General features: G+C 31.6%; 6 protein-coding genes across 11 annotated transcripts; 2 read left to right on the top strand and 4 right to left on the bottom strand.

Moving 5' to 3' along the window:
* Nucleotides 1-21,635: 21,635 nt before the first annotated feature.
* On the bottom strand, nt 21,636-24,145 carry LOC100800763 (protein NUCLEAR FUSION DEFECTIVE 4). Its single transcript, XM_006602005.4, has 2 exons — nt 22,818-24,145; nt 21,636-22,293 (listed from the first exon to the last, which is right to left on the bottom strand). The coding sequence occupies exons 1-2, from the start codon at nt 23,930-23,932 to the stop codon at nt 21,864-21,866; spliced, it is 1,545 nt and encodes a 514-aa protein (XP_006602068.1). The 5' UTR covers nt 23,933-24,145; the 3' UTR covers nt 21,636-21,863.
* Nucleotides 24,146-32,442: 8,297 nt separating this feature from the next.
* Nucleotides 32,443-33,123, bottom strand: LOC102665496 (pentatricopeptide repeat-containing protein At1g08070, chloroplastic). Its single transcript, XM_006603057.2, has one exon. It carries the CDS (start codon nt 33,121-33,123, stop codon nt 32,443-32,445), a length of 681 nt encoding a protein of 226 aa, XP_006603120.2.
* A 53-nt stretch (nt 33,124-33,176) lies between these two features.
* LOC100801301 (pentatricopeptide repeat-containing protein At4g18840) lies at nt 33,177-34,061 on the bottom strand. The gene has a single exon (XM_006603058.3). It carries the CDS (start codon nt 34,059-34,061, stop codon nt 33,177-33,179), a length of 885 nt encoding a protein of 294 aa, XP_006603121.1.
* Nucleotides 34,062-42,949: 8,888 nt separating this feature from the next.
* On the top strand, nt 42,950-46,542 carry LOC100782376 (TP53-regulating kinase-like). 6 transcript variants are annotated; one of them, XM_006601729.4, is made up of 7 exons: nt 42,950-43,099; nt 43,239-43,365; nt 44,750-44,863; nt 44,978-45,256; nt 45,369-45,482; nt 46,198-46,270; nt 46,359-46,540. In XM_006601729.4, exons 2-7 carry the CDS (start codon nt 43,303-43,305, stop codon nt 46,394-46,396), a joined length of 681 nt encoding a protein of 226 aa, XP_006601792.1. In that variant the 5' UTR covers nt 42,950-43,099; nt 43,239-43,302; the 3' UTR covers nt 46,397-46,540.
* A 2,240-nt stretch (nt 46,543-48,782) lies between these two features.
* Nucleotides 48,783-50,671, top strand: LOC100801843 (spermidine coumaroyl-CoA acyltransferase). Its single transcript, XM_003552879.5, has one exon. It carries the CDS (start codon nt 49,076-49,078, stop codon nt 50,456-50,458), a length of 1,383 nt encoding a protein of 460 aa, XP_003552927.1. The 5' UTR covers nt 48,783-49,075; the 3' UTR covers nt 50,459-50,671.
* A 984-nt stretch (nt 50,672-51,655) lies between these two features.
* On the bottom strand, nt 51,656-58,284 carry LOC100786442 (uncharacterized). Its single transcript, XM_003551146.4, has 7 exons — nt 57,856-58,284; nt 57,569-57,735; nt 54,001-54,212; nt 53,113-53,367; nt 52,906-52,992; nt 52,566-52,738; nt 51,656-51,982 (listed from the first exon to the last, which is right to left on the bottom strand). Exons 1-7 carry the CDS (start codon nt 58,161-58,163, stop codon nt 51,871-51,873), a joined length of 1,314 nt encoding a protein of 437 aa, XP_003551194.1. The 5' UTR covers nt 58,164-58,284; the 3' UTR covers nt 51,656-51,870.
* Nucleotides 58,285-60,948: the final 2,664 nt, after the last annotated feature.

A 60,948-nucleotide genomic window follows, 5' to 3' on the forward strand; every position in this document is an offset into this window, starting at 1 on the left:
GACAACTTTTTTATTATAATATTATTTTTTGAAAAACAAACTGATTATATTAAAACACAAGAATTATGTGAAACGAAGCACCAGATGTGCCTAACCCCATACCCCCAAAATTACAAGAAAAGCACACTGTCTCAACACCAGCAATATACTGAGGCAGTACTAATTAAAGACGGAGCTATAATAGATTATTTGGTTTCATGATTTTTATTTTTTATTATCAACTTCTACAAAAGAAAATACTCCTTTTCCTTCCAAATAATGAATGGTACTATTTCATTATATGCTTGCCTGATTTTGATGTATCAGATGTGACATTCTTAATAAAAATCAAATTAAACTGATTTTTAACTTTAAGATCGAGTGAAATGAAATCAATATGATGGATTGAGAGAGATTCGCTTAACTTATTACACCCTTAGCTTGATGTAAAACAACGTCGATCAGTTGCTATCATTAAATCTTAAGAAAACATCGCTTTTGTGCCATGCAATGGACAGCTCTATCTTTGGTAACTAAGAGCTTTCCACGTTACCTTTGGACTAAAATTGAGGAAATGGATTCATCTCTCTCTTTCTGACGTCTCCATCTTTCCATGTGTTATTTAAACATGTAATGATAATTTTTGCAACATTTTTTATGTTGCGACAATTTATGTTTCTAAGAGTAAAGACACATAATGTACGAGCTGCTAAAATAATATCGTTTCGCAGATACAGCTATTGTTTTTATTCTCAGAGTATTCTCTCCTCCCATTTTATAGATAAAAGATTATAGCTAAATCAAATTCAGCAAAAAAAAAAAAAGCTAAATAATATCATAATGCATGCTGAGGTAACACAAATTAATTTTATAACAATAAAAGTATCCCATTTAATAATGATACTGATAATAATATCACAATTAATTTCAAAACAACATGTTTAAAAATTTTAAACGCCTTTTAATCGGATCAAACTTATATTTGTAAGGAACAAGATCGTGTAGCTTTGGATGCTTCGAAACTTGCAGCACGTGAATGTGAAATCCTGTCCCTAACTCTGAAATTGAAAGGTCATGATAGAATAATGTTATCAGCGTATTCTTATACATATCGGTTGAATTTGTTTAAATTTATTTTTTAAAATAAGTAACTTTTAATAAAATTAGTATTTTTTTCATTTTTCTGGAATCTTTATTAAAATTATTTTTATTTAAATAAGTATTTTTTAAAGAAGTAAATCCTACTTATTTCTTAAAAGAATTTTAATTTTTTTAAGTTTAAATAAATCACTCAATATTTTAAATTTGTATATATCTTTGAAATTATTATAACAAGATACCTAATTTTGTAATTTTGTTTTCAGTCTGATCTTATATTATTATATGTAAAATTTACTAATGTACACACCAAAATATAACTTACTAACAATCTTTATTTTTTAAGTAATTTAACATTTAGTTCTTTAAAAGAAAATAAAAAAGAAACTCATTTCTCTCTCCTCTCTCTTCTTTTAATAATTTCTCTCTCCTATCTGGTTTCACACCACATTAATTTCAAATTTCAGATTAATTAACTGATAATTAATCTAAAAAAATATTATATTCTTTCCCAAATCCTCATAGAAACACCCGTGGCCACCGCTACTCTTAATTCTCAAGGTTTATGTTGAATATTATTATACAACAATGATGTCGTTCATGCTATTTTGTGGTGCCATAGTCTTGTTTGGCGTCATAGACCAAGGCTTGATAATGTAATTTTTTTAAGAATTCACAGTATTCAATACTTCTGATGATGAATATGTGAAATCCCAAATGAAGGATGGAGTCATGGAGTGACATTAAGGATGTGGTTTCACTGGGAAAAAAAAAAAAGGAATGCAACAATATACGTCTAATAAGTACATGTGCTGATGATGTGCATGGCATAGTTATCATTGTCTAGCAAACTCATTCCCGGTCACGACAAAGAACTTGGCCGGAGATGTGATCGGAATGAGGACGGAAGCGGTGGACATGAAAGCATGCCATCGTTTCATCTTATAGTGAAGAGTTTTAGGGATACGTCAGAGAAGAGAGAAATGAGTTTCTTTTAAAGAATTAAGTGATAAATTAGTTTAATATCCTTAAAGTAAATGAGAATTGGTTTTTTTTTGTTTATATATTTTGATGTAGGATATTAACATACTCAATTAAAAAAAAATATGAGTACATTACCAATCTTTTATATATATATATATATGAAAGATGATCCACTTCAAGAGTAATTTTATTCTCAATCTGAATCTTCTATTTTGTATTAAATTAATGACTTACATTGAATAACTTACACTCCTCACGTGACATTTTCTAACCAGTTACCACTGACTTGTGTCTTCGCAGTTCAAAGTGGACATTCTATCTTCTCACCCGTACCAATTCTCAAGCACTAGGAAGCTCTTTGAGCTCTGCAACAATGGCAGGTACAAAGAAAACTGCTCGCTTCATCTTTCGACAAAGAACAATCTTTTTAAGATTTAATTCGTGACTTTTTTAAAAAAAATAAAAGTTGATGTCTCAATGTATATGATCTCTGCTTAGCAAAAAAAATGTATATGATCTCTGATTATGACAATTTTTTTTTCTTAGGCGGTGTTGTTATTTGGTGTATAGGCGGTGTAAAATTTTTCAGCTTGATTTAATCATTTTTACCGACACTGAATTTTCTTCTTGCAAATTGATATTGCAATTGAACATTTGGCTAAATATGCATGTTTTAAATTGAATTATTTGGTTTTCTTTCCATGACAGTGACACTGACGGCATATTTATGAACTTTGAAGTTTTTAATCTCTTGTCTAAATTAGAAGATTATTTTTAATTATTGTATCCTTCTGTGGACCTGAACCCATTATTACATTTTTCCTAACAATTTTAATTTGATGTTCTTGTGATTTTTGTTTACTCCTTGGGGCAAGGTATGGTTAGACCAAAAAACAAATGGTTGTTTACGTTCTGAATGTTGGAGTTTGATTTGGCAATGATTTGAAAAGAGCTCCAGAGTCTTCTTACCATGAGTTATAGAAGGGATCTTATTAGCATTGCAAATGCTATAACACAGATAGCTCTTACCAAAGGTCTATAAAGAATATTATAAAATCATAGACACGATCAAGTTTACCTAGGAGAGAATCACAGATAGCTCGTACCAAAGGACTATAATGAACATTTGGGTTTTATAGCAAACAATTCATGTGCAAATGAACAAAGCAGACTATGATTCTTTGTTCGTAGCAGATTGGGGAGGCAACGGCAGCAAAACTTGAGTCTTCTGTGTGTATGTTTGAATTAAAGTTTAGGTTAAATTTAAGTTTATAAATTGAGTTTACAAAAACATTCTAATTAATCTTGTTTCTTTTGAAATTGAATTTTCAAGCAAAATTTACTCTCAAATATATTTTTGAGAAGTATCCAAACATGACCAACCCCAAATTTATTTTACTTTCAAACATATTTTTTGTAAGAAAAGCCAAACATATCCTAAGTTTCGGTGAATTTTTACGTGAAGTAGTACCATATCACGCAAGAATATTAATTTCCATGGTGGTGTGCTAGCTGCTACTATTACAGAATTGAAGCTTATAGGATTAATATAGCATGAACATGATCCACTCAATCAGATCCAACCAAAGCGAATATTAGGACCAAATATGCTCCACAGAATTGGAATATATACTTCTAAGGGTTAGCTACCACGGATATGATTGAGTCTGGTGACCTGAGGTCTTATGATCCTACATTATTGTACTTGAAAAGTTGTTGGCCATTTGGCTCGTAGCATGCATGAAGAAGATGTATGGTTGTCACACTTGTAAACATTATCTCAAATATGTTATAAACTTATAATTATAAAGAGATCCTAACAGAACTTTTTTTTATTATATTATTAACAACAGTCATAATCACTTGGTTCAAACTTAATTACACTTAAGATTTTTTTATCTCTTTTCAAGAATATATCCAATGAAAATTGAATACATATTTTTTTCCTACAAACTCAGCAAGTGTTATCAATTAAGTTATACCAATTAGATAAATGTGTTTTAATTTAGTTTGTTGTGTCAGCATTGTAACAGTTATATTTTCTATACCGCATGCATATATAAAGGTTCAACTTAGGATCTAAATTAATCAAAGTTGGTTGATTTAATTTTTACTAATTAAGCGATCCAGAATAAGAGCTATCCTTTTATTTAGAAACTGTAGGAACAGAAGAAAACAATGTTGTTGCCCTGTAGTACAATTCTTTTGCTTTCAATTGAAAAATAACTTTATCAAATATATGTACTGAAAACTAATCCTTACTGAAAAGTCTAATTTTTTTTATTCATAATACTCAAATTTAAATTTCTATTTAAAAGATTTAAGTTTAACTTCAATCATATTATACATCGAAGATATATAACATTCTCTGTCCGGAGTCCTCTTTATTTTATTTTTTTTACTTCATTTTTCTATGTCTCACTATTATCTTTTATGTAAATTTGGAGTTTTTATTTTTCTCTTTTCAACTCACTTATTTTTAGTAAGCAAGGGATTGTAAGTTTATAAAATGATCTTAATTAATTATCACACATTTTTCGTATTTATTTTTATTTCTGGTGTGAATTACATGAAACTAAAGCAATTATTTCTAACAAACAAATTGTTGACCGAACTGATTCGACAATTAAATTCATTAACCAAGATTTTAATCTCCACCTTAGACATGAAATAACTACTGAATTATCATTTTACTCTAAAATGGATCGAACAAGTAAGTGAGAGATTAATTGGATGTGAAATAAAAAATTAAAAAACAACAACAACCCTTCCTTTCTTTTAATCTCTTCTCTCTGAACCCCAGGGAATTTTACTTAATTTCATACGCTGGCAGAATGAATCAGTTAAACAAAACAACGCCACCACCAACTTTATTTCAGAGAATGACAGAATGTACCACGGACATTCCCAATAATATCAACTTTAGGAGAATTATTGTTTATTGGAATGATGAGATTGGTGGTTCGTGCGTCAAATTACCTTGGGGTTTGTCTCCCGATATGTCTGCATTCAGCTAGAATAACTATAATAAGCAATTACCTTTCACACGAAAAAAGAAAAAAATGTACAACTAACAATAAGAACCATCACTGCATCAATTCACACGAATCCCTTCTGTTAATTATCGTGACCAAACAGCCATATTATACGTTCCCCACTTTACTGCTTCGAGGTTTTAAATATAGGTCCAATCACATTGTAATTTTGTGATGTTAATTGATATCGCAGTAAATTAAGAATAAATATAATGTAACTAATATGATTTTAATTATGATGATGTTACATATGGTTGCATATAAAAAATCTTGATATCGTCTCAAATTATAATTGTGGATCATTTTTTAAAACTTGTGTTTCCTGTCATATGTTGTCCTTTACCTTTTCTGGCTCCAGCAAGTCTGTGACTCAAATTGTAGGCATGTAACATGGGAATAATGATTATAAATTTTTCACATTTGTTGCATATATATGTTTTCAGTAATTGCATTGTTTTCACAGCATGCCAAATACTATATGAGAAAATTATATATATTACTTCGTGTGAATTATAAGAAAAAAAAATATTTCATATTATTTAAAAAAATGTTATTTTCAATTAAAAAGTAAATATTTATTCTAAACTATTATTCATTGAAACTTAATACTATCAAACATAAAAAATAATCTTTGATCTTATTAAATGAAGAATATTTTAAATAAAATCTCATTAAATAAAATATACATACAACAACAACAACAACGTCTTATCCCACTAGGTGGGGTCGGCTACATGGATCAACTTCCGCCATAATGTTCTATCAAGTACCATACTTCTATCCAAATCATTAAGTTCGAGATCCTTCTTGATAACCTCTCTTATAGTCTTTTTGGGTCTTCCTCTGCCTTGAATTGTTTGCCTTTCCTCCATCTGGTCTACTCTCCTCACTACAGAGTCTACCGGTCTTCTCTCTACATGCCCAAACCACCTAAGTCTATTTTCCACCATCTTCTCTATAATAGGCGCTACTCCAACCCTCTCTCTAATAGCTCCGTTTCTAATTTTATCCTGTCGAGTCTTACCACACATCCACCGCAACATCCTCATCTCCGCTACACCTACTTTATTCTCATGTTGGCTCTTGATCGCCCAACATTCTGTTCCGTACAAAATCGTCGGTCTTACCGCAGTCCGATAAAACTTTCCCTTTAGCTTGATCGGTACCTTTGCATCACATAACACCCCCGATGCTTTTCTCCATTTCATCCATCCTGCTTGAATGCGATGATTCACATCCCCTTCAATTTCTCCATCATCCTGTATTACAGACCCAAGATATTTAAACCGTGTGACTTGAGGGATAATATGATCTCCTATTTTCACCTCTGAGTTAGATACCCTCCTTCTTTTGTTGAACTTACATTCCATATACTCCGATTTGCTTCTGCTTAGGCGAAAGCCATGTGTTTCTAGAGCTCGTCTCCAAGTTTCCAACCTCTCATTCAACTCCTCCCTCGACTCTCCAAGGAGGACTATGTCATCTGCAAAAAGCATGCATCTCGGCATATTAGTAAGTTGATATAATATAACTATTTCTAATGCTTTTCTTTTATCATAATGTAATTTCTATTCTGTAAGTTTAAATTATACAAATCAAACGTATGAATTAATTGGTATAAGGTTATTTTAACTTTATTAATAATTTTGAGTTTGAATATATTCAAAATATATAATTATATATCTTAAATAACTTCTTAAGTAAAAACTTATGTATTGAATTTTTTATAGAAATCATTTTCTTTTAACTTCTCCCAAGATCTAAGGTGTTTAAGTTTTTTTTTTTTTTTTTTCGCTTAAGTTGATTTTAGTTCATGAAAAAGCTTAATATGCATTTTACTTGCATGCTTTCTTTTTCTATAAATGAAAAAGCGTTTATACTCTACCTTCTAACATGCTTTTGCTTTATCTAAAAAATTTTGCTTTTTTTTTTTCCTTTCTATCTTTCAAATTATAGGTATACATTGGAGTGTATAAGTATTATTTTCTTTATATTTTAGGCAACATGATTTCAAACAAATTGACATATATATACGGAAACATATAACGCTATATATAGGCACGGTATCACTGCATCATATCATTATTATCATAGGATCAAAAGCTTCATCTTATGTCCTTAAAATTCTACGTACACATAGTATATCTTTCTTTTATGAGTTTGGCCAATCATGGAAAGCTTCGTTCTTCTTATTTCGTTTCTTGTTTTCCTTTTTGGGCGCAACCTGCACTTTGAAATTAAAACTCAAAATCAAAACTGTAATGGAAGCATGCATGTGAGGTTACCATTTCATGTTTCTGCTCAGAAGCCAAAACGGAAAAGGAAAAGAAACTGTACACTTGCATATCAAGGCCGCAACCGAAAAAGCTTACCAATGATGACAAAAGAAAAAAAAAAGTAATGGATTCCTGGAATTGCTAGTTACAAAAAGAAAATGAAAACAATAGAACAATAATTATTGTCATATATATTTGTCATGCATTATTGCTGTTGGTTCACGTGGCTCACACAATAATTGGATTTTACTTGTTGCAATAGACAATAGTAGGCAAAATTTGTCAATAGCTAGTGGTACACATGTATAGCCGAATGAAATAAGTCCCACTGGCCACAGTACTTAGCATAATTAACTTACAAGAAAGTGTAACCAATATACTAATTTAGGTTGACACTGGCTTCTGTGTTAATTAAGGTATAGGACTAGGGCCATTTCTTATACCTCATATCGTTATTCACGCTATGAAAGTGGTTGGAATATTGATGCAAGTTATTGAAGGATCAATACTAAAGGGGCTCTCTATTTGGTGCAAGTTGAATCATCTTCATAGTCTTTGGGATGCAACTAATTAAAGATATATACTAGAAATATTAATTGGAACTAATTGGTGAGTTTTGTCAGTTACTTTTTGTCACATGTTGTCATGATAAACATATGGTGTCAAGCATCAAAAGACCCTAGTTTTGGGAGATTTCATTTTTTTTATAAACCAAAAATTTATTAATAGAGCAAAAGGGGTATGAAAAGATGCGAGACTAGCTAAGAAAAGAAATACATTGGGTGTGATAAAATTATAGCCATATTTATGGAGGAAAGAAAAACTACACCGAAGTTCAAAATGAAATCTCTTTACCTCAGATTGAGAATAATGTCTTTGTAAAGACAAGGAAAAATGATCCCAAGTCTCAACTCTTGTACAGAACCAGAATGTTTGAAGAGTCGATATTTGACAAAAAAGTGGTCATTAATACAACGTGAGAGACTTTGTAAATATCCTGATGTTAGTTTCCTTCTCGACAAAACATGCAACTTTAAATGGTCATAAAGATCTCGAAAACATGCAACTTTAAATGGTCATAAAGATTTCGAACTCTTTATATGATTTGTCAAGTCAATTTTGGACTGATGTTCAAGGATTAATATAAGGCTAGCTACTGTGTATACGTGAGAGTCTTGTTTAAGAGTGAATCTACTTTATTTAATTTAATATGTATCATATTTTAATCCACTAAAAGGGTAAGCATGCCCCTATTTGTTTTGTTTACTTGAAGACAAATTAACTAAGTGAAGTAAGGTCTTGTCTCTGAAAAAGGTAGACGCTTATAGGCGATGGCTAAGGTGAAGATATGAAAACATGCCTCACCTGTGCTGTCTAGTTTACTACTACATTTTCTTTATTAAAATGTCTAAGAAAGTGGTTTGTATCTTGATTTCTATTCAGTGGAATTTTCATGGTTGAGTGTGGAAGATAGGAACAAAATTTATTGAGTGAAGCGGGATAAAGTGTGGAAGCCATTGGAAAAAGGGGGATCGGGGATTAGAAAAAATAGAATTGTATGTTCAATATTATTATTTTGTTGACTAAGTGAAGATGGAGTTTCCTAAGTGATCCAAAAGACATTTGGTCCAAGTTGTTTAATTTTAATCAAATATGGCGGTCATCAATTTTACAAGACTGCTCTCGAGATGGTTCAACTAGAAAGGATGTAAAGGATGTTTTGTTTAGGTCGAGAGATATTTACCTAATTGAGGGAATGCCTTGTGTGTCTTATAATATGTGGTTTTTAAGTGTCATTTCTAAAAGAGTAAGATCAAGTGAGCAGATTTTTGTTTTGGCACGACTCTTGGATTGAGGGGATTTCTTTGAATTATGCTTTTTCAAGTGTTTATTGGATTTTTATAGAGAATTAGCTAGGAAGTAATTATTGGGCGATTGGAATAGAATCTTGGTGTGTGGTGGTGGACATGGGTATGGTGTTGGCCTTTATTTGTGTAGGGGAAAGAAATAATGCTTGCTAACTTACTTCATCTATCTAAGCTTGCTTAATCTATCTAGATAGAAGGGAATGATGAGTGGATATGCATGGAAGTTAGGAAAACGATTCAAAGATTTTTACTATGAAGTATATATGGATATAATTGCAGGAATCAATTGATTTATTAAGAAAGAAAGTAAATTATTAAAGGTGATGAAAAATGAACTGAGTGAAATACCTAAAAAACAAACGTGATTTATTAAGAAAGAAAGTAAATTATTAAAGGTGATAAAATTTAATATATAGGAATAGGGTTTAATATACGATTCAGAAAACTTGTCAAAGTTACAAACAGTTAGCAATTTATTTATTTTTTGATAGTCACATCTAGAAAATTAATCTCTATGCTTTTTATGTAAGTTTTTAATTTTAAGTTGCTGAAACTGTGAAGTGAGCAAATTAAGCTTTGTCGGTTTTTAATTAATTAATTATTAGTCCATTCACTGTTTTGTGAACAATACACCTGGACTCACCATACGCTGATTACACAAATCAGATACTCTTGCATGTTTGTTTGATCATGGCCCGTGAACAATATATTCCATAGCTCTTTCTTCGAAATTCGAATTTCAAGTTTCATGCGCATGCAATTCAAATATTAATTCTTTGTTTTATAGCTAGCAAGCGAGTATTATTGAAAGCAAGATCGTTTATTTTTATATGTTATTAACAGTCTCTTATATATTCGATCACTTCTACATTCATAAAAAAAAAAATATATGCCGAATATAATGCCATGGATAAACACCTTCTTATATTATATATATATATATACACATGAGGAGAGATTAAATTATATAATTATAATTTTAATAATTATTATATAATTTTATAATTTTTAATTAAATAATATTTTTTAAAATTTATCGTTAGATTGAAATTTTTTTTCTTATAAATTATATATTGTAAAATTTTATATTAATTTAAAATAATTTATTATCTCATTCATATAAATTAAAATTAATGTAATACAAATATTTTAAAATATATTATAATATCGATGATTTAATTATTTTTAATTGTTTAATTTTAACAAAAATTATCTTAATAATATATCAATATAATTTAATCAATAAAAATCACATTTTATATTAATTTATAAAAATAATATAATAATTATTAAAATTACACCCATATAATTTTATTTCTCTAAATATATAAACACGGTACCTTATAACGATGCATGCAAGAGGGTTTCAATTAGCTGCTGTAGCACTTGTCACGGGCATTGCTTAGCATCTGATCAATTCTGTGCACTCAGATTCATATATTTCTGTGTTTTTCTGATCTTGATTCAGTAACCAGCATTGAAAGGAATTAGCTTTGCGAATAAAGTTACAAAACTATATAAGTTTTATAATATTAATTGGTAATATATATTTTCTCTTTTTTGGAAAGAATTATTGGTAATATATTTTTTGTTTATACTGTTTCATCATTAATATAACTTTTCTTGTATATGGTGGCCAATTCTTGTGAGTCCCTTTTTATATCAATCGAAATTGAGCTTATGTAATCAACTTTTTTTTTAATTATTAGTTATAAAATAGATATAAGAGCAAACTAAGCAGTAATGGAATATTGGAACTACTGAAATTAAACACTACTATGTATAGAGTTTAATTATTTTCTATAGCATTTAAAATAATTTTTACGGACATTAATTTGATATTTCTTTAAAAAAAATGAATAGTAGTTTAAATATTTCATATAAAAATCAATTTCTTATCTTGGTGAAACAATTTTTTAAACAAAACACAGGAGGACATATGTATTAAGTGCCTGATGCAGCAAATAAAAAAAAAATCTTTCATCCCTTTAAATCTTTATATAAATTAAAAACAATTTATGTCAATTAACTACCTTTTCTCCCTCTCCCTCTATAACTCCTAACAATGCCGTTTTACAAGCGCTTTGTGGTCTGAGAATGTAATTACATCAAATATTTAGAAGAATAAATTTATAGCTTAAAATAGTCTTATTTATTTAGCTCGAGTAAAATCACTTTTAGTAAAATATACATGCGATTTATATATTAGAAAAAAAAACATCTTGAGCTAGGTAGGCTTCAAAGAATTCAACAATGAAATTAGTTTCTAAAATTATTTTACTCTCACCTCTTTTTGTTTTTTTTTTTCTTTCACACGTTTTTTGTTTATTTTTTACATATATAAAAAAAAGTAGAAGGGTGTGAAAAGAGCAAAAAAAATGATATAAATAGAATTACTCAATATAATGTCCTTGAAGCAAATCTACCTGGTCAAACCCAGACTTTCGTTCTTCATGATCTCCTCCCTGAACTTATTGAATGGTTTTGGTCCATTAAGACTTAAAGATGTTGTTGAATGGGGATTGCTATTGGCCCCTATTATCTTTCAAAAATTTTAAAAACATCATTTCCCACAATGCACAATGGAAATACACATTCATGGTACTAATGGAGTACAAAAAATATTATGCAACAATCGGGATTGTACAATGGAATTTGATTAAGTTGTACTTTTTTTTTTTGCACCCCGAATTAGTGGAATGAAATTGTATTTTTATTGTGTAGCTGATTTTATGAAAAACATACACAACGAAATCATGATTCCATAGTGCAAGTGAGGGTTAACAGTGAATATATAACGAAAACATGATTTCGTTGCACAGTATAAATTGAATCATATTTCTGTTATAAATTTTTTTCATTATTTGATAAATAAAAATAACTTAGGTATTAATTGCATAATTTGCAATTGAATAGAATCACAATTCCATTGTGTTGTAATTTCTATAGCACAACAAAATTGTGATTCTATTGTATTACAGAAATTGCAACACACAAGTGTGACATTGTAAGTGGGAAATAGTGAGTGTCAATATTAGAGAAAAAGAGACAAATGATATTTTAGTATTTGTGCATTGATGAAAGGGATCAAAAACAATTTTGGAGGAACCAATTAATCTCAATCCCCTTCTTGAATTTCAATGTCCCTTTTTTTATTATATGGGCTTGACCCATTAAAAAATCCACCTCATTAATAATGTAATTTATGTAAAAAGCATATATCATATGAGAATAATTATCTTATGTGAGAATGAGAATAATTAATCTCAATCGTTAAATTAAAATGAAACATCAAAATTAAAATATTTTAAATTTAAATTAAAACTTCATCTAATCATAAAATTTTCACAATATTTACCAAATAAAAAATCAAATATATTAAAAATTTAATTTAATTAAGTCAAGATCATATCATAATCACCATGACAACTGTAATCATCGTCATCATCACGTCACCATCACCTTGGTGGTGGTGGCGGTGGCAAATGCCTGATCATAGGCAAATCCCCACAAAACAATTGAGCCAAAAGCAATCACCACCGACCAATCAACCCAACATCGGCAAACCCATGCACTAAACAACCATGATTGGATGTTATCACAGCATCAGCACCGCGGGTTCAATTTCTTGCGTCCCTTCTTAGTCACTGCTCGCGTGTCCATGATTGGTTGCTATCAACAGCAACAGTACTACACGCCAGTGTAGACCCCGTGCATGCTCTCTCACTATTTTTTTCTCAGATTTAATAATAACTTTCTTATCAGAATTAAATACTTTTGTTCTCATTGAAGCTAATGTTGTTTCGTTTGGCAGACCACTTAGGCTTCGGTCGGAGGTGAGAAGATGGATGCCTGAGAAAAAAAAAATCTAAAATTGTTGGGTGTGATTGGTGAAAAATGGGAGACAAGACAGAAATGAAGCCTAACCGAAAGATAAAGAAATGAATTTTTTATTTCTTTCTAAAATAATAATAACTATTATTATTAGGGGAAGGGAGACACTCCTGCCTCTCTCTATATCTCAAATAAAAATGAAATAAAAGAAGAAAAAAAGATTTAGAAGTTAAAGAAAATATAAGTAAAAATAAGTAACTAACTAATGGAAGTTTAAAAAGAGAATATCTGAATTGGAAGTTTAAAAACTAATGGAAGACACAAGAATAGAGTATTTTCAATGTTATTAGTATAGATTATGTCCTTAAATCAAGGAATTAAAAAAAGAGTTAGAATGGTTTTTTTGACTAAAAATTATGGTGTACAATACTAACGCATTCCAAGTGAAAAATAGATATGTTGGCATTAAGAATCTTTTATCTATCTATATCTCTCTCTATATATAATATGTAACTAATACTATTCCATCTTAGTGTCTTATCATATTAAATAAATTGATGTTAGCTGCTAAGAGAAATGTTTATTTTTCGGCGTCTAATTAAAGCATTTAAGGCTGTATAGACAATATTGCTTCTCGTCTCGTACAATAAAAGCCTAGTATTTGTTTTAACAGGTGGGGGAAAAGAAAACTGCAGTAGTTACCTTTCTGCATATTATTGATTGTGTGTAACATGCATTCAGCAAACCATGGTATAAAAATAAATTAATTTGGTGGTGGTGAGTGAAAGATGCTACTAATTTATTTTTTTTAAAATAGCCGCCCTACGCTAATTGAAGATCCTCGTGTATATGTCACATCCTGTGGAATTTTAAGGGAAGACGGCAATAACATTTCACAGTCATATTCATGGCCAATGACAAAAAAGAGACTCATGGTCAAGCTACTCAGCACTCACAAACCTAGCGTGCAAGTTAGGTCGAGTTTTTAGATGGAAACTTATGGTACCATTATCAGCCATTCACCAACATTTAATTCACCTGAGGAAATTAATAGAATTTGTGTCATTAAGCATTACTCACCATCTCATTATGATTGTTATCCTAAATTATTTTACATAAATTAAAAAAAAAATCAATAAATACATAAAAAAGAATAATAATTTTACAAAATTAAATTTATATCATTTTTAATTCATTTATATATATTGTTGCTCTTTATTAATATTATAAGACATATAAATGAAAAAAATTAATTAATATTACATTAAAAAAATTATGATGACAATCATTTTGAGATAATTTTTTTCACTTAGCACAATAATTATAATGAGACAGAGGAAGTATCATGTGTTTCAAAATTATTTTAATATTAAAGATATTTCTCTACATGTCTAAAATCATTATATTTTAAAATTAATTAATCATCTAAAATCTATCTTTATATATTATAATATGTTCTTTTAATACTGACTTAATCTTTTGATATAATCTTTTTAAATAAACAATGTAATATTTTTAGAAGGTCATCTATCTCATAACTACTCTAAGTCAAACACATTTAATTATGAAGTTCTTAAATAATGGATTACCAAAAAGTAGATTGATCTTATTGGTATAAGTAGTATCAACTAATTCTTTTAAGTCATCCTCAGCTGCGTAGTCTCACACTTGTATAGTCTCTAGATCAATATCATTCCAGTATGATTCGATCAAGATGTTACATATCCACCAGCTTCCGCCTGATTTGTCTTTGTACCGCACCACCGTACTGAGAAAAGGTTTGTTCTGATACCATTTGTAATATCCATGATTTTTTATTTATCGTCGACTCTCACTCTACGACACTTCATCGGTGACACTTCACTCAACATCCTTGTTGATCATAACCCTTCGTAGATAGCCCTTTCTGAGACATCAAAAATCACTTATGTCTGCTTTCAGGATCAATGACTAACCCTACAACTCAACACAAGACTTTTCAGTATGTTTTATCATTACTCACCCGCTTTCCAAAAAACTTACTAGAAGGTCGCCCTTCCCATAATTACTCTAAGTCAAACATGTTTGACTGTAAAATCCGTAAGTGATGGGCTATCGAAAAGAGAAGTATATGCATTTTGTTGGTATAGGTAGTACCAATTAATTCCTTTAAGTTATCCTTAGCTGTACAGTCTCATACCGGCACAATCTATGAATCTCTCTCATTCTAGTATGATCCGATCATGGTGTTACAAACAACACATGTCATTCTTAAATTTTTTTATTCAAAATTTATTTTTTAATTAATTAGGAATATCCCTCCCATTAGTGGTAGAGCTTAGTGTACACATAATAGGGCTTTTCAATTTTGTTTTGCATATATATAATCATTAAAAAATATTTATATTTTTAAGTTAATAATAAAAAAAATTGTATAATATATTCAAAATATTCTTCCAAATTATTCTCTTATCATTTATTAATAATTTTAAGTTACTAAAAGAGGATAAAGAATTTTACAAGCAAACTCATTTATTCCTCCATTATTAATAATTTTAAGTCATTAAAAGAGAATAAAAAATTAATTTACTATTTTTTAGTCATGAAAAAAAACATAAATTAAGTAAGTAATCTTTCGTAAAAAAAAATTAGTATCATAGAAAATTTATGCTAATAATGGACTTTAAGGTTTTGTTTTTATGACATCAACCATTATAACTGATTTAACAATACTTTTATACATTAACTGTTTTAATTATTAAAAAATATACAATATTACTTAAATCTACTCATTTATCTTGCGAATTATTTATGTAGAATACTTAATGTTTTTTTTTTCAAAATTCTCTTACAAACTTTACTGTAATTTAGCCCCAAAAAAATATGGTAAACTAAAAAATATTTATGATGATTTAATTTACTTAATGATTTAATTTTTTACAAAAATATTTATGATGATTTTTCTTATTCAATAGTGGGAGGAGATATAAAAGTTGCAAAAGAAAGAAAAATAAGAAATGTTATTAGTAAAGTAGAAAATTATTTTAATATCATAAAAGCCAATAAACTAAAAAATATTTAAATAATATTATTAAATATTTAAAATCATCCATAAAAAATATTATACTATAAAATTGTTATATTTAATTTCTATATTGTATTTTTAATTATTTTAGCCACACCAAATATATTTTTTAAGCTCCGCCACTGCCTTCAATAGTTGCAAACATATTAAAAATATTCTTCTCTCTTTTAAAACATGCAAGTATCACACTGTATTCTTTTCTTATATTAAAATAAACAATTTAATTTGTTTAACTTAATATTGTTAAATAATATTTTTTTTAAGGATTCTAAAATAAAGTTTTTAAAATATATTATTTAATTAAAATATTTTTTATTTTCCAAGTTATTCTCCATTCACTACTCTATGCCTACGCATAGTTGGTTTTTCTACATATTACTGTTGCTAGATATGTTACAAATTTTTTAATGTGTTGCATTTTAGGTCATTATGACCTTCTGCTTTGTGTGTCATTTAGTACTTAGCCTTTAATGTTTAAATATCTTTTTCACCTTTATATCGCACATGTTACGTTTTTAGTGTTTCTGTGTTTAGTGTGAGGATTTTGTTAAGATTGGAGGTGTCTCAAAAGTGATTTGATGTATTATGAATTATGCGGGTTTGAACCTTTTTGAGTTTTTAGACATTAATCTCAGGTTTTGAACTTTTTGATCGAGATGGCTTAGAGGAGAACGAATTGGGTGTTTTTAGTCACTCACTCTCTTGCATGTGGTTTGATCTTCTATCCTTGTTTGTTTGTTTTGCTTTCATAACTATGTACGAGTAGTCTTTTTTTCTGTTCGGATTGGGCATTAGCCTTGTGATTTGTTAATGAGGTAATAATTTCAATTTACTTTTGTGTGAATCTTGTGTGATTATCTTGTTAAGTAAATTTGGTCTGCGTTTCACATATATATCTTTTACGATTTGGAGAAGTACGGAAAGGAAAATCCAACAATACACCAAAATTATAAGTGAAGACTTAGGAGAGAAGTCTCATGTACTTGAATTCATGATAGGAGAGAAGTATATATTTTAATATAAAAAGCATTGCCTAATATTCATGCCTGTCAAGGGAAAAAAGTGTATTTAGCTAATTTATATTTAGATAAAAGTGTTACATTTTTTATATTCCAATTAAATTCATTGATAAATATTAAATGTATTAAAATTGTCATTATTAATATTTTTTTAATAAAAAAATATTATTAATATGAATATTTTTAATTGGCTTATATACAGGGTCATGCAAATTAGTAGACAAATTAGGCATCAGCCTAATGCCCCCAAAAAAAAAATATTTTTAAGTTCCTAAATTTTTTTTATTACTAACTATTAACAAATTTTAACTGATCAAAATAAAATAATTTAGAATCTCTCTTTTCCCTAAAAATTAGTCAATCAATATCATCTTTTTAAAAATTAACCAATATCACAATTAATGTCATTTAAAGTATTTTATTTATCCCAAAAAAATAAATCTCTATTAACTTTCCTTTAACTCATCTCAATTCCCTACCTAACGTATCTCACTCTCCAGACTTCATTCTTCACGTTTTTTTATCTCCTCATCTTCTGTTCATAAAAAAAATCTATTCTTCTCCTTCCCTTGAATGAAACTTATTGTCTATTGATCAAACTTTGTCTCCGCGGCTCAACCTTTGGATTTGACATCGTTTGGATTCTGAACGCCTATAAACCGCATACATCACGGCGTCCCGCGTATGGAGCCTTTCATCTTCATCCCGATGGATTGGTGGAACGATTTATTTCACGGGCAAGATTTTGGGTACGCAGCAATACAATACGTATCATGTAACACCCTTGCATCTGACACAACATCTAAACAACAAAATCTCTGTCTGTTTCCAATTCCAGGTTCTATCATTCTGTTCATCGATCATCATTTTCTATATTTATTTTAGAGTTTAATTTATTTAGATTTCTTTAATATTAAGTTAATTTTTTTATTTTGATTATTTACAAAAGAAAATGTCAAATAGAAAATATGAATCTGGTTATGAAAAATTAAAGAAAAAATAAAAAGTTGAAAAGTTAATTGAATCTCAACGTGGTGCCCTTGATAAATTTGTTATTATTCATAAAAATGATGCAGAAGCAAGTTCGATAGGTGAAAATGTGATAAAACAATCACTGATAGATTATACTGACAACGAGAAAAATGTTATAGAACAACCACCTATAGATAATATTGATTTTGCAGCTAAAAAAACTAAAAGATTAATATAAAAATTGATATTTTATATAATATACTAAATCTCTTTAAAATTCTTATAAAAAAAAGACTCTTTTAACATTTTCGCCTTAGGTCCCAAAATATTTATACACGATCCTGCTTATATACATTATATTAATAACATAATATATAATAATACATACCACTTGATTTTCTATATTAATAAAAACAAGTTTAATACTTAACCATTACGCACAGACACGTATTATTTTATTTTTATTGTTTTAATATTAGAAACTGATCAATTATACTTGAAAAGGTAAGTGCACTGAATCCTACATTCCATACTTCCATCATTCCATGGTTTTCATATTTTTTCGATTTATATAATTATTTAGAAACTAGTTTTAATATAATTATTATAAAAGTTGATAATATTATTATATATAATAAATTATGATTGAATTATTGTAAAAAAAGAAATTACACTATCACTACCACGACATTCATTCTAATTAAATTCTTCATATTTAATAATAAAATAGATATATATTTGAGGTTTGTATAGTTAAACAATTATTTATTATATATACAGATGGTGATTAAAGTAATTGAGACACTTATTTGCTTGAAAAAGAAAGAAAGCAAAAACTAAATGAATATATGTCTTTGATCACAAGCAAAATTTATCTTATTTATTAGCTAATAATTAAAATAAAAAAGGTGAAGATTACGTTCGTTAATTAATGATGCAATCCAAAGTAATTGGACGGTGCTGTGTCTTTTAAACCCACCACACATGGCGGGTTGGCGGTGCGTGCCAACCATCTTCGTTTTCTTCCAAGTTTCTCATCTGTGGTATATATGATGACGTTTTTACACGATAAATTAATACTATTTTTTTATAACATAGTTAAAATATTTTTAAAATAATATAGAGATATAGAGCAGAAAGAGAAAAAAGGGAATGAGAGAAAATAAAAGAGTAAATTAATTCGGTGAAGGAAAAAAGAAAACAGTCCATGCCTACATATGTATTAGTGTTAAATGGTCCGGATAGATGTTAAGGGATAAAATATGTTATTTTATTCTTTGTAATTGATGTAAATTAAAACTTGGTTTCTAATTTGAAATTGATGAATTTGATTCTTATACTTTAAAAAATAAATGAATTCAGTCCGTATTTGATCCCTGTCGTCAGTGTCAAATTAAAGATTAAATACACATATTTTTATCGTATAACAATTAAATTCGATTTGCAGGAACCAAAAAACATATTTTACTCGAGCTAATAATATGATTGATGATCTCGAATAGGAACATTTTTATAGTTATTATTCGACAAAAGCAATTTTAAAAAAAATTCTTTAACAAGAATGTTTTAATGGTATTTTTAACACCTTATCTCTTTCAATTCATCCTTTTGATCTTTATTTGTTAATTGGATTTCAATATGTTTAAAAACAAATTATCAGTAATTAAAAATAATTTTGTATCATAATATAAATTGTTTGTTATAACTTTAAAATATAATGTATATGTTTAAAATATTTATTTATTGTAGATTTTAGTTACATAAAATAAATATTTATCTTGTGTAAGACTCTCACTAAAATATTAGTTAAAAAATAAACAAGCAAGTTTTACAATTTTCAAAAATAATTTTTTTCTAGTAAGTCTAACTTTAATAAACATTTTGTTAAGCATCTTTTTCTATTAAAATTGAAAATGTGGGCACCGATCCTATGAAAGATTAGTTCATTTATGTTGTAAACTCAAAACATAAATTGATACATAATGGGAAGCCGAGAGATGTGAGAAAATTGCCAACCCTTTTGAGCCATGCAGACCCATCCACGTGCCTCGATAATCTTTGCCCGATCATATAATGCTTTTTTTCCCCATTATTTCGGTGTAATTTGAAAAATAAGTCATATGTCATATGTATTATCCAATCAATTATGTAATGTCACGTTACATTATCACATCAAAATAATATATTTAATCAAATTTAATAAAATATTATCTAATAAATTTTAAATTTATCTAATAAAATAATATAACCTAACTATATCTAATAAATTGATCTCATAATTATCTTTTATTAGAATATATATATATATATATATATATATATATATATATATATATATATATATATATATATATATTATTTGTATCTATGAAATCTGTCTGTCAGCCAAGTGTGCCCATAAATATTGTTAGATATTTACCATTTACAGGTATATTAATTATAGACATCGATATTCTGATTTGACATTTTCCTCTCTCAACCTATGAATAAAGAGGTTTTATATCTTCAAGTAGAATTGATATTACTTTTTGAAGTGTCCAGAAAAGAAATACGTTTCAATTTAATAGTAAATATACTTTAATATTTTTTTTAATCAAAACTAGAGTTTTATAACTTTTATTTTGGTTAACTGTAAGTTTAATTTGTCCTTTAATTTAAATAATTAAGAAAACAAATTCATGGGACGTTTAATTTTCATACTTTTTCAACGAAAGAGGGACCAATTAATAGACTGAAAACAGCTAGCTCATTTATTTAAAGTGCAGCAAGCTGTTGGACATTGTGGACTTGTGGTCTTCGTCCCTACAATGGATCTATGACTGCACTTTCTAACCCATAATTTATGCTAGAGTTCTGAATAAATTCATTGACTATGTCAATAACACTCGTACTAATGTATCACTCTTTTTTATCGCTCTATATGTAATTAGTACGGTTCAATTGGTAATGTTTGTTGAGTTTGTGAGAAAAAAACTTAAGTGTGTCAAAAGTCTAAAATCAACCTTAGTCACGTACGTAAAGGAGATAGAAACTTGTAAAAATATTTTGAAATCATTTTAGTGAACCAAAAATATTTCTATTGCATGCGTTAAATTTAAACTTATTATTATAATATAGTTCTCCTTTTCTTATTATTTCATTTTTATTTATTTTTTCCTATTATTATTGTATCATATTATTTAGAATTATATATATTACTTTTTTAAAGATAATATTTTGAAAGATCACCAATTAACGTACACCTAAAGGTGGAGATATAATAGGAGTTCTTAATCCGTATGGTAATTATTGTAAGCCAATTTCATAAGAGGCTGGATTTAAATCCAGTATAATGTTCAACAAACAAAAAGTTGAAAATATAAAGTTTACCTAGTGATTGAGAATGGGATTAATTTAAGAGAGGGGAGTAGGGGGTCTAAAGGCCGGAGGTTAATTACAATTTTTCCTACCAATTATTTTTAATAAAACTAACAAATTAAGATAAGAAAAATATACACCAAAAGGTAAAGGGAAGTGGGGAAACAAAATAGAAAAGAAAAAGAGAAAAAAAATAATAAATGTAATGATAAAGAAAGAAATAAAAAATATGGGATAAAAAACAAAATAGATGTATATTTATATTTATCTACTATATATATTACGTACTGGTGTAAAATTTAGAGGAGATTTACAAGCCACATCTCCAGTGTATGCTAAAAAAGAAACAATACTCCTGTTAAAGTAAAATGTGTACCCTATTGTTTTTGTGAGAAAAACTTGCGAGTCCTAGCATGTAGAATCAAAGCCAAAAGAGTTCCAAGGAAACAAAAGGAACCCCACATGATAAAAGTGTTTCTGTAGCATTCCATGCCCATGCATTTCACATGCTCATCATGTTCATGCCCTTCCTTACGGTAAATAAGTGCAGCTGAGTAGCCAAATATAAGGGATCCAATAGGAATGTTGGCCACCACCACATTATGATTCACTGAGAAATGATTAGTACCAAATAGCTCAGTAGTTGTGGAAACAGCAATGGAAGTGATTGCTCCAGTACACACTCCAATCACTGCAGTGCTGGTGTAGAGGACAATGTCTGTTTTGTTGAGAAGTAAGAAAAATGCACCTGACATTGGAACCATCGCTGCCAACATAGAAGCAGGTCTTGAAATTCTACATTTTCCCCTTAAAACATAAAAAGTTATTATTAGACGTCATGTTAATAAAGAGAAGTAACAATAGTGTCGGAACTAGGATCCTAAGTCAGGAGATAATCTAATTAAAAAATAAAAATGAATAAGTATTAGGGGTTCAGATATAAAAAAATAGGATGGACAAAATATACACGGTAAAAATATTTATATTTAACTTTTAAAAAATGAGTAGTGCATGTGTACCCCTCTCTTATGTGTGGATCCGCCACTAAGTGATAGTGTGATACTGTATTCACTAAGGTTGGTCTTACAGTGAAGAATTTGAAAATTTTGCATGAGATGTTATATTTTTAAGCTCAATGTTTCTATTAAAAGAAAACTAATTAAAAAGATGAGCGGTGCTTTTAATTTTATTGTTCATCTTCATAGTTCATATTTATCATTGTACATCAACTAACGCATCTATAGTCATTATATGCATTAAATGAGAGGTGTAAATGCACTTGTTCAGGTTGGTGTTAGATGGTGGAGGTTAGCTATGAAGGGAACATTTACCTGTAGAAGTAGTACATAAGAGATGGCATGAGACGGCCAAAGAACCCAAACGATGATGACAAAGACACCAAAGATGAAATATTAGAGCAACCCCTGGATTCAGCTATTTGTCCCAAGTTATTAAGATATACTAAACCAACTGTTGCACCAAAAAAATAGACAAAGAAATATAACCAGAAATTTATTCTTCTCAGCATCAACTTCACTCCAACTTCTTCTATAATACCAACCTCTTCTTGAACTTCACCCTCTTTCACCTCATTCTCCACCCTCTCTTCACTAGTAGTATTCTCCTCCATAGTAAAATGGTAGATTCTCACTTTTTCTGTGTTTTCCTGAAGCTCCTTGATCTTCACTGAAAGAGGGACTAGTAGAGGCAAGAGAAGGGTCACTAGAATACCAACCAAGGTGCCTAGTGAGGATACTTTGCTTGTGACAAACTGCAAGCTGCTCAACACAGCATATATTCCAGTTGAAATGGTAATAACAAACATCACACCAAAACCAACACGCGTGTGCTTAGGACTTGTGACTTCTTCATCAATTTCTCTGACTAGAGGAGCTGCTATTAAACCAACTATCACAGGTAAGAGAGAGTTAAGGAAGATAAAGGCACTAGCCTTCTTGTGAGGAGAAACAGCATCAACAATGTTGGCATAAATCTTTGCACTTAGTCCTTGGTAGCTAGTTGTCATTCCCACGGCAACTTCGCGATCAGAAAAGAAGTTCCTTATGGTGACAACATAGCACACTGTGTTTATCCAACAAATGCTATTGCCAGCAAGAAAAGTTAGCAAGAACACATGCCAATAGGACAAAGAGGAGATTTGGTTGGTTATGTAGAGATATTGCACACCATAACCAACTAACCCAAGAGTTGAACCAATCAAGAGGACTAACCAAAGGGGGAGGTATATAGAAGCAAGGCCAGAAAACCAGCCAAAAAGCTTGCCTGCATCAGAGGCAAAAGCAAGGTTATTGAGTTGAACTTGGGAAATAGATAGAAGTTGCTTCAGTTGAGAAGAGTAAGTAGGGAAATTAGTGTTTGTGCCAATTATGGCTTGGAGCCAAATGATGCCAACAAGGCTTAGCCATTGAAGAGTAGTAGAAGGCATGGTAAATAAGAAGTTTTAGAAAGAAAAAGAAAACTTGAACTATACCCTTCTCACTAAGCTAATAAGATGATATGGGATGTGTGAAGGTTTATAAGTCGAGAAAAAGTGGAGTAAAAGCTAAAGTCAATGAATATAATGCCACAGGACTTAATCTGTGGAATAACGTTGGGTTCTGTATATGGGGATATAACTCAAGCATTGAGTAGACTCTTCAATTCTCACCTATTAAAGAAAAAGACAGGGGTTTTGTATCATGGAATACCACCGATACTAGAAAATATTGTGTGTCATGAATGCAGTTATGGGTAGTTAAGATTTTGAAGCTAAATCTGAACATAACATAGACTCGTTTGGCCTTGAGGACATAAACGGAAACTAAATTATGTGAAGTGGTGAAACACGCACGATGTCCTGAACTTCTGGCTGTCGGTGAAGTGCGCATCATTTTGAACACTTCCCACCAATTTTATCTCAGGTGAGTCCCTAGCTTCCTTATTATATAAACCATGATGTGATTATGATATATTAGTTATTATAAATTTTTTATATTATTTATTATGTTTAAGGATAAAAAAATTATATATTACATGATAAATTTTTTTATTGGTGATATATGTAGAGATATATTTATAAGAGAAAGAAATATATTATGTACATCAATATTTTATTCATGGTCTCTATTTATAGAGTAAAAGTGTAACAAAATTCAAATTAAATATCATCTTAATCTTAAAATTATTTTCTTAATCTCATAAATCTAAAAAATAGGATTAAATCTTTATTTTTATCTGAATAAATTCATAATATTTCAAATCTAAATAATATTCTAAAAATGTAAAATAAATAACAAATTATTAAAAGTAAACTAAATTATCCTTTCCTAAGATATATATCATACATATTCATAACATTTTGGACTTGAACTGATTTAAAGGATAATTGTTTCCCTATTGATTATATATTTCATAATTATAAATTTTGTATTTTTTTGCCTCCCAACCCCCTCGCCCCCTCCAAAAAAAAAAAGATGTCACTATTTTATTCATGAGCTCTATATTTAGAATAAAAGTGTAACAAAAATCAAATATTATCTTACTCTTAAAATTAAATTCCTATATCCTGAATCTAAAAAATATAATAAAATCACTATCTTTATCTAAAAAAATTCATAATATTTTTAATTTAAATAATATCATAAAAATTTGATGCAGATAAAAAATTCTTAAAAAATGAACTAAAATATCAAGCATATTCTCAACATTTCATACTTGGACCGTTTTGAAGGGAAATTATTTCCCTAGTGATCATATATTTGTTAATTATAATAAATATTGTGTTCGTCTTTTTTATATTAATTCTTATTAATATATTAAGATAAATAAATGCAAAACTTTTAAGACAAACCTCAAGATTATTTAATGAATAATTATAGAATTTTTATTAATGAAGACTTCACATTGGTAGAAAAAATCGAATTCATATTCTTGAAGAAATTAAATTTAGTTTTTACTTTCACATGTTGAACCATCCACATAAAATTTGAAAACCGAGAGAATTTATACACCGAGGTACGGTTGTGTTTCGTCGTTATGACGTGATCCGTGACACTGAATTGGGCATCAAAAAGTCGCTGTTGAGCCATCCACAGCATGGACCTACTTTGAAATTTAGAATCATTGTTAATCACATATCAATCTGAAGTAACTCGAATAACACCATATATTTTATATAACTTAATTATATTGATTGAATCAAGGACTTTATCTTATACTGTCCATCAACGTACGTAAGTATAAGAATTAATCTCAAATATCAAACCTAATTTTACTCTTCAAGCTACAAATTCCTTGTAAATTTGATTTGACATAACCAAAAACGACGAATGAACTTTAATTTGTAATTTTGCCTTTATCAGGACGGTACTGATTTGTTACGTGTAGTTTTCCATAAGCACCTGAACAGAAGAATGATAAAGCATTTCTTCGTCTGATTTACCATTAATAGTTATTTGAAACCTGGAGATACAAGTTACTGTACGTGTTCAAAATTATTAAGTATCTTAGTGGAAGAAGGACTTATCATGTTTAGTGATTGCAACAACAAAATTATATGATTTGCAACAAATAAAATTGTCCTCAACAATCAAATTTCTTAACAAATAAATTTTTCTCTCAGGAGAAAGATAATTAAACAAAAATGACGATTATAACTTTTATTCCAACGAGCATGTAAGAGTACTCACGTTAAGATCATATGGCACACACGTACTATTAATGTCAAATTCACACATGACATTAATAAAGAACACGTTCTTGCTACAAATTACCCGTCCCAATTCTCCATGTGCTTGATCCAGCCAGGAATAGTCCATTTGGTCTGACTTGGCTCTCTAAGTATAAGTCAGATTAAGGTTTTGTAAAAGGTTTATGTGATTAATTAAATAGATTAAGTTCTTACGTTGTTACATGGCACACAAATGTGAGAATATTCACACATGATATCCATATAGGGCAAGTTCACGTGTACAAAGATATCCTCTGCCAAATAGTAAACTGAGAATATGCTATTAGTCTCTGTTAAAATTTAGTGGTTTGGGGCCTAAGTTGGCTTGCTTAAGATCCAAGTCAAGTTAAGGTTTTTTAAAATGCTTATTGATCAAACTCATATGTATGTGTGAAATGTATGTGCGTGGACCATATTGACAGATATCGTATCAGAAGAGGAAGAGCTAATCTTAACCATATAATAATATTTAGATTATCAAATTATATACACTTAAATATATTTTTGGTTCATGTAATTTTATATTTTTTAATTATATTTTTTGTAATTTTTTTATTTTTAATTCATGTAAATTTGTATTTTTCTTAATTTTAGTCCTTATAATTTTTATTTTGTTTATTTCTAGTCTATATAACTGATATAAGTGTAATTTTCTCCATTTTGATCCTTGTAACTTGTAAGCATCCATTTATGAGGACTAAAAAAATATTATAATCCATTAAAAATATGTAAATTTATAGAAATAAAAAATGAACAAAATATTTTAGAGGAACTAAAACTAAAAAAACATAAATTTACGGAGATTAAAAATAAACAAAAAAAAACCTACAAAGACCATCGTTAAAAAACACAAACTTAATTACTATGATTAAAAACATATCTAAACCAATTATATTAGGATTGTATAATCAAAATTAATAAGAGACAGTTTAGTTTAAGAAAATATTTTGTTATTGTTTGTTCACTTAATTTTCTATTTTCAAAACTTTGTATAAAAATAATGAAATCAATCTTTTATTGTTTTTTATTTTCATTTTTATTATATCATCTGTTTAAAGAAAATAAAAGCAAAAAACAAAAACAAAATATTTTTAGGTATATTTTTCATCCTCAAAAATATAAAAATATTCAAAATTCATCCCTGCAAAATTTTTAATTTGTTTTTCATTCTCACAAAATTGAAATGTATCATTTTTTGGTTCGGATGTAAGTTCGGATAAATTCAAACCTTTGATGATGACTTGTTATATTGTTATACATATAATCGATGTAAATATGATATTTTTTACATAGGTTATACATGTAGATGTAAAATATGATATTTTTTAAATCAATTATACATATAACCAATGTAAAAAAAGCTATTCAGGTGGATTTGAATGTTTGAACCTTACTCCAAGCTAAAAAAACAACTCATTTTAATTTTGTTAGGACGAAAAAATGTACTGCAATTTTACAATGATAAATTTTAAATATTAATTTTAAATATTTTCATATATATGAGAATGAAACATATGTTTAACTTTTTTTGTTAATTTCAAACTAAATGACTCCTTGTCCAAAGAATCTAGCTCGATTGGTTGAACAACATGTATAAATTATTATAAATATGTTAACATTATTTTCAATTTTTACATATAAAAAAAAGAAGAAGAAAAAACTAAATGGCTACCTAATTTCTCTCAGCTATAATAGGTTCTATCTGTATGTGTGTGAACGCGTAGGGAGGTGTGCTGGGAATTGTTTCAAACTTATCCGGCCTAATGCTATATATAACGAAATCACTTCAAGGGAAAGCTTTCCACTTGAATCGAATAATGTGCGAAACTAATCATGGTTCCTATTGTAATGGGGGTTAAATTTTCAACCACGACAAAAGCACTAAAGCATGAAACATCACAATATGGCTATGGCTCACGTCACGAAAAAATAAATTGATCCGTAAATAGTCAATAAATATTACATATTGTAACAGCTTTGTCTGGTAAAGATCATACTTTACACTACACAAATTTAATAGAGTTGTTTCAGTGACCAGAAAGTTTGAATAATTTACATGCAATTTTAATAAGCTCAAACTCTATTGTTGTCGTCATATAAAATAAATAAATAAAATCCCTTCACCACTAGTTCAGCAAATAAAAAAGTAACGAAAACCTCACTTAGAAAAGCAGGACATGAATGGGAATGATGCTGATATCCTTATCATGTTCTTCTATCAATAATCTCTAGTCACATAAATCAAATAATTGAACATTCAATTTGTAAAAATAAAATGTTTCATTTCTTCATGGATGTATCCCTTATCTATTATGAGTCATAACTGCTGTCGATATATTGATGGTATCAGCTGTCCGCTGAGTCCCTTATTCCTTAAATTTTAAAAGATCAAAAAAGAGAAAACACAAACATACATGGATGCCAGTTTGAGTTAGTTTGGAGTTTAATTGATCATATCATGATATGTACGTTAGTCCAATTAAATCAGTAAGAAAAAAATTGTTTTACTTGGTGGAATATAGCAGTTTCTCGGCATAATATCTTGGTGGTTTGAAGGGAAACTTTAGTCATGGATGCGTAAGGGTGATAAATATATAAGTTGGATAAATTTTAATTTGGATTATGGTGGATAGATTAAAAATAATTCATTAATATATACATGAATACTTTTTTTTAATTTATTGGCGATTTTATCCAAATTATCTATAGATAACTTTTTATGGATGAATATTAATCTATCCATAAAATTATTTTAAAAATTAAAAAAAATTATGACTATTTCAAAAATATTTTTCTCAATATATGTTCACAAATATATTTTCAACTCATTCTCTATTCGAGTAGTCTCAACCTAGCTTCGGGCATTAGAATATCTTTAACTCAACGTTAGTTTGAATAACTTCATAACTCATCTTTGGTCAGAGTATCTTTAACTCAGTCTCGGTCAAAGTATTTTCAACTTGGTTTCACCTAGAATAATTTAACCTTAACCTTAGTCAAAACATATTCACCTCAACCTCAATCAGAGTATCTTTGACTCGACCTCGAGTAAAGCATGTTTTGCTAGGCCTCAGCCAAAGTATCTACAACTCAACCTCGACCAAGGTATCTTTGACTCGGCCATAATATTTTCATCTCAATCCTGTCTAGAGTAATTTCGCATTAGCCTTAGTTAAAGTGTGTTCAACTTGCCCCTAGTCAGAGTATTTTCAACTTGGCTTCAACCAGAGTAATTTCATCTTCGCATCAACTAAATCATCTTCACCTCAACCTCAGCTAGAGCATCTAAGGATCAACTCGAACAAAGCATCATAGTCTCAACCTTAGCCAGAACATCTTCGACCCGAGATTAGCCAACACATTTTTTGCTCGAGCTCATCCAAAGTATCTTTGACCCAGGCTTAGCTAGTGCATCTTTTGCGTGCTTATCCTTGACTAGCATGTCTTTCACATGATCTCAGTCAAAATATCTTCAACTTGACTTCAAGTAAAGTATCTTTGCTTCTGCCTCGACTAGAATATCTTTAACTTGGTCTCAGTCAAAGTATCTTTATTGACTCATTGACAAACATACCAAGTCGTCAAGTAGTATTCAATAAATAAGAGTTATCATTCCCACGGAGACTTGCACAAAACTTAACAAATATCACAAGTTTTTACTATCTAAACTAACAAATAAAAAATGATAATTTGAATATAGCATTCAATAATAAAGATAAAGCAAAACAAAGCTACAAATTACGATATTTTTGGGATTTTCAATAAATACACAATAAAATGATATGAAATTCAAATAACGAAGATTGTCGAGGTTACATTTCATCAAACCAAACTCTCTTTATACTAAAACATGATACTCAACTTGTAATCTAATGTTAATATCAATCATTGTTCAAAAACTGTACTCTAATCCATAATTCCTTATGTGAAAAGACTTAAGTTTCTCCATTAAACATTAATCATTTGCACATTTAACAAAGAAGTTTGATTTAAGCTCAATGACCCAAAGATAACCATTAACCCTCATCTTATTCATAGCTCCGAGGTTTAATGGATATTTTACCACAATTCAACATAAAAAAGTATTTTCCAATAGCCATATTACACTCAAGCTATGAGTGACCAATCCATAACAAGCATGAAGCATAGAAGTAAAAAGCTAACATTGAAGAACAAGATGAACATATAACACTACTTCAAAAGAAATACATGAAAGTATAATGTTTAGATACAATCTAACCCCAACAATAGAAGGGTTGGCTACCCATCTCCATGAATAGCATCCAAAAGCAAGAAATATGGAAGAATAATGAGAGGAGAAAGTTGGAGAGAAAAAACTTTAGTAAATAAGTTGTTTTTACATAATAATGAACGTCCCCAAAAAAAAAGAGTGTGAAAATCTATTTATACAATCCAAAAAATTTGTACTTAAGTGAGGGTCTGCTTAAGTCAAAAGTTTCAGGCTTAAACAGACACTACAACTTTGCAGTTTTGCACTTCTGTATAAATTCAACTTAAGTCAAAACCTATTTGGCTAAAGATTATTTTTCATCTGCAATATTTTTTTCATTTTTCTCCAAAAAGAAACTTCAATTTGAGTCCTTCAATCCCAACTTAAACATATTTGAGCCGTAATTTTCACTAAACCTTGTTCCAATAATGCAATTCAATCCATTTCAAATTTCTACAAATTAATTCATCAATAAGTATATGTGATCTAGAAAAATGACAAGTTAAAAGAGAACAAATTACAAATTAACAATTTACATAAAAAAGACATAAACAAAGTTTAAATAAGAAAAAGATAAAATAATTACATAAATCCACGTGTCTTAATTAAGTATTTTTGACAATTATCAATCTTCACAACCAAATTGTCCAAAGTAATTTCACCTCGATTAATGAAATTACACCAAAACTACCCATGAACATTCATATTAATGTGCAAAGGGTGTAATTTTTTTAATAATTTAAGAAAAAATTAAATATTAAAAAATACTGTATTGATTTTTATTCATTAAATATTAATTAGGTAATCCGTTAGATTTAAAAATAAAAGACGATGAATTGTTATCTATTCATTTAATTATATGGTTCATATAATTCGATCTAAGTCTTTTTTTTAACAACTGAATGGTGATTGAATTTTATATAAATTGAGTAGATGAATTACATATAAATAGATAGATTATTTTGCTACTATTATCGCTTCTAACCAAATTCATTCTTTAATCCTTTTTAAGTGGCATATTTAATTATAAAATTGACTACATGATGCTCTCAGTGTATTGAGTAAATAGCTCCTTAAGATGTCAACGTATTTCCTTTATGGCCCTAATATTTCGTTCACCAACACTAAACTAGGCCTCCCAAACGTTTTTCAACAGTTATTGCTTCGAGGATAGAACACACAAATAATTAATAAATAGGTACAACACCACGCCAAAGTAGTACAGGGAGTGAGAAATCCTATACAATTGATTTTTCCATTGTTGATCAACAAATGCTGAGTAAGGATATAAAAGAAAGTACAAAATCTAGGACATATATTCATTGGTGCTAATGTAGACAGTTGAGAGTGTGGGCGTGCGAGTGAGGAGATGAAGCCAAGAAGGAGAGTTTCTAAGAATATGGGCATTCATTTTCCATTTTCTTCTCCCTTATTTCCATATATACATTTGTTGGTTTTTTTTTTTTCTCTTTTAAACTCGTGCAACGAGGAAATTGTGTAAAATTATTTAGGGAAAACCAAACTTGGAAAAACAATGTTATCATAGAAAAAAAGCGGGTAAAGTGAAGGATTGACTTGAATAAACGTCCTACAATAATTAAGAGTGTTTTTGGATATCAGCTTTGTCCAAATAAACCCACATTCCACTCGATCCAAAGTCACATTGCTTATCCTTTATGTATCGGAAAGTATAAAACTTCCGTTGAATGCCACTCTAACAAATTTCCAAACACACCCTAAGATGGAAACATATGTGCTTTCTTTAAATGGTGAAATTTGCTGCCATCTCTAAACTGTTTGTATCTCTGTCAAACACTTCGGAGTTTGGACATAATAATCTTGATCACTCGTAACGGTCCTACTAAACTCTCAAATTCTCCACAATTCTGATCATCTGATGCAATCACCAAATATTGCTACCAAAATGCCAGAAGTAATTCCTAACTTACTGTGCTCTTCCTAACCTTTTCTTCTTTTCCTATATTATGCAGCACAGTTAAGATACTTTAGTGAATAAACCAGCTTCAGCTATCCTCAATCCTATTGTTTCAAGCATTTTGTAAATATCTGAAGAACATTCATGCTCTCTGTCCCCTGCAACAAAGCGATGAACTCTATCCTGCACTTCAATCAAGCTCCACCCAGCAACTTTGCTGGCAATTTTCTCACTCATTAATCCCCGAATCCTAATTACATCTTCCCATTTTCTCGCTTTTGCATATATTCCAGCCAACTGCACATAATGCCCATCATGCGTTGGATCCAACTCTATCAACTTATTCCCAATCTTCTCCCCCATCTCCGCATATCCATGAAGCTTGCACGCATCAAGCAGCGTCGCCCACATCACAGGATCCGGCGCAACTGTCATTCCCTCAATCAACCGAACTGCGTCATCAACTAAACCAGCACGAGCCAGGAGATCAACCATGCACCCATAATGCTCCATCTCTGGCTGAATGCCATAACCATCCACCATCAACTTAAAGTAATGCCTCCCTTCACCCACCAAACCGGCCCTACTACAAGCATTAAGCACACCCACAAACGTCACATTCACGGGACGAAAACCTTCATCAATGAACCTCTGAAACAGTGTGAGTGCCTCCTTTGCACGATCATGCGAAGCTAGCCCACAAATCATGACATTCCACGTCCACACATCCTTCTTCACCATCCCATCAAACAAGATCCTAGCTTTTTCAATGCAACCCACACTTTGCGTACATGTCAACCAAAGCAGTCCCTATAGGAACCAGTCATTGGAAACCTCCAACCCCTCCATGGTACAAATGAACAACCCCCCCATACCCCAAGTAAACCCCAGCTGCCCCGAATCCGAAAGCAAAGCCACCAAATATTGCCCTCTTTAGGCCTGACCCCTTGCCTCCGCTCTGTCTCTAAACCACTCCCCACCCCATCCTCCAAGAGCCCATTTTGAACGTACCCCGTTATCATGGTGCTCCACGACACAACATCCCTTTCAGGCATTTCATCAAACATCTTCTCTGCAAAACGAACTTCCCCGTTTCTCACCGCACCGGCCAACATGGAGTTCCATGTCACCACGTCGCTGCAAAGGGTGTCTTCTGCAAACACCCTCTTGGCAGAATCAACACAGGAACACTCGCAATACAAGTGAATCAGCGCGTTCCGAACAAACACGTGGCATGCATAGCCGAACTTGATCAAGTGTGCATGAATTTGAACACCCGGGTTGGTGTTTGTGCTCTTACTGCACGCGTGCAGCACGAAGGTGAAGGTGTGCTGGTTGGGGTTGAGGAAACGGCGTCGCATTGAAGAGTAGAGAGAAAGAGAAAGAGAGGGTGGTGAGTTCGCTTTGGCGTGGCAGCGGATGAGGGAGTTGAAGGCAAAGACGGTGGGGAACGGGATTGAGTTGAAGAGGGAGAGAGAGTAATGGAGCGGGAACGGAACGGGGGAGGAGAGAGAAAGTAGAGAGAGAAGGTGGGCGGTGATGCGGGCGTGGTGGCCCGAAACGACGACGTGTGCATGGGTTTGCTTGATTTGGCACAGGGAAGGTCGTGGCGGGAGAAAACGAAGTATTGAAGGTTGAGACTTTGAGAGAAGAAGGGGTTTGGTTTTATTGGGGAGCATAAAGAAATTTGGTGTTGTTGCAAGTGATAACACTATAAGGGTTCTTCGTGTAATATATATGCGTGCAGATAAACCAAAAATAATTGAGGACAAATAGTAGCCAAATTAAATTAAATTGTTCGAAATTTGATATTTCATTAAAATAATTCTTAACAATGTTTTAATTATAATTTAAGTAGTGTCTTAGTGTCTATTTCATTTAGTTAGGGTAAGCATATGTATACAAAATATTATCATATATGGCCTGCTATTTGTGAGTGCTAAATATGGGATATTTCTCTACAAAATAAAAATTCATACACATTCTAACAATTCTTGTTTGTTTTATGGTTAGTCATTTATAGTGTAGTTAACGGTAAAAATAGAATAAACTAATTAAGTCAGCTTGTAGTTTGAGTTTGGTTTGTACATAATTTTTAAGATATGATCTAACTTATTTAAAAGTATGATATAATCTAAAAGTCTATTCATGTGACCTTAATAGGTATTTTTAAAATATTATTATTGATAATTATATATTTTAATAATATTACTAGGTATATATTTTTTTTTAAATTAGATTTAGATGTAACTCAATCCCTAGATATTAATTCTTAGAGTAAGAGTTATTTTCCATTGTTACAGCACTATATTTAGTTAAGTTAACAGAATGATAAAATTTACTCGAATCTTATTAGTATTTATAAAAATATCCACAAACAAAAAAATAATTACTTGTATACTGGAGATGAAGGTGAATATTTATCTACAAATTTACTCAGATATGGAGATAAATACAAATACTATAGTATGAATCGTGTCCCACACACTACTACAAAAAGCAGTTTTAACATCGGTTTATTAACATCGGTTTTGGACAAAACCGATGTTAAGTTAAACGCGGTGGCATATTTGTAAATAAAGTATTATTCTTAACATCGATTTTCCAAAAAACCGATGTTAACGTGTATGCATTAACATCGGTTTTTTGAAAAACCGATGTTAACATCATTAGTTAACATCGATTTTTCAAAAACCGATGTTAACTAATGATGTTAACATCGGTTTTAGAAAAAACCGATGTTAATATAATTTTTTTTTAATTATTTATATATTTAAAAAAAAACATATATTGCGTTATTAATTATATTTTAATTAAAAAAATAATAATTAATAAACAATAATAAATTCAAAAGGTAAACATTTAAAAATTAAACTAAATTTTTAAAATGAATTTCGTAATTTTAATTTTATTATTTCATGATTATCATTTAAATATAACACACATTTATATAAATTATTTGATATTAGTTAAATTGAAAAAAAAAAAACTGTTTTTAATAATAGAGTTTAACTTTTATAGAATTTTTATAGAATGTTGGTAAAATCAATTATATGGTAAAAAAATTAAAAATTTATTACTAATATATTTTGATTTAATTATTATAAAAATAAAAAAAATCTTCATAAAAAGGTAAATGGAGAATATTGTTTAAAAATTCTATGAAATCCTACTATATTTATGCTATCGTATTATCTTTAAATTAAAAATAAATTAAAATATTTGTATATATTAATTTGATTTATCGAAAATATATGTTACAGTGGTTTAATTTAAATAATTATAGTTATCTCATATATTTGTAGGATTTAAAAAAATGATATTTTCATTATTTCTAAACAAAATTTTTAGAACAAAAATAAAAATATTTTCATGAGACATGAAAATTATGTTTTAAGTCTTTAAATTTAGAGTTAATTATAATTCACATATAATTTATTTTTATTACATTTATCATTTTTTAAATTAAATTATCGATACCAAAATAGTTTTTTAAATAAGTAAAGAAACCCGATGCTTTGCATCTTAAAAATTACTTATTAATAATAATCTTTTGGTATAAATAATTTTTTCTGATTCGAAAAGTCTGGACTTTGTTTAGTTTGGTTGTCTTTGGGCGTTGGTCCTTCAAATTTGGAAACAAAAACTGACTATATTGTGAGTCAATTTATGAATAGAAGTGCATTCCAATTTTTTTCTTATAAATCCTGACCAGTGTTTGGCAGGTAACAAAAATATCATATAATGGATTTCACATGTGACAATTCTTTACAACAATTGTTTCTATAAGAAAAACACTTCTTTACTATTCTTAACAACTACTGCTTATTATAAATTTCGTTTTAAATTTGTAAAGAAATTACATCTTTGAAAGAGAGAGTTTTCATAATTTTTAAATTCCCGTATAATAGGAGTATGAAAGAAAGTCCATGGAAGCGGAAGAGACTCAAATTTCATCATCGTTTCTGTTTTTTTAACAGTAATAATAATACCAATAAATGTCTTGAAACCCAAATCCTCAGACTCATTAAGACAAGAAATAAAGTGGACTTAACGCTCCCGCCCAATTCAATTTTTTTTTCTCTCCTGCAACTTCAAGTTTCAAGGGAAGCCAACAAACACGCCTTAATCATAGCCATGGACCTTGCAAATATAATTTTAAATTTTAGTTTGATGATAAATACTTTTTTACCTTTGAAAATATCTGAAAAGAGATAATGTTAAATTAATTTTTAAAAAATAAAAAATTTAATCCTAAATATAAAAAATATTAAGTATTAATTCTATCGTTATTTAAAATTATTTTTTATTAAGTTATAACATTAGAGATCAACTTAATAGTAATAAGTTATATTTTTTATAATCAATTTTATATTACAGGAAGTAAAATTTATAATTTATAATTTATAATATATAATATATAAATTATATTCTGAATAAAATTTATAATAAATAAATATTTTTGAACATAAAAGTTATATTTTAAATTTATAATAAATAATTTATATGTGATATATTATTATTTTTAATTATTCGTAATTTCTTTTAAAAAATTTAAATTTAAATTAGAACTAGAGGTTGAAAGAGATGGAAAAAAAACTCTTAAAATACTCACGCTCAAGAATAACAACTAAAAGAGCTTTCATTCAAGATTATTCTGATTATAGTTTACATATATAGAAGGATTTATAGTATTATTTTATTCTAGAAGCAGCCAAAAGAAAGGCAAGAAAAGAAGGGGCGTGAAACTTCTAGAAGAAAGGCAAGAAGCAGCCGATAACGCCACGGCAAGAAAGGTAAACTTGTTTTTCTTCTCTTTTATATTAATGCCTTCATGTTGTGTTTTTCTGTTACTGATTTCTATTGTTCACTGCGTTTCGTTGAAATGAATGCTTTGTTTCGGTGGAGCTTTTTCAATTGAAAAGAAGAAAACAAATGATGGATAAATAAAAAGATTGAAAAACTGATTCAAAGAGGTAGAGATATCTCTGCGAAGAGGATTCGTATTTGATAATATTAACTAACTCAACTTTTTTTCTTTAAAGGACCATGGATACTCCACCTGCCTCGCCTCCTCCTCCTCTTCCTCCTCCTCCTGCAGACGCTGATGCGTCTCCATCTACGTTGAAGCGGACACGCAAGGCGACACGGCTACGATCATTGGCCACTAGACCACCTGGGGCAGAAAGACCTGTGGTCAACGTCGATCCTGCTACCGGCAAGGCCGACGGTCCCTACAAGAAGAAATTAAGAACATATTTGGGGATTGTCGCTCGTGATAAGGTCGACGTGACATATGACACCTGGAAGGAAGTCCCTACTGCTCAGAAGGATTTGATATGGGAGGATATTCAGGTATTTGAGTTTTCTTCGTTGATTTTCTTTAATAGTCTAAATTTGTTATTTACTTACAACAAAACCTAATTTATTGTTTGTCAGGCGGAATTTCAAATCCCTGAAGCTTCTGACAATAGGACAAAGAAGAAAATTCTTCAGATTGTCGGCGAGCGCTGGAGGCAATTTAAATCTGACTTGACTAGGAAATGGCCACTTGCAGTCGACAAGGACGGTGCGGACGACATTGTCTGTGAAAAATATGGCATTAGCAAGGAGAAATGGACTCAGTTTTGTCAGACCCGTAGAGACCCCTCATGGGAGGTATGTACTTTGTCATTTTAGTTGTTTTCCACAACAAAATCATTTCTTATAATTTATTGTAATAATCATTTTCATTAATGTTAAACTTTTGTAGGATGTACGAAAAAAGGCACAGGCCTCCCAGAAGCAAAACACTGCCCCCCACGTATTGTCTCGTGGGGGTTATGAATATTTAGAAGAAAAGCTCATGGCTGAGAAGGCAAAGAAAAGACTGGAAGAAGCTGCCCAGTCTGGAAGCACTGAGGACATCATTGACCCTCCATCTCCCATCAGACGCCACGTGAAATGGAAGATAGCCCGCACGAAGAAAACTGGACAGATGACGTCTGAGGCAGCAAAGGAAATAGCTGACAGGATTGTAAGTCATTTTTAATTAATAATTGTAATTATCTTTGTGTATTTTGTGAATTCCTTGGACAAATATGTGTTCGGTACAGGATTCTTTGGACGAGCAGGCGTCACAGGGATCGTTTGTCCCCCATGGACGTCAGGATATCCTGACTGCTGCCATTGGGCGACCAGAGCACCCTGGCCGTGTTCGTGCTGTTGGAGCCGGTGTCACCATAAAGCAATACTTTGGATCAGCTTCACGAACATCCCGCAGTTCTTCCTCCATGCCTCTTGAAGACCTAGAACAGCTGACCCAACAAATCAGAGATCAACTGGAGGAGTCAATCACAGAAAAAGTGACTCGAAAGATGATGGAATCCTTCAGCCAGATGTAGTCACAGTTTCAGTCTCAGATGCAATCACAGGGAATTGCACTACCTCCAGAGCCAGAGGTTGGTCCCTCAGGTCCTCGTGTCAGTACAAAGGAGAGTTGTGTTGCTCCCTCAGGGAACAATCCAGGGATGGGTGACTCAGACAAATGCGGCCTATATATTGAAGAAAATCCTTCCCGCTTGGTTGCCCTAGGAAGACTTTACGAGGGATCCACAACAGTTCACAACATCCCGTTGTTGCATGGCCAAGTCAAGGTTGGTGTTGAGGAGGTTAAAGATACAGAGGCTCTCGTTCCTATACCCACTGACGAGGTTACCTTAGTGGGGCAGACACTTAACACTTTCCTTGCTTGGCCAACACATCTTGTGAAGTGTTTATCAGAACAGGTATTTTACTCTGATTATATGTTTATTTTTTTTCAATTAATTTGTTCACTGTAATCAAAACTTGCTAATTAACTATGTTTTATCAATAGGCAGTTGTGTCTCCAGCAAAACCTCCAGAAAGCCCGGATGAAGAGGTCGATGATCCCCTGTACCTGATGACATTGACCATCCCACAACTGTTTTTGAAGCCGCTCCAGGTTATGTGGGATGCTACCATATTCGGGGTGTTTAATCAAAACTTCCCGTTGTATATAAAGCACGAAGATCTCTCTGAAATTGCACATGGTGGTCAATGTCTCAGCATATCAGTTATACAGTTGTGGATTCTGTAAGTCATTTTAGATTACTATTAATTACCAAAGTAATTGTTTTAAATTCATACATAATTAACTTTGACTTAACAACACAGCCATCTGACTGAGACAAGTGTGCGAGCGGGGAATTCTGATGTGTATGGATTCCTCGAGCCACAGTCCATTCAGAGATCTGGACAATCACAATTTGAATCCGAAAGTTACATCAAGAGTTGGATACAGAGTTCAAAACGAGATGTTTACCTTGAAGCCTATCTGAATAGGTAAGTCAAACACAATAATTGAATTTAAATAATCTATACTACTACAATAAACTATATTCGTCTCTACTGCAGTGGACACTGGCAAATGGTCGTCATTCTACCTAAGGAAAACCTAGTTGTCTGGTTTTGTTCTTTGCATAACAGGCCAGACAACTACCTTAAGGGAATAATTAACAGGTCAGTATTGTTTTCAATACATTTTCATTGGCATAACTCAACAACATCAATATTTTAATGTTCCTTATATTCAACACTAGTGCTTTGAAAGGACTTGATGATACTCCACAACCGAAATCCAAGGCTGCTGCTAGGTGGATTGTTGTTAAGGTACGTGATTTAAATAAAAGTTCTACTTATATATATTTTATGTGTGTGTACACTAATTGTAGTTAACGTTTAATTAATATCCAAATTTCATTATGTATTTAGTGTAATAGACAAAAAGGAATCACTGAATGTGGCTACTACGTGATGCACTGGATGTCCACGATAATCTTAGGATCTTTCAGGAATAATTGGGAGACGATAATTGTTTATTACAAACAAATTTGGTTTTTTTATAATTGTTATTACATTATTAATTTATTTTTTTATTTCATCATGCAGTATTTTAATGAAGTTAGACCATTGGAAGCAGAGAGATTTAAGGCACTTCGCATACAGTGGGCACAATATTATCTAAAAGTTAGAAATCAAACATAGGATGTTAGACAACTATGTAACTTTAGGTTAATAAATTAGTTTACGTACTTTGCATTATATTTTTTACAATTGTTGTTTCATCTTAACATTGAACAACCTTTGTTGATAGCTAGTTTTTTGCTAAAATCTATTTGAAAACTGAATGCAAATGATATATGTTGTGTGCTGTATGGTCTGATTTTAAATTTACAGGTTAAATTTTGGTTTTTTGTAAAAACAAAGACATTATATAAAAAAAATTCCTGAAAACAACATCGGTTTTTTTATAAAAACCGATGTTAACTGTCAATAGCAACACATTCGTTAACATCGGTTTTTTAAAAAAATCGATGTTAACTGTCAACAATAACACATTCGTTAACATCGGTTTTCTGTAAAAAACCGATGTTAAAAACCGATGTTAACGTGGGTTAACATCGGTTTTTTGAAAAACCCGATGTTAACTATCAATAGTAACACATTCGTTAACATCGGTTTTTTTATAAAAACCGATGTTAATTGTCAATAATAACACATTCGTTAACATCGGTTTTTTATAAAAACCGATGTTAACTGTCAACAGTAACACATTCGTTAACATCGATTTTTAAACCGATGTTAACTTTCAATATTAATATACATTTTCTGGGTGTAATTCATATTAGCAACATCGGTTATTTATATAACCGATGTTGGTAATTTTACTTTAACATCGGTTTTTGAAAAACCGATGTTAACGATAATATTATCAACGTCGGTACTTTCAACATCGGTTGAAAAACCGATGTTGAAAGTCATAAATAACCGATGTAGAAAGCATATTTTCTAATAGTGACATGTCACATGTATACATATATATTAATATTAATATAAATATAATAATATGCCATTTAAGTAAATAATATATATTATATATAATTTTTTTGAAAAAATAATTATGCATTTTTTGAGTTTTATGTTTAACACTTCAAGAGTGAGTCTGTGACTGTGGAACCCTAAATCTAATCACACGTGCGAGACTGTGTCTGTTCCTCTTACCTCTGTGAGTTCAACTTCGAGTGTCGACACTAACGTGACTGAGCCTCTCATTGTGTGACACCGTCTCTCCTTTAGACTTCATTGTACCAAATTTGATTTTTCATTCATGTTGCGATTTGCATTTAATTGTACTATCTCATCGGGGCACCACTGCTAGATTGAACTGAAAATTGTTTCTACTATATGTTGGGATTGTGTTGCCTATGCTGTGAGTTGCCAATGGAGATGGGTATATAGGTATCCAATTGGGATGGAGATGGAATGAGAATTAAAGTTGTTACTCATAGGATTATGAAACTAGATAATATGATAGGTTCATATACCATTTTAGAATTTAGATTTAAACTTAATTTAATCTCAAAAGCTCTCCTACCCTACCTATATATGTTGTCTTCATATTATCTCAATGGAAAATTTGAGTTTTTTTTTAATAAATTGTGGTATATGTATTATACGGTGTGTAAACAAGTTAGCCAATCAGAAGTAGTTGACTTTTTTTTATAAATTTTTTTTCTAAGGATTGATATTTTTTTAACTTAAACTTCTATTTTAAAAAAGCTAAACTCTAAGCTTTTTAGTATATAGGTCAAGCAAGGACTGCTATGCCAAATTGAATGCGTTCAACATATTTACATTTTTTTAGTTTTTTAGCTGTTTGTTTAAGCCTTTTTAAATCATCGAAGACACCATCAAATACATGAATTAATTGATGTATAATTATTCAAGCTATGCTAAATACTTCAAGGGAGTATTTTACTGTTCATAATAATCCTACTCAAAAGATAAAAAATATGTGATATACACAAAAAAAAATTATCAAAAGCTAAAAAGAATCTAAAATTTGATTAAAATGAGGGACTGTTTCTAATAGTTTCTCAATAAAATCAAATGCAAAGAAAGAAAAATTGATTTTTATGATTATAAACAAACGTAAATTAATTTTTATTTTTTTAAAAAAATCTAAAATATAATCAATAGATTATCTTATACCAAAATCACTTTTTTAATCTTAAACAAACTTACCCGAGTACTTCACAGTTCATACTAAAATATTGTGTTGGATGCTAATTTCCATCAAGTGAACTTTAATTTTCTAAAGATAAATAAGAGGTTTTCTTATATATATATATAAATTAAAAAAAAGAAACCTTACGTTTAGTGAGACGAATGAGTGGAACCTAAATAAACATATGTGGGAGTATTTTATTTTATAAAAAAAATCTTTCTTTTTTGTATAATAAAGAAGTATTTAGGACATCTATTTGCAACCAATAAATCTTATTTTTTCTAGGTTAATCTTTTCAACTCTCAACTATCACTTTTCTCTCGTTTCTTAAAATTTTAGAATACAGTTTTTTATACAGTAATTAATTTCTAGATTTTTAAATCCTCGGAAAATTTTAAGCATCTTTGAACCTTTTTTCAAGACCGGTCTAACCGGTCCAGCCTGCAGTCCGACCGGTTTTGTTGGAATATTAACTGGATTTTGTACGTTATTAAATTAAAAAAAAAGGGCCCAAAACGTGTCGTTTTGTTCGTTCAGTTCTGTTACCCTAATTGAGGCACATGTTTGGCTTGTTCTTGAACTTGTGGAGGCTGCAATTGACTTCTTGTTGCAATTGATGGCAAGTACTGAATGGTATCCATTGCAATTGTTGGTAGCTCTTCAAATAATTCACTTTTGGAATAATTGTAAATGACTGAGTTTGCCCAACTCTAATTCTTACTAGAATTAATAGCAACTTTTTTTTTCTTTTCAATTGTGTAATTTTTTCCTTTCTCCTTTTGGACAGATAATTGTTGCTGAAGAGAGTTAAATAAAGACCAGGAATTTCACTGCCAGAAACGTTCAATATTATGGAGATTGAAGCCGACGCAAGAGATAGTTCTCTCGTTCTGCTCAAGCAAGGAGCTGAAGCTGTAAGTGTAATCACAACCAGAAACGTTCAATTAACACCTACCCTTTACGTAAAATTTCAGTCTTTTTCTTGTTTTAACGGTGCACCTACCTTGTAAGTGTTATCACTTCATGGGTTTTTTTTGGTAGCAATTGATTGCTACCCTTTGTGTATGTAAGTTTCAATTTTAGAGGAAGTTAGTTTCAATTTTTTGGTAGCAATTGATTTCTGCCTTGTAAGGACATTATGATGAATTTTATCCCTAAGAATGACAATTTTCAGTCAAGGGATGTAAACTCACCGACAACATCCCAAAAAGTTACTGTCTTTATTTTTCCATCGAACCAAATATATCTGGTAAGTTATACAACTCCAAAGCATCTAAAGCATGAATTCAGTGAAAGATACTTGGCAAGCAAGTTCTCCAAAGCTTTGGATTACAAACTCCTTGCATAGGCTAGAACTTTCGTGCTTGCAACTTGCAAGTTTTGGAGAATTGACTCTAAGTCTTATACCTGTAGAATTAGCTGAGAATTGACTCTAAGTCTCATTCTTGACAGATAGAGACTAGGGAGTCTTTAGCTCATTATATTTAGTTTATCTTCTCTACTCAGTGGCTTCAATGACCTTATCATCAAACTTCACTAGCTTTGTCAATATTGGAGCAAGGCCTAACTGTGAAATTGTATCCAAGCCATCAAGGTTTTCAGAATTTCCAGTGAAGGGTTCATTTTTCATGTCAATGATGATGTCATCGGTGGATGAGCTAACTCTACAACTGCATTCAGAGGCTAGCCCATTAAGCAAGTAAGGAACCATGAACTTATCACACTCAGACTTAGATGAAACATATTCATTGAGTTTGATTCAAGAGATGATAGTCTGGAGATTGAGGTTGATTTGGCTTAATTCTATTATTTGTGGAATGACAGCTAAAATCTTCTATGACTGGTGAAGAGACAACTACGGGAGAAGGGCTTATAAATGGTTTTTCTCTTGGCCCTTCTCTTGGATGACCTTGATGAATTAGTGAATGTGTTGTCTGAGTGTTTACTGTTTTAGTGTAAATAGGAGAGTTGTATAACTTACCTGCTTTGTTTGGTTCACTGGAGAAATAATGAGAACACCTTTGGGATTTTGTTGGTTAGGCTACTTTGTTCTTCATGGCATGAGGTGGGATGTTGTTGGTGAGGCTACTTTGGGATGTTCTTCCTCTAAAAGTTTCAATTTTAGAGGAAATTAGTAGTAACTGAGTCCAGTAGCATCATGGGTTCCATTATAGTCAATCTCACCTAAAAAATGCTTTTGTTTGTTGTTGCACATGTTCTACCCCTCCACGTTTCGAATGATTCTTTTTTATGAAATAGCACTGACTGAATTATGTTTTTTTTGGTTCCTTTTTGCAGAGGGTTTTTGAGTCTTCTTTTGTGGGAAGGAAATCTGTTGTCAAGGAACGCTTCTCAAAGAAGTACAGGCATCCAACTTTGGATTCAAAATTGACCCTCAAGCGCTTAAATGCGGTTAGATTTAGAAAAAAAAAATGTTTTTTTTTTTCTTGCTGAAGCTCTATATGTTTAGCAGTGTTTTGTTGCATTTCTTGAATGCATTGTTTCACCAATTGGTTTTTGGAGCAGGAGGCAAGGTGCATGACCAAAGCAAGGCGACTTGGGGTTTGTACTCCTGTGCTGTATGCTGTGGATCCTGCTTTGCACACGTTAACATTTGAATATGTTGAGGGCCCTTCTGTCAAAGATGTGTTTCTTGAATTCAGGTCACATGTTGTCAATAAAGAGTGGCTGGATGATATTGCATCCCAAATTGGTGATGCAATTGGAAAGCTACATGATGGTGGTCTTATTCATGGTGATTTAACAACATCAAATATGTTACTGAAGAGTGATACAAAGCAGTTGGTGAGTTCATTCATGTCTTCTTAGGTCCTGTAATATCCAATTATCCATTCGTGTTATGTACCATGAGAAATGTTATCAATTTGTGTTACAGAAGTCCAGTTATTTTGTGTAGGTTCTTATCGATTTTGGTTTGAGCTTCACTTCAACTCTACCAGAAGATAAGGCTGTTGATTTGTATGTTCTGGAAAGAGCTCTTATTTCAATGCATTCGTCATGTGGGAATGTGGTAAGCAAACTTTTCATATTCCCCTAACTTCGATGCCATAGAAAATTAAGGAGATGAAAACAGGGTTTTCTGTCATGAAAATTTGAATTAGAGGGCACTTGTGGTACATTTTATCTATAATTTTCTGTCCAAATTAATTTTAGTACTCCAAGTTTAAAGCCTTGTACTTTACATCTTAATTTTCATAAGCAAGCACTTTGACTAATATTTTAACTATAGCTGACAATGGAGAGGTCTTTTGCCATGATTAGATTTTTGGCCAAAAAATACCAATCATAAAGGCTTTTTCTAATTTCCTGTTTTCTACTGTTTACAATCAGGATTTTATAGTTTGTGCACTAAAGTTTATTTGGGAAAAAACATTAGGGGATAAAGTTCTGAACTTAAGTCAAATTTGAATCCTTATTGTAATTTCTGAGTAATACACCATTGGTATTGTTTGGGATAAAGAAACAAAGACTATAGTATTGAGTAGAATGTCTCCTTATCTCACAAATGAAACTTCTCATTCACCAACAATCACACTTTCCTTTGTACCAAAGAGGCTGAGGTTTACTCAACTACCCCAGAGATCAATGCCATCTAAGTTCACATTCTAGTGAGAGGGAGTGAAGCCTTATTCTTCTATAATATGCTTTCAACTTAGACAAACAAAAGTTCTGAATAAGTAACCAATTGACTGACATTTTTTAATATTGGATTTTTGTCTGGACAGATGGATCAGATACTTGCTGCATACAGGAAGTCATCAAAGCAATGGTCATCCACATTGAACAAACTTGCACAAGGTTATACCCTCCCTCTTATACTTGTTTAAATCTAACACATTTTCTTCAAGACATAGTACTAACTTCCATGCATTTTCCCAACTGGTAGTGCGACAAAGAGGACGGAAGAGGACCATGGTTGGATGAATCTTTATCAAATTTCATTTCATTATTGAGATATAAAAGAGATGGCAACTATGGATGTTATGTAATTTATTTTTACATTGTCTCTTTATTGCATATTTGTAGTCTGCTTTTCTAACTGTTTATAAAAATGCAATGACTTTTGAACTTTTTTTTGACATTTATTCCTACTGAGTGTGCAACTAACAAATCAAAATTGTTTGAAACTATTCTCACTGCTTATGTTGATATGTCCAAGGCTCAAACGCTGTGCTTCTTAGTTGATATTATATTGGGTGAAGCATCAATAATCATTATGAAATAGAAAATTGCACACTATTCAGGAGTCATTTGCTGCCCTTAATTTTTTTAATAAGTGCTCTAGGAATACCCCCAAACCATAAAAAATGCAATAGATGTCCTAGGTGAACATGTTTTGAGAAGAAAACATTGAATAATGAAATGAAATATTGAGTTAAAACATTTATAGTTTTTTTTTATACACTCGGATACTTGATGGGTTATAATAGTTCATGTTTTATACACTCGGATACTTGATGGGTTATAATAGTTCATGTTTATGAAACAATTGCGTTGGATTGAAAAGTAGCATGGTTAAATATTGACTTATTGAAATTTTCCAAAATTCAAGTTATGCATAAACCAAGTCCTTAAAGCCAAACAACCAACGCTTACACGTGTGGTTATTCTGCCTCGGTCACGAAAATTAGTAATTTAGCTTGAGAGGAAAAGGCGATGATGCAATCCCAATTTGTCTTAGAGATAAATCTAATCTAAAGTAAATAAATAAATAAATCCATTATCCAATGTCTTGAATACACTTTATTAAATATTTTAATAATTTTAAAAATAAGTAATTTTTAATTAATTAAATATGATTTTCACATTCACCTATAATATATTTATTTTTTAATTTATTACCTTTTTTTAATTTTACTATTAGATATTTTCAAAATTTTATTTTTAGTACATGTCGTTATCGTTAGTTTAAGTCAGTTAAACGATAAGACGATGCTTTATTAATTTTTCATATTATCACTTATTTAATAATTTCACATTTTATTAGTTTGTCAAACCATCACTTATTAGACTAAGACTAATATTAAGTATCAAAAATAAAATTTTTAAAAATATGTCAGGTAGTAAAAAAAATATTTTTTAGGTAATAAACTAAGAAAATGATACATTACATGTATAAAAAATATTTAAAGGCCTTTTGAATTTAATTAAAATGTATTGACAATGTAATTTTACATTAAAAAAGAAAAAGAATAAGAATCCTTCATTTTTTCCGCGTAACGATCATCGGCTAGCGTTAAATGCGGATTGACAACGATAGGCACTTCCATAACCATAACACCTGTTGTCTGTTGACAATTAGCTACTCTCCCTTTATTTGTCACTCGACCAATTTCAAACAACACTGCCCTGCTATCATTTTCTTAAACTCCTCATCACAATATGAAATCATGAAAGCATAATGCTAACAAAATTGTAACTTAAGTTTTCACTTGATACGCTTGATATATATATATATATATATATATATATATATATTAATTTTATCACACAATAGATTGTTTTACTTTACATTCTTATCTTTCTTGACACACATCTTATATACATTTTGTATAGAGCCAAATGAGAGCATGAGATGAGTAAACCCTGATCCTTCAATTATATATATATTATCAAGATTAGTTCTCTTATACTATAGTCTCTTACACGCATGCACATATGGCTGTCTTCCACGAACACATGGTATGTGTCTTGCTTGCGCTAGAATCATTCATCATGTACCAATGTCAAGTAGTTAGTCAAAAAAGCATTATATTATGACTTCATATAGTGCGTGCATATGTTCTTGTACACTACTATATCATCTTCAGTCACAAAACCCTTTGAGATTATTTCAAGTGTACTAATATCCGTGTGATTTCTGGGTGTGAATTGAAACCTGCATCAATATAACTTTATTTAGTGCGATCCAGGAATTATCTGCTCACATACACGTATCTTCAATCTCCACTCACAACGACTGTGTGTGCCTTTTGGAGTTGTCCACTACAGAAAGTATATATATTATCCAACTACTAGTGCTGTTCTCAAGCGTCCCCAGCATTAACTCATTCGTTATTTCTGAATCCAACAACTATATATCTCTAGTGTTAACAGAACATATGATGATGATCATAAAACCACATTGGTGTGAACACAGAAATAATTTGACTATTTGAGTAATCATTTCACTTGCATAAAAATGATACTTAGCAACCACACGCAACCATGCAAATATCTTATCTTATTTTATCGTTAGTTCCAGATAATCTTCATAATTAGTTTTAGCCAACAAAATTCTTACAAATTTCTGCATGTTACAAGTGCACCAAAGTTGGTAGTTTAATTGTGAGCTACATTTTTCAATCTGTTTTCCCTCCAAATCAAGGTGTCACTTTCCTATTTCATGCCATTTGTGCAAGTGTCAAATTCTTCAACCATTCCCACTTCTTGTGTTGGAAGTGTAATGATTCTGATCTCATAATGGATGGATAAGGCCAAAGGAGAGTTACACAATCAATTCAATCTATATATACATATGAAGCAGATCCATCTCATATATCTCACGTAATACATTTTCTCATATATATCTCACATCTCTATTCTTTACACATTAAATTCCATATGGCAAACCTAAAGACACACCTTGTCCTTAATATGAAGGATGTTGTGATAGTTAAACCCTCCAAGCCCACACCATCTGAACTTCTTTCTTTGTCCACCATTGACAGTGATCCAGTTCTCAACATTCTGTGTCAAACCATTTACGTCTACAAAGCAAATCTTGATTCCCCAAATGATCAACTAGACCCTGTAAATGTGATAAAAGAAGCTCTCTCAAAGGCCTTGGTTTACTATTATCCACTTGCTGGGAAGATAGTAACATTTGATGATGGAAAACTTGGAATCAACTGCAATGCTGATGGAGTTCCATTCTTGGAGGCAACTGCTGACTGTGAACTCTCTTCTCTTCACTACCTTGAAGGGATTGATGTTCCAACTGCACAGAAACTGGTGTTTGATAACCCTAATTCTCAAGATGAAGCTAGTGATCACCCTTTGGTTTTTAAGGTGACCAAGTTTCTCTGTGGGGGTTGCACCCTTGGAATGGGCTTGTCACACAGTGTTTGTGATGGGTTTGGTGCATCTCAGTTCTTCAGAGCCTTGGCTGAACTTGCATGTGGAAAAAGTGAGCCCTCAGTGAAACCTGTGTGGGAGAGGGAGAGACTAATGGGGACACTTCTTAAGGAGCCACTCCAATTTCCTATAGATGAGGCTTCAAGGGCAGTTTCACCATTTTGGCCAACCAAGGAGATTTCACATGAATGCTTTAACTTAAACGGTAAGAGCATACAAAGACTCAAAATGGAACTGATGAAGGAAAGTGATGATGTAAAGGAAAGCTTCACAACTGTTGAAGCACTTGGTGCCTATGTTTGGAGGTCAAGGGCTAGAGCTTTGGAATTGAGCTCTGATGGGAAAACTATGCTGTGTTTAGCAGTAGGGGTGAGGCACCTATTGGATCCACCTTTGCCTGAAGGGTATTATGGGAATGCCTTTGTGGGTTCAAATGTGGTGCTGACAGTGAAAGAACTTGATGAAAACCCACTCTCAGAGGTTGTGAAGCTCATCAAAGAGAGCAAAAAGCTTCCTTCTAGTAATGAGTACATCAGAAACACTATAAACATGTTGGAGACAATGAGACAAAGGAACATTAGGGTTGAAGGAACATGTGCATCTGTGGTGTTAACAGATTGGAGGCAGCTGAGTTTGATGGAAGAAGTGGATTTTGGATGGAAGGCTTCAGTGAATATAGTACCAGTTCCATGGAACATTTTAGGGTATGTGGACTTGTGCCTTTTCTTGCCTCCTAGTAACTTGGATCCTTCAATGAAAGGAGGAGTTAGGGTCTTTGTTTCCCTCCCCAAAGCTTCCATGCCAAAGTTCAGGGAGGAGATGGAGGCCCTCAAGCTTATGAGAGGTGATGAGGGTAGCACCCAGCAATAAGAATGTGTCAGATCAAATGGCAAATTTCTTTCTGCTTTTTGAAACTTGTCTTTTTCTTTCTTCCACTCCAAGACTTATGTCCTGTTACTATGCTAATTAATTATCCTTTTTATGAACCATCCTACTTAGGAGTGTTAAGTGTTAAGTTGCTGATTGAATTGAATCAATTTTGAAAAGAAAAATTATATGATCTAATTACTTCAATGCTCTCAATTAATCATCCAATCAACTTGGTTAAAAATTTAAACTCAGTTTAATTTAAAATGGTTTGGATCAAATCAAATTGGTTTTCAATTTTAATCTTATTTTTATTTTTCCTTGGAAAAAAATATTAAATCAATGATTTTTTAAAAAGGCTAAATCAATGACAAAATATATAATAAACATCATAAAAGATAATTTAAAATATTAAATATCTCCTTTATGATTCAATAAACGGCTAATAGTAGAATAACTCTTTAAATATATACTATTAAAAGTAAATTTACACAACTTAATCATTAAAGTTGTGTAAATTTAATCAAATAATAACTAAAAAATTATTCAGTTAAATAGATTTTTCTTAATTAATATAAGTTATGTTGTAATTATATAAACATATAAGAAAAAAAAATATAAACATGAGTAGTATCATAAATTTATAAATAAAAATGTATCTCTATATATAACTTTGGCTAGGATTAGATTTCAAAATCAAATTTAAAATTTAATCCAATTCAATAAAAAATATCTGATTTTTCAGTTTTCTTAGATTTATTCGATTTACAATTTTGTGGATTGATTTATTTTGTTTTGATTGGATCGGATCAGTTGAACACTTCTGATTCTACTAGTAATCTTTTCCTTGTAATTTAAACATTCAATAGTAATTAAATTTCTAATTGCAACATTTTAGTTTGCAAAATACGACTTCGCAACAAAAAATGTTTGGAAAAAAATTATGAATGCATGATTATATGTTTTAACAATATATTTTTAGGTACATGAATATTAAGAGACCAGGGAGATGATACCCTAGTCTAAGGCAGAGAGAGTCTCTAAATACAAAACACATACAAGAGTACGTACCTTTACCTCACCTTAAAGAGATGAGTGTTTAACTCCATAAAAAAAAATGCAAAATATACTTGGATGTGTGCTTCTACGAGTGTCATTAGTTTACGAATAATGTTATTTAAGTAAAAGTCAAGAAAATTATTACTGATTCTAAAACTATAAGATGCAAGTTAATATACATTATAGTACATTGCCTTTGAGAATAATTGTTAATGCTAATTAAAAGGATTGAAGTGGATCATGCAAATAGCAATCCATCTGTATCCTATGGTGAAACAAATGGGAAACATCAATATTATTAAAAACAACGATCAGAACACAACTCATTGGTGAAAAAATAGTGCATCTGTTGTCTGTCATCGCATGAAAGGAACCAATCCCCTAATCTCTGTTCCATTTCCATTGGACAAAAAGTAAATTTTCTTCCAATTTTCTTCTGAGAATGCTTCGCGACGAATTAGCCTTTGCCTGTCAAAAATGAAAGCATAACAACTTCAACAAACTGAAACACAACTTTCAAGCTGAGGAATTTATTTGCACTAGTAACAAACCAAAACAAGGTAAAGGCTAAATATATACTAGGTAGGTTATTGCTCTAACAACAACCAACAGATGATAGATCCCGGTTAACATTGAAGGTCCATATATACTAGAGACAAGAATTAGAAGACACGTGTAATCAAGAGATGATTGACAATAATACTTCTGCTTAAGGACTATAAAAGATATTATAAATATAAAGGTCATTAATTCATTCATAACTTGCTGAAGAACCAGTTAAATATCCAGAATTTATTGTTTTATTATGAAGAAACTATTGATGTACCATGCATATTGGAAATGCATAAACAATTATGCATTTCAAATAGGAAAAGTTCACAAAATTGAATGAAGGAAAAGATTATCGTATACAAAAGTAGACAAGGTGTTTTAGACTGATTATTTTATTAACAAATGATTTCCTACCTGCTATACACAAGAAATTGTTACCAGGATATCATAACCAATGTTATTAACCAGGAAACTAGACACCATGACTGTGTAAGCATACCTTAAATAATAATGGCAAACAGTCTCAGCTTCATCTAAACTGTATCGAGGAAACATAACACGAGAATCTACTGGAACATCTGGTAAGTCTTTACGAAGTTTTCCTACCGCTGTTGAATGAGAAAAGGCACCTACCATCATATCATCATGCACCATTGATCTAAAAGCCTTCACCTGCAATAGAAAGAAAGAGGTATCCAATCATTTGCACGAAAGCCTAATTGTTGACCAAAATAATATTAAGGAGACAAATACAAATGCCAGAAATTAAAGCTATCTTTCCCATCCCTTGCAATATATTGCTAACTAGGTTTTAAAGTAACAAGAAGCAATGTACCAACCATTGTAAGTTCTCTAGCATGTATTGGCCGGCAAGAACGGATAGTAACTGGCTCCTCGTATTCACTGAATGTAAACCAGTTATTATACTGGAGAAAGAACCACAGAAATTAGGACAATCAAAATATAGCATATCCAATTTTGAGAACAAATGATTTCAAAGAATGAGCATCATGTACTCATTTAGCATCAAGGAATATGTTTCTCACTTGGTCTACGGCAATAAGAACAGGCCTGTCTTTAACAAGGGATAACTCTTTCCTCAAACGAACAACTACTCCAACGGCTGCATGTGTCTGCTCAATGCCAGCCTTCACCAGCTCGTATAAATTTGTACCTTCAGGTATTGCCAAGGAATCAACATCTTTCAACCATCCAACACCAGCACCCTCACCTAATAGGATTGGATCAAATATTTGGCATGGCATTTCCTTTAGGTAGGACTCATTGTATTTCAAAAAATCCTGGAAATAAATGACCAATACATAAAATTCAAAATAACACAGGGTAATGAATCCAGGATGCCAAAAACAGAACAGTAGAAATGGGTGTAGTACCCAACATTATTATCACAGGATAATGTAGATATTCACTCCTCTAGCCTTCATGGATACAATATTATAAAAAGATAAATACAACACCATAGGGCAAGTTAAAACAACTACTCTCTCAACGTATTCAGGAAAGGAAGATAGAGCAAGAATGCAGTTAAAAAATGAACAAAATGAAAGAAAGGCATGCTCATCCTTGCCTTAATTTATTCACTAAAAATTGCTAAATATAAATATATCCCTAAGAATTTGCAACATACTACTTATAGTTATGGATAAACTGCCAGGTCAACTAGGTGAATACAAATAGTTGCATAGGTTCCCAATTGACACAGGAATAGAGAACCACTTGAGCCATAAGGACACTACCGTACCATCCTACGCAACTATACAAGCGTTAATAAACTGACTTATTGATGATAAAGTTGTCATCAAGAGATTCTCAGTAACATTCTAAAAACTGGCCAGGTCACAGAAAATGGCTTTAGCATATCCTAACCCCGAGTTAAAGAGCAAACACAAAACACAAGTAAAATTCAATCTTGCCTTGAGGACATTCTCAGCCTGGACAGGTGTGTCCCATAAACCAGTTTGTGGGTGCTTATAGAAAAATCCTCCATGAGTCCAATCCTTGCCTTTAGGAACATAGAGGACCAGCCAACCTTCTTCTCGAGCCCACTGAACAAGCATTGCAAGCACAATGCTCTTCCCACAGCTAACAGGACCATCTAACACAACTTGCTTCCTAACTTTAACTCCTGAAAAAAAAAAGTTTAATTTTCAGGAAACGAAAAATTTTACACTCAACTTTTAAGGTAATTATTATAAAAATTAATAAACTTACCATACATGATGATAATGGGTCTGTTTGGATAATCTTATATTTCTAAAAGCACTATATGAAAAGCTCCTTTTAGGTAGTAAGATAATATCATGTTCAGATGATACAGACTTAAGTGCTTATTCAAAATTATAAGTGGTGTTTGAATGAAATTATAAAATGCACTTTTATACTGTTAAAACTTGTTTTTAACCATAAAATTACTCCTATCCAGATGACTCTGAATATGGCTGAAGCGCTCCATGTGCAAAACTCCCCCTCGAGTCAGGCCCCTGTTGACTGAAATCTGTTGTGGTCTAAACCAGACCAAGGTGTTATCGAAGGTAATTTCGATGCTTCTATTGTGGATGGGAAAGGTACAGGACTTGGGGTTATTTTTAGAAATGAGTTTGGTGAAGTCAAGGCTGCTGCTACAAAGTTTTTGCCCATTTGTGTTGAGGTTCATATTGCTGAAGCACTGGTGTTTCGATGGGCTATTGAATCTGCTGCTTACCTAATGCTAAATCCAGTGGTTTTTGAGTCTGATTGTCTTCGCTTAGTTTCTGCTTGGTCCTCTAGAAACTCCAATTCTAACAGCTACTTTGCGGGTATCATCAAAGATTGTGCAGTTCTGCTTTCAAATTCTTCTTTTAAGGTTTTAACCCATATGAATAGATCTGCTAATAGGGCAGCTGACGGTGCTAAGTTAGCTTTTTTGGCTTTTGAATCCTATTGGATTGGGGATGTCCCTCCTCAGATCGGTGATTTTGTTCAGGATGGTGTAAGGCCTGATGGCCATTTTTCGTTCTTCATATACTCATCCCGTACGTCCAAAAAAAAAAAAGGATACATAAAAATTAAGTAATTTTAATTATTAGACTTAAATGTAATTTTGGTCCCTCTTTTTTACTCAATCCGCAATTTTGATCCTCTATTTTAAAAAATCAACAATTTTGGTCCCCCTATTTCAAAATACAAACATTTGGTCTCCCATATTTTAGAAAATGAGTAATTTTGGTAACCGTATTTTAAAAAATTTACAATTTTGATTTAATCTTTAATTTTGCCTATGTTTTATTTCTTTTATTTCTTACTTTGTAATTAATTAAATCATTTCTTGATAGAACCTTAAATGAATATGTTAGGTTTAGGGTTCAATTAGGCCAGAAGAAAAGAAATAAAATGTAGACAAAATTGAAAATTTGACCAAAATTGCAAATTTTCAAAATAAGAGGACTAAATGTCTTTATTTTGAAATGTGAGGACTAAAATCGGGAATTTTCTAAAATAGGAAAACCAAATGTCTCAATTTGAAAATGGTGGGACCAAAATTACGGATCGAACAAAACAGGAGGACTAGAATTGCATTTAAGCCTAATGATTAAATACTAAAAACAATAAATATATATACATATATATATTTCTTTTGCTCATTTATTACTGAAAATTTATTTACTTTAACTTTTTATTTGAAATTTTTTATTTATATATTTTCTTGAAATTTTTGGTTAAAAACATTTGTACATTATTTTATAAAAAAAGAATTAATTATAAAATATCATTAGTATCTTATACAACAATGGAATTATTCACCTTCATAATGAAATTATTTTTACTTTAATTATTTATTTGAAATTATTTTTTTATATGTTTTCTTGAATTAGATGAGGTTTGAATGTGTATGGTATTGGATTTTATTATAATAAGGACTAAAGGATCATTGATTGGACGATATCAGAATAGAATAATAAGTACTAGAAGCATCATTTATTGGATTACAAGAGACAAGTTTTGCTAACAGGATAAGAGACCAACAGAGGAACAGGCTCTCGAGCCTAACTTTTTTCCAGCAACCTAGCATAATGATGCTATCAGCTATCCTTTTTCTCCCCCGTCCCCCGGCATGACAACTGTAGTGTACTAATACTAGCCTCAGACAATCAACACGTACAAGAAATTGTAAAAATAATAGTACTTAAGGAAGTTATAGTTGCAAGCACAATCACACTTAGAAAGATAGGCTATCTCATTGAGGTATTTTACGTCATTTGTGTAGTGCTTTAATCTTATATAGAGGGGCATATATTTAAGACGTTATCAAAAGGTGCAGGGGGGGATTTCAAAGGTGAGTCTATGAAACTTGTATGAGAATTTAGATGGAGCAGGAGAGGCCAAACATAGAGTCTCCAACTACTTACAAATCAACAGTGCAGGAGGAAGTACCTGACATTTTTCACAAGACAAATCTTCCAATAACTTTGAAGGTGTTTTAAATCTAAAGAATGGTTTACCTCATAATTATAATAACTATATTCCTCTATGTATGGATTAACTTCAAAAAATCCTGTTTTCCTCACAATTAAAATCTAGGCACACATATTAATTGCTGGTTCGTAGCCCCCATATGCATTCATAATCATGTTATTTATGATGATTTTGCTCTCATTCTTAGACCCTCCCATATTTGTGCTTAATATTCTAGCTTTAGTCTCACATTTTATTATGGACCAATGCTGAAATTTGTTTAATACTTATTGCATATAGTTCCATGATGTTGTCTAATATCTATAAAAATTAAGACCACAAAGGCAGAAGAGAAAGTAAGACTGAATGGAGTGGCGTGCATGGTTCACCTGGTGAAATTCTTGCCATGTTAGGTCAATCTGGAAGTGGCAAAACATCTTTGCTAGCAGCATTGGGAAGCCAGCTTGGAGAGAAACTCAAGCATAACTTACAATAGCAAAGCCTTCTCAAATGCAATTAAGAGGAACACTTGTTTTGTTCACAAGATGATGTTCTCTATCCCCACTTGGCAGTGTCTGACACTCTAGTGTTCACTAACCAAATGCAAGCATAGCATCACTGGAGGTCCACAGCCGAGAGGGGTTTCTTTAGGGAGGGAGAGAGAGTGACAAAGGCTCTAAGGCTTAGGCCTATCTAACAGGATATGAGACCAAAAGCGAGAGAGAAAAAGGCTCTCAGGTTCTCACACACAGAATTATAGCAATATATGAAAGCGCAAATCAGAAAAGAACAAACAACCACAAAAGTAGTAGCACATATTAATGTTTCTGTTGCTTAAACTCTGTCAATCAGGCGATTGAGGTTTTGCAGGTGCAGTGAATGACTAAGGACTATCCCAAATTTTATTTCTCTATGCTTACTTGATAATGAAAATTAAAACATAAGGAATTGAACCTCACGAATGCATTACCCGAACACCCAAAAAAATAATCAAGCATTTCAAAAGAATCAACTATCTGGGGCTACAAAAAAACAACACAAAAACCGCACCTTTACCATTAGAGGACCACATTGGTGGATCAACGACACGCCTGAAGTTATCACGAAGATCCAAGAAGCTCTGGCGAACAAGCAAAGCCGTTCGCAGGGAGTCCTGAAACTCGTCCACCATACCCATTGGCAATCCCTCTGGCAAAACCTTGTTCAGGGCATCCTTCCTGCAAAACCAAGCCGACCCAGAATCGCAGAATCCGGAAAAAACGTCAAGCACAAAAAAACACATACAAAGTGTTCGAAAAAATGCCACAACGAAAAATGAAGTTAAATAGAGAGGGTACGTGAGCTTGAAGTAGGTGCAGACGTCGTTGCGGGAGAGGTGGGAGAGGGAAGGGACGGCGGAGAAGAGAGGGCGGCCTTTGGGCCCCACATCGAGAGACGGGTTTTTATCGTCGGCATCTAGTTGCCGGCGACGCTCCTGGTCGTCGAAGAGTGCGACGGCGGCGGCGGCGGTGGGTTTTTTGGGATCGGGTTTGAAAGGTGGTGTGGGCTTTGGGGGCCTAGAAGAGTGGCCGAGAGATGAGAACGTGGCGTGATTGTGATGCCATCGATGATTGGTCGCTGCGGCTCTCGCAAGTGACCGCAACATTTTGTTTGCTCTTTTTTTGTTTTCTATAAGTCTGAATGAATCACAGAAAAGTGCAGAGGTGAGTGAGGTTTTTCGTTTTGGGTTTTGGAAGAGAGAACTGAAAATGGAAAGGGAAACAAGGTAGAGTGGGGGTATTATGGTACTTTTGGAATTTTCTTATTCTTACTTCATGGGCCAGAAAAAGTTGTGTATAACCATTTCGCCTGAGTTAAGTTTTGACAATTGCCATTCGGCTATTGCTTCTTGCACTCCCTTTTTTGTCTTCTATAGTCAATTTAAAATGTAAAATTACATGGTGGAATGTTTTATCTCCTCGACTTTCGAAATGACCAATCCAGAAGACCAAATAAAATATTCCAAAAAAAGTGCAAGAAATAACTTGGAAAATGCAAGAATCAACAGTCTTACTATAGAAAATATAAATTTGGAAGGGAAAGATAGATTTGGAAGAGAAAGAGCATTGTGCTCATCATTTCTCATTTGTCAATCAATGCACCAAATACAAAGGGAACTCAACTTATATAGAGCTGGTTGTGTCTATAACAGAAAACTAACTAACAGAAAAGAGAAAACTAACTAACTTTAACAGAAAAGAATAGAATTCAACACCCCTCCCCCTCAAGCTGGAATGTGAATGTCAAGTATTCCTAGCTTGGAATGAATATAATTGAAGGGACCAACATGTAAAGGCTTGGTGAGAATGTATGCCAATTGCTCATGAGTGGAGATGGGAAGAAGGTCAATCAAACCAGATTAAACCTTGTCTCTTACCACATGACAATCGATTTCAATATGTTTGGTTCGTTCATGGAAAATAGGATTTGCGGCTATGTGCAGGGTAGCTTGATTATCACAATAGAGAACAACTGGTTTAGGTTGCTCAATATGAAGATCCTTTAGTAAAAACAATAACCATTGTGCTTCACAAGATGCTTGAGCAAGAGCCCGATATTCAGCTTTCGAGGATGACCTGGACACAATGAATTGTTTCTTACTCTTCCAAGAAATTAGTGAGGTTCCTAAGAAGAAACATATGCATGTGATGGATCTTCAAGTGTCAAGATAGGCTCTTCAATCTGAGTCACTGAATCCAGTTAAAGAAGTGAAAGATGAAGAGGAGAAGAACAGGCCTCTGCCAGCAGTGCCTTTGAGATATTTCAAAATATGGTGTGCAACTTGCATGTGAATGTTTGTTGGAGATTTTAAATACTGGCTCAATTTTCCAATAGCATAGCAAATATCGGGCCTTGTGTGAGTAAGATACAATAATCGCCCCACAAGCCTCCTGTAAACAATAGGATCAGAGAGAGGAATACCAGAAGATTTACGAAATTTTAGTGTAGGATCCATAGGTAAGGAAGAAGATTTTGCAGCAAGCAGACCAGTGTCTTAAAGAAGATCAAGGCAATATTTTCTTTGATGCAAGGCAATACCTGAGGTGGATCGGGCTACTTCAAAACCAAGGAAGTATTTGAGTATTCCAAGGTCCTTAATACTAAATTTTGCATCCAAGGAGTGCTTTAGTTGCTAGATTTCAGCAAGATCAGTGCTAGTAAGCACTAAATCATCAACATAAACAAGGACAATGGTAAGGCCAGTAGGAGACCTTTTAGTGAAAAGAGAATAATCTGCCTTGGATTGTTGGAATCCATAATCAAGTAAGGTAGAAGTAAGCTTGGCATTCCATTGTATGTTGGCTTGTTTTAAGCCATACAAAGACCTTTGCAACTTGCAAACCAGAGCTAGATTATTAACTATCAAGCCAGGTGGAATCTTCATATATACCTTCTCATTTAAATCACCATGCAAAAAAGCAGTATTAACATCAAGTTGATGGAGATGCCAACCCTGAGAAGCAGCCAATGATAACACAAATCTGACTATAGTCATTTTTACAACAGGATTAAAAGTTTCAATGTAGTCTAAACCAGCAGTTTGGGTAAATCCCTTGGCTACTAATCTAGCCTTGTGCTTGTCAATGGATCCATCAGCTTTGAACTTGATTTTGAAAACCCACTTGCAGCCAATTGGCTTTTTATTAGGAGGTAAAGGAGTAAGCTACCAAGTGTTAGTCTTAATAAGAGATGATAATTCAGATTGGATAGTTTGTTTCCAACTTTCATGACACATAGCTTCCTCAAAACTAGTAGGTTCAAATTGTGAGGATACATTAAGTGTGAAATGTTTGTGATTGTGTGAAAGTCTATGGTAAGAAATGTAGTTGGAAATAGGATACCTGATGTTGGAGGAGATTGGAGGAGCTGAATTGTGAGTTGTGGCAAAGAGTAGAGAGCGGTGGTAATCTTAAAGGTAAGAAGGATGGTTTTTCTATCTTTGTGATCTATAGGGAGAGGGTTGAGGTAAGGCTGGTTGATGGTGTGGATCAATGGGAGGGCTTGATATCTCAGGTGGGGAAGGGTGTGAGAGATGAGGCATATCAAACAAAAAATCATATGAAGATGATGGAGAAATAGGCTTAGCATGCTATGTTGAATCAATAGAAGTTAGTGAAGGGTTATGAAAGTAAGGAAAAATATGTTGATAGAAAACATCATCCCTAGAAACAAGAAGTTCTCTTATTTTGAGATCAAAAAGTAAATGACCTTTGACACTTGATCTAACACCTAAATAAACACACTTTCTTGCTCTAGCATCAAACTTTTTCTGGTTAGCCTTGAGTGTTGAGGCATAACATAAACAACCAAAAACCTTTAGGGTAGTGATGGATCGGATGCATTTGAACAGAACTTTATGTGGGGATTTCTGATTCAGAAATTTTGTTGGC

This window comes from Glycine max, chromosome 18, assembly GCF_000004515.6.
Source record: "Glycine max cultivar Williams 82 chromosome 18, Glycine_max_v4.0, whole genome shotgun sequence".
Taxonomy (NCBI): Eukaryota; Viridiplantae; Streptophyta; class Magnoliopsida; order Fabales; family Fabaceae; genus Glycine; species Glycine max.

Excerpts from the sequence above, each read along its gene's own strand:
- LOC100786442 (XM_003551146.4), bottom strand. The coding sequence starts at position 58,163 with ATGTTGCGGTCACTTGCGAGAGCCGCAGCGACCAATCATCGATGGCAT. Across the intron at positions 57,736-57,855 it reads TGCACCTACTTCAAGCTCAC|GAAGGATGCCCTGAACAAGG; the intron begins GTACCCTCTCTA and ends TTGGTTTTGCAG. Across the intron at positions 53,368-54,000 it reads AGGCTGAGAATGTCCTCAAG|GATTTTTTGAAATACAATGA; the intron begins GCAAGATTGAAT and ends ATTTATTTCCAG.
- LOC100801301 (XM_006603058.3), bottom strand. The coding sequence starts at position 34,061 with ATGCTCCCCAATAAAACCAAACCCCTTCTTCTCTCAAAGTCTCAACCT.
- LOC100801843 (XM_003552879.5), top strand. The coding sequence starts at position 49,076 with ATGGCAAACCTAAAGACACACCTTGTCCTTAATATGAAGGATGTTGTG.
- LOC100800763 (XM_006602005.4), bottom strand. The coding sequence starts at position 23,932 with ATGCCTTCTACTACTCTTCAATGGCTAAGCCTTGTTGGCATCATTTGG. Across the intron at positions 22,294-22,817 it reads CTTATGTACTACTTCTACAG|GGGAAAATGTAGAATTTCAA; the intron begins GTAAATGTTCCC and ends TTATGTTTTAAG.
- LOC102665496 (XM_006603057.2), bottom strand. The coding sequence starts at position 33,123 with ATGGTGAAGAAGGATGTGTGGACGTGGAATGTCATGATTTGTGGGCTA.
- LOC100782376 (XM_006601729.4), top strand. The coding sequence starts at position 43,303 with ATGGAGATTGAAGCCGACGCAAGAGATAGTTCTCTCGTTCTGCTCAAG. Across the intron at positions 45,257-45,368 it reads AGAGTGATACAAAGCAGTTG|GTTCTTATCGATTTTGGTTT; the intron begins GTGAGTTCATTC and ends TATTTTGTGTAG. Across the intron at positions 46,271-46,358 it reads ATTGAACAAACTTGCACAAG|TGCGACAAAGAGGACGGAAG; the intron begins GTTATACCCTCC and ends CCCAACTGGTAG.